General features: G+C 46.9%; 5 protein-coding genes across 13 annotated transcripts in view; 3 read left to right on the forward strand and 2 right to left on the reverse strand.

Moving 5' to 3' along the window:
• LOC114042777 (tudor and KH domain-containing protein-like) overlaps positions 1 to 2011 on the forward strand; it is an 18062-nt gene extending 16051 nt beyond the window's left edge. For 5 of the 9 annotated variants that reach the window (XM_027861484.1, XM_027861483.1, XM_027861487.1 and 2 more), the window contains 6 exons: positions 1 to 59; positions 306 to 370; positions 555 to 706; positions 900 to 1007; positions 1291 to 1387; positions 1850 to 2011. The exon at positions 1 to 59 is cut by the window's left edge and continues 114 nt beyond it. In XM_027861484.1, coding sequence (XP_027717285.1) covers positions 1 to 59; positions 306 to 370; positions 555 to 706; positions 900 to 1007; positions 1291 to 1387; positions 1850 to 1989 — 621 coding nt within the window. In that variant the 3' untranslated portion in view covers positions 1990 to 2011. Of the gene's footprint in view, positions 60 to 305; positions 371 to 554; positions 707 to 899; positions 1012 to 1290; positions 1388 to 1574; positions 1711 to 1849 lie in introns of those variants that run through there. The other 4 variants (XR_003569022.1, XM_027861488.1, XR_003569024.1 and 1 more) reach the window with 4 other exon arrangements.
• A 2531-nt stretch (positions 2012 to 4542) lies between these two features.
• On the reverse strand, positions 4543 to 7032 carry LOC114042750 (ornithine decarboxylase antizyme 3-like). Its single transcript, XM_027861446.1, is given in 6 exon segments — positions 4543 to 4685; positions 4935 to 5020; positions 5484 to 5659; positions 6422 to 6496; positions 6498 to 6558; positions 6866 to 7032. Coding segments are annotated over 6 exon segments (570 nt in total). The 5' UTR covers positions 6895 to 7032.
• A 1420-nt stretch (positions 7033 to 8452) lies between these two features.
• On the forward strand, positions 8453 to 15817 carry LOC114042767 (39S ribosomal protein L9, mitochondrial-like). The gene is made up of 7 exons (XM_027861471.1): positions 8453 to 8573; positions 8795 to 8951; positions 12458 to 12582; positions 12816 to 12866; positions 13883 to 13984; positions 15080 to 15163; positions 15282 to 15817. Exons 1-7 carry the CDS (start codon positions 8463 to 8465, stop codon positions 15384 to 15386), a joined length of 735 nt encoding a protein of 244 aa, XP_027717272.1. The 5' UTR covers positions 8453 to 8462; the 3' UTR covers positions 15387 to 15817.
• A 4206-nt stretch (positions 15818 to 20023) lies between these two features.
• Positions 20024 to 25221, reverse strand: LOC114042768 (RIIa domain-containing protein 1-like). Its single transcript, XM_027861472.1, has 5 exons — positions 25138 to 25221; positions 24574 to 24650; positions 22099 to 22145; positions 20938 to 21038; positions 20024 to 20118 (listed from the first exon to the last, which is right to left on the reverse strand). The coding sequence occupies exons 1-4, from the start codon at positions 25219 to 25221 to the stop codon at positions 20971 to 20973; spliced, it is 276 nt and encodes a 91-aa protein (XP_027717273.1). The 3' UTR covers positions 20024 to 20118; positions 20938 to 20970.
• Positions 25222 to 42274: 17053 nt separating this feature from the next.
• On the forward strand, positions 42275 to 58497 carry LOC114042766 (CUGBP Elav-like family member 3). Its single transcript, XM_027861470.1, has 14 exons — positions 42275 to 42419; positions 43737 to 43819; positions 49485 to 49533; positions 49973 to 50101; positions 50331 to 50410; positions 51983 to 52126; positions 52463 to 52604; positions 53024 to 53173; positions 53262 to 53327; positions 53603 to 53661; positions 53698 to 53719; positions 54101 to 54244; positions 56479 to 56616; positions 58270 to 58497. The coding sequence occupies exons 1-13, from the start codon at positions 42275 to 42277 to the stop codon at positions 56604 to 56606; spliced, it is 1341 nt and encodes a 446-aa protein (XP_027717271.1). The 3' UTR covers positions 56607 to 56616; positions 58270 to 58497.
• Positions 58498 to 69189: the final 10692 nt, after the last annotated feature.

Below are 69189 nucleotides of genomic sequence, written 5' to 3' on the forward strand. Positions count from 1 at the left end.
TACTTTGTTGACTTTGGAGATAATGGGGAGAGCCCGCTCAAGGACTTAAGAGCTATCAGGTCAGTACAAAGTCATATTTGGATGTATAGTGAGAGGTCAGATTAAAATCTTAATTCCAGTTAACTCATCCCTGTCAGTTGGAGAGAGTGTAGAAAGCTCGTTAATTAGGAGATCGGAAATGGAACCGATTTTAAGAATAGATTAGGTCTGCCCATACATTGTGTAGTCTAAAGCAGGGAGACTAGATGACTTTTATGACTCGTCATAAGAGTCTTAACTACAGTTTTCTATTTTTTTTACTTCAGGAGTGACTTCCTAAGCCTCCCATTCCAGGCAATAGAATGTAGTCTAGCAAGGATTGTTCCCTCAGGTAAGTTAGCGGTGTGATTTGGTCTCAGGGTAGAATGAGTCCCACGTAGCACATTGGAAAACTCCTATTTTGTCTGCCTAGTTGACAGAACTTCCCGGAGCTCAGACCACTTCTGTAAAGAAGATAGGCAGTCTCCTGATTTTATTACAATTCTCAGCACTAACTCCTTTGACTGTTTCACCAGGTGAGCAGTGGGAAGAGGAAGCCCTGGATGAGTTTGACCGCCTCACTCATTGTGCAGAGTGGAAGCCTCTGGTAGCCAAGATCTCCAGCTATGTGCAAACAGGGATTTCTACTTGGCCAGAGATCCACCTTTATGACACAAGCAATGGACAGGTGAGGCCTAGAGGATCATTGGATTATCTTGGTGAGGCACAGAACTCCGTACCCTATTCCTTTGTCTTTAAACTTTTTGGGTTACTCCTCATTTCCCAAAATTTCTCATCCTTGCCTTTCTCCCCTATTTTCATGACTATCATAGAAAAAAAAATCATCTTTCTTAATCCCTTTCTGTTTTTCCCTCCTCCAGAATCTTGATATTGGGCTAGAACTAGTGCGCCAAGGTTATGCACTTGAACTCCCCCAAGACGTGGGAGAAGGAGATGCTGCTGTCCCTGAGATGCTCCAGGATATATTGGTGGGTGAGCTCCAGCAGTGGTGAAGGGTGATGCCTCTGGGGGAGCCCAGGTCACAGCCTGTGATTCTGCCCCAGGCTTCTGGTAGGGGAGAGCCTTCCTTGGAGCTGATATGGCTTCACCAGCTGACAAAAGGTGCTTTTAGTTTACTCTCCAGAGCCAAACTTAGCTGCTTCCACAGATTTCTGTAGTTCAGATTTAATATTGTAGAGGCAATGATGTGTTTACTTCTCCCTCACCCCATTTACTAACAGTTTTGTCTTCTCTTTTCCATTCCTCCCTCAGGCCACAGAGACAGATGCCTCTCTAGACAGCCTGTTGTCTGAGGCCAAGAAGAGCCCTGGAGAGACACCACACACTCTCTCATGCCTCAGCTTATCAGGTAACCAGCGATATTTCCTACCCTACCTCCTGAAACTCCTTGGTTGCTGCCTTCCCTTTCTCTGATCCAGACTAGGGAGATTGAATTGGAAAAGCTGAATGAGGAACTGGTTCTGCCCAACCCAGTACTTTGGAAACAGTCAGCTCAAGTTGGGGATTGCCTAATTTCCCCTCCTGTCTTTGCTTAGAAGCTGCCTCAGTTTCTGGTGATGATGGTGTCCTTGCAGAAGATGACTTGCTTTGATGTCTATGCTCTGGCTGGCTCAGCCATCTGCCTGCTGTGTGAGTGGGGCTCTGATTTGTGTCTTATGGAGCAGGAAAACGGTGAGGGGTGAGGATGGGGAGCTACTGCATTCTCTCTTCCTTCTCCCTGATCCTAATGTTCCTTTTCTGTGCCTGTTATTCTCCAAGCTTGACTTGCTCCCATATATTGACCCTTTCTCATATTTGTGTCCATGCTTAGGAAGTGGCAAGATGTGGCATGGGAGCCTATGGCTGGATAGAAAATCGAATTCCACAGAAGATACCCCCACATTTCCTCCTTTGTGGGCTGCTAATTGGTCTGCTGTGAACCAAATATGGCTTCTTCTACTAGCAGAATGAAGAACTTTTCAGAAAAAGACTATATATGTGTGTGCGTGTGTATGTGTCTTATCAGCCGCCTTAGAAGGGCTTCCCTTAGCACCCCCCACAACCACTAGCAATAAAAGCATTTTCCCACCATGCTGGGTATTTGGTTGGAACTGGGATAGAAAACGGGCTGTTAAGGTTCTGTTGGTTGAGAATAGGGATCATTCCTAAGTCTACTTCATTTTATGAGATGACTTACTAGGAAAATTCTTAAGTTGTCAATTGAGGAAGTTCTGAGCCTTCACAAGCTCATGGGGTTCTTTACAACTGTGGCTGAGAGGTAGGGTATAAAGTCAACAGGGCTGAATCAAATAGCCCAAGGAAATGAGCAGGTGATGCTCCCTGCCAGCCTCAGGTGACGCCATTATTACTGGACACAAGATTTTTAAGAGTTGTTTCCCTTTCGAACCTAGGCTGTGGTGCAAGTAGGAAAACAACAAGGACTCAAGAACACATTATAAGATGCCATGCTTTAGGTAGGTGCAATGCCCATTATATGTATGCACATAAGTGTCTATGTAAAAATAGAGAAAACTCTGTAAGCCTCTGAGGGGAATCATTACTAAAGTTTTGTTTTTAAAATGACCCGAAAATCTGCCAATTGAATTAGCAATAGAGGCAATCCTGTAGACATAAGAAGACAGGCTGGAGGACCAAGTTCGGCTCTTAAGTTCTCTGCCTTAATTTCAGATGAATATGAGAGGTCCCATCCAGGGAAGGGAGATGTCCCCTGATGAATTTTACATTCCTTAGTGTAGTATTGAAAAGACTGAGAATAATTGCCAATTTTGGAACAGTGAGTAAAACAGTGTTTGGTGATAGGAAAAATCCAGAATTGGAAACGTGGAGTCCTAGGTTCTGGTTCCCCATCTGCTCACTGTGACCTCGCACAATAATAGTGCACGTTGACATAGGGCTTCAGGGTTGACAAAGCCATTTGTTCTCCAGCCTCCGTTTCTCTGTCAAGTAAGAATGACATTGGGAACATCCAGATTCTTTGAAAGGATGTGTGTACATAAATGCAAGGTGGTGGGGTTTTTAATAGAAATGAACAGTGATCTCATTTCTTTTTATATTTTACAACAAAAGTTCTTCATCTTTTGTGTGTTGTGGACCTCTCAGAATATTTTTAATGCATACAATAACATTGGGTGACAGAGGAAGCCAATTATATTAAAATGCAGTTTTCAAAATACTTTTTAAAATTCCCAGACCCTAGAGGTTAAGAGCCCCTGTCTGAGGGGAAGATTAAGATAGGAATAAATTAGCTAACATTTTTAGCTCCTAAGAATATCTCAAGTAGTATCCTAGATGTAGAAAGCTGCTGTTGAGCAAATCATATCTCTCCATGTCCCCGATAAGGTTTTATTGCCTCAGAAAATTCCAGTACTGACTTGTCAGTAATGGACCCTGATCCAGGGGAACCAGTAGTAGGTCCATGAAGCATTTTTTACATTTCCCCTCTAAGTAAACAACTACCATTTAGTTGTTTGCCTTGGTTTCTTCAGCTGTAAAACAGGGATAAATAGTACCTTCAGAAGGTTACCGTGAGGATCAATAAGATATTTGCAAAGTGTTTAGCACAGTCCCTGGCACATTGTAAGCTCTACAGAAATGTTTATTCCCTTCTCTGCAAAAAATGATTTGGTCCGTGTGTCCAGATTCCCTTTGCTTCCTGTACCTAATTGGAGCTTTAAAGGGGTTTAAGTAAAGGACAGAACCAATAAAGGAGCTAAACCCCACCTCAATATTCGGGCTTCAGCTGAGAGTTTTGGTAGTGGAGGGAGCGAAGTCATGGCTGTTGAGGTCCAGCTGACTGCCTTGATGCAATATCATTCACATGATGAGCAGAGGATGGACAGGGGACAAGGATAAATTCTAGTAATAACTCATTTATATGGTGCTTTAGAGGTTACATGTTTTGCATCCTTTGATCCTTGCACCAACCCTAGAAGGTAGGTGGTGGTATTATCTCTACTTTATGGATAAGGAAACAGACTCAGGTTGTGATATGCCCTTGGTCACACAGGTGCTCAAGGCCCATAAAATTGAGGTTCTTCCTGACTCCAGGTCCAGCAGTAACTATATCCACTAGACCAGAGGTGTCATACATGTGGCCCACACTCCCAAGTAAGACCTGAATCAAAATGTAATTGGGAAATACTTAACCAAATTAATTTTAAAAATACAATAAAAAGTAACATTAGATAGTAAAACTAAGTCAATATGTGGCCTGCAGGGATCCTTCTGTATAAATTAGTGGCTCAGTCTCTATTTGAGTTTGGCACCACTGCCCTAGACCAGCTTGCCTCAAGATTAAATATATACAGTGCAGTACTGTCATTCCATTATTCTCTAAGACAGAAGCCAAGAATTGATGATTCTACTACCCTTTATTCCTGGGCTGGGAGGAGGCGACCTAAATCACATCCTAAAAACCTAGGACTCTGGATCCCATTGTGCCTGGGGCCTGAGCCATATTGTTAAAGCTCCAGCCCTCTCACTTGAGTGGGAACGTGGCTGAACTCAGGAAGGCTTACTACAGAAGTGGCAACAATCTCTCTCGAGGGGGTATACCATAAAGATGACGTTGTCCCAGGGTGGGAGGGCAGGGTGGTCTGGTCTAACCACCTCAAAGCCCATGTAGCTGAAGGCCCGAAGCAAGGCACCTATGAGGGAGAAAAAAGTAAGTTACCAGAAAGGCCTTTTCAAGATCACCAAGTCCTTCTCCCTCCACCTCTCCATACCCTTACTTTGTCTGCCAGCTCCCGTTAAGCATGGATAGAAAGCTCCCCGTAAGGATTATTCCCCAAGCCTATGTTCTCAGCAGTGCCAAGGAAAAGGGATAATCATGAGAGCCTCCATCCACACTAAGGCCAGGGCAGAAAGTGGACAGGGTAGTTTCCCAACCCCAGTACCTCGGTCATTCCTAGCATTGTGGAAGTTCACAAAGACAGAGTCCACATCTGTTTTCTCCTCCACGTACTCCAGTGTTGCTGTCAAACTGTGAGCCAGAGAAAGAAAAGCTACTGGGCATAACTCAGTAATGATAGAGGGGACAGACAAATCATGAAATTCAGTCACTGATCCTTCCTCTTGACCTAGACCTAAGGAACAAATTTCCTAAGTCAGTGTTGTAAATAATCCTTTGAGGTCTGCAGTTATTATTAGGCTTATCCAGAGTAAAAAGCCAAGGACTCTTCCTCCCATAGGAAGAATATTATTCTAACATACTAGTGACCATAATTTCTAGAACCCTAAGGGTCCCGTGTTTTTGTGGACCTTTTAAAAGCTCATCTCCATGAAGACCTAGTCTCCTATACGTATTATATCTTCGTGTTCATTTAATCCCTACGTGTACTTTGGTCTTTCACATCTAGAGCATCATTGTTTCTGGGACAACTGATATTCGCTGGCTTTCCCATTACAGTAATCCAATTTGGGATAATGAAGGGTTCTACTCTCACCTCTCCCGATTGCCTTGGTCTAGTGCCCTGTAGGGGATGTCCAGGAAGAGTCGGTGGTCACAGAGGAGGCCGTGCCAGTGGGCAGAAGCCTGAGGGGTGAGACGGAAGTGGAAATCTAACTGTACTGGGTCCTGGTGCAGCAGGGAGTCATTAGCTAGCACCGTCAGGTTCCCAGACTGTAAAGAAAAAAGAAAATGCCAAAGTTAGAAAAGGTTTTTTATTTACTGGATACTGCTACTATCCAAACTTGCCCCCCCTACCCCCCCCCCAAAAAACAGTCTTAGTTTGGGAGGTGCGGTGAGATTATCTCATTATTGGAGCTTCCATAGTATCCCTTAATTCTGGAGCCTAACAACACTCAAAAATCATTATCTAGATGGCATATTGTCTAACCTCAATTAATTTTTACCATTTTCCCTCTTTCCTTAGAGGAGAATGAATATACTTATCATCCTTCTCTGTAAAGTATAGGAACTTAAAGACGATTTCTTCTTTTGTTTTACCATCATTTCAACAGCAAAAATCTTTCCCAAGGCAGCAGTATTGTCCTGTTTTCAAGGCAATTATGCCAGATTCCTGCCCACTGCCTACTCTGCTAATTCTTTCACCATTTAGGTTTGTTCTTTCCCTTCCCGCTTGTGTGTAAGAAAACCAAAATTGGGCATGTCATACTAAGGATATACTAGAGTGGGAAAAGAACACAGAAAGGCAGAACACCTGGTTTCTAGTTCTAACTTTGTCACATTGGGTAATTATGCTCCTCGTGGACCTGCTTTTTCAATTGTAAAATAAGCTGCAACTAAATCTCTAAATTCCCTTACAACTCTAAAATTATCACTGTTTCTCCTTCAACTGGCTATTTGCCTAGGATGTCACTATGGAGAGCAAGACCTGGGCTGGAGGTGGAGGTGCAGGGTCCCACCCTAGAATCCACTTACCGAGTACAGCTCTTTGAGCTGCTCGTGGTCTCCCTGCTCAGTGCTTCTGCCCACCTGGAGGCCTGCTAGGGACTCAGGAGCACTGGAGGCAGCACCGAGGTCGGAGTGTCAGGCTATCCCTCTCAGTTACGATGAGGCTGGTTAAGAAGCAGGGGCCTAAATTAGGAGCTCGTCTGTGTATGGTGGGGAGGGATGTGGAGCACTGGACCCCCTTATACCATCTCCTTTCCCCAAGTCATCATATCAGTCCCCCTCTGCTGTCCTCTAATCCAATATCTTTATTACTGAGAGCTCACCAGAGAAGAGGCATCCCAAACTGCCACCCTATTTCAGTATTTTCCCACCCCTTGCCAGTTGGTAAGTTATTTTGAAATTTGAAATGCAGATGAAGGAATAGTTTAAAGGAGCAACTGTAGCTAGGGAAGAGTTTAAAAGAACTATTACCTTCTGTAACAAGGGTTACAAGGCATCATCTTCTCCCGAACCGTGAACCGGTACTTGTAACAGTAATTAAAGTAGGCAAAAGGAGAGCAGAGTGGGTACAGACGGTTCCGTTTTTTCCCTTTCTTGGTATACGAAAGGGAATATATAGGAAAGCACAACCTTTGACAAGGCAGTTTCTTAATTCGGTGCCACCCAGCAACAAAGTGAGATGAGGAGAGAGGAGCTGGGGACTTATGCTACCTACTACCATTGTGACCCGCTAGGCTAGGCCAGAGACAGTCCCACTGTGACATGGACAGAAACCCTGGCCCTAACCCATCTCAGGATCACATTGTTGCTCTGCATCTACTTCACCCACCAGCTCAAAGGTACCATTTATCTCAGAGACAACACACAGGCTTTCCAATGTTACTCTTTGAAAGTCATTCCATCCTCCCTCAAAGAGTAGTCCCTCTCCCCATTCAAGTAGTGGTGCTTTGAGGAGAGAAAGGTTGAAATGTATTCTCTGTTGCAAAGCTGTAATCCAAGGGAAGAAGTGTTCTGGATGTGTCTTTTCTCAACTGATGAAGCTACCAGTTTCCTCTTATTTGGCCCATAACCTAGCATTTGTTTATCTCCTTATTTAATTCATTTTTGCTGTAGCATTTTAACTTGGCAGAATAGGAGCTCCTTCAGATTTCATCCTGCCCTTCAATAACTGGGCAGATTTGCAGGCGGATGTATCTACAGATTAAGGGTTCTCTTTCCCCAAGGTCAATGTTCATTCAATTTAACACGAATTAGGCGCTTACTATGTGCAGAATAGATAAGAGCTTGAAAAATACTATCTAAATCCACTTGGTTTTTTAACTATGAGGATAGGTCATCTTTTTTGTGGGTTTTATTTGAGAAACCTTATACTGTTCCAGGGCTTGATGTAATCAGCACAACGTTGGAAGTCACCTAGCCATTTACAGGGAACCTCTCTTCCATTCGGAGCTTCGTGGAGCATCCATCTGTCTCGGTTTTATTCTTCCCCTGAGACAGTCTGAGGGTGGTCTAGCCCTCTGATTATAAATGGTCTCTGAGGATGGTCTGTCTCTGCCCCTCTCTCTTTCATGATTCTGGCTAACGCACAGGAGGCCCCTTCCTCGCTGGGGAGAATCTCTGAGCCGACAGCCGGAGTCCAGCTCTCCTGCCTCCTTGGTCTGAGCTTTGTCTGGGTTTGGTTTGATTGGTTTTTGCAAAGTCAGGCTGCTTTTCTTAATTTTACTAAGACTGTGGCCCCCAAACTCCCCAAAACAAACTGTGGGGAGGGTTGCCATCATACGGATGATTGTTTCAAATCTGCGCGTGCCTTTGCCAGGAAACATCTGACTGCCTAAGCATTTCTCCTCTGGGCCTCGGTTCCCTAGCTCTTACAGAGATTAGGCTCCGCGCTTCCCAAGGACCCTTCCAGCCAGAAACCCTAGGAAGGCTAGGAAGACTGCCTGTCCTCTCACGCGCAGGCGCAGTACGTTCTGCCTCAGGCGCGACTCGGTAGAGCCCTTCTGGCCCGCGCTGGGGTCCTTCCTCCCTGCCCGTCGCTGGCGCCCTTCTCTCCTTGGTCTCCGAGGCTATGGCAGTGCGGCTGGGCCCGGTGCTGCTGGCCGCAGCCGAGGGGCTGTTGCCCCGGCTCGGAGCCGGAAGTCCCGGCCTGGAGCGCAATTTTAGCCTCTCTCACAGCTGGGTGAGGGGTCCGAGGGCTTGCCCTGGAGGCGGCGGGGGAGGGGGAAGCGAGCAGCGGGGACGAGGGGAGGGTGGCAGCCGGGACCCCGCACCCGGGGCTTGGGGTGGGCGGGTTGACGGGTCGGGGCGCCCCCGAGAGAGAGGGCTGAGTGCGGGGATCATCCCCAGGGCCCGGCCCGCGCAGGCTGACCGAGCCCGCCTCTGTCCCCCGTGTCCGGCCAGAACACGGTGATCGTGGAGCGCTGGTGGAAGGTCCCGCTGGCAGCCGAGGGCCGGAGTCCGCGTCTGCGCCGGCGGCACCGGGTCTACCGGCTGGTGGAAGACACCCAGCACCAGCCGCAAGGGACCATGGAGCTCATCCTGACCCGGACGGTGGAGGGTAAGCGAGCCCGGCCTCGGGGTACCGGGAGGAGGGCTCCTTACCCCGTGAAGCGCCCAGAGAAACCTGTAGGACGTTGGTAGATAAAACCAGGCTCCCTTTGGGCCACAACCTCTGACCTTTCGCAAATCCTCACAAGCAGCACGTTTGAGTTTTCTGTGCTCTCTCAACCCCTGCCTATTCTCCGGCAGGTGCTACAGAGCAGAGGGGCCTGAGGAATCTGTTAGCCCAGGGATAATTAAGGAATTAACTGAATTTTTAAGGGGGGGAGGGGAGTTCATTCCTGAGGTCTTTTAGGGCCCGGGGTGAAATGACTAGTTAGTTTAGTGGAGGTAGATTGAAAAGAGCAATATTCTCCGCTTCCCTGGCATTGTTCTATACGCTTAATTGCAAAAAGGTTATCCCCTTTCTTTAAAAAGAGCGAGTGTTGGGGCAGCCAGGGAGCGCAGTGGTTAGAGCACTGGCCCTGGAGTCCAGAGGACCTGAGTTCAAATGTGCCCTCAGACACATAATACTAGTTGTGTGACTTTGGGCAAGTCACTTAATCCCAATTGCCTCACAAAAAAAGAAAAAAAATGGGTATATCCAATATCTATTGTTTACCTGAGCGGGAAAGTGGGCTCTGGGACAAGTATCCTACAAAACCCCCATTAGGAGAGATCCTATGGGTAAGGCATTGAAATTTTTACTATCCTTACCCAAGATTTTCTTCCAATTTAATAACTCTATTCAGTGTTTATACATTTATGATTTTCAGACTTCACTCTGAATCACCTCCATAGGTTTTCCTTTTATGCTGCTGGCCAGATAAGTTTTTTAAAATAGCACAATATGAAATGTCCATGAGAAAGTAAAATTGCCTGAGGTGAGGAAGCAGAGATTTTTCTGCCATGGCCATACCTTAACAATCCCAAAATATCATTGTTCCTTTATAGCTCTTTTCTATATGATAACCCTTCAAATGCTTGAAGACATGGTGTTCGATCCTAAGTCTTCTCCAGTTTAAACATCCCAAGTTCCTTTAACTGATCCTTGTATGGCATGACCTTCAATCCCTTTATCACCCAATCCCCAATCTCTGTTCTCACCCTCTCCAGTTTATCAATGTCCTTCCTAAAACAGTGTACTCAGATTTCAAAACTTTTTTTTTTTTTAAGTGAGGCATTTGGGGTTAAGCGACTTGCCCAGAGTCACACAGCTAGTGAGTGTTATGTGTGAACACATTTTTTCTAAACACGGTTTGACCAGCTGGACTATCACCTCCTATGTTCTGACTTCCCTTAATGGAACCAAAAATCACATTTTTTTTTTAAGCTATCATATTGTTGAGGTTGCAGTCCATGAAAACCTTCGGATACTTTTTTTTCTTTCTTTTTGATGAGACAGTCAAGGCTAAGTGACTTGCCCAGTGTCACACAACTACTAAGTGTCAAGTGTCTGAGGCCAGATTTGAACTCTGGTCCTCCTCACACCAAGGCCAGCACTGTATCCGCTGAACTACCTAGCTCAGATACCTTTCAGTCAGACTGTCTTTTGGATATCTTAAATTGGATGGCCCTTAAACATCTCAAACTCAACATATCCAAAACAGAACTCATTCTTTTTCACAAACCCTTTCCTACTTGTGAACTTTCCTGTTACTGTCAAAAGCACCACCATTCTTCTAGTCACTCAGTCTTTCTCAAAACCTCAGTGTTATCCTGAACTCCTCACACCCCATATATCTAATATGTTGCCTAACCTTGGGCTTTTTTACCTTCACGTCATATGCATCCTCTTTACTCCTGCTTTACTTTACATTTACTAGCCATCACCATAGTTCAGGTGCTCATCACCTCCCACTTGCCTCTTCCTACCTTTGTACTCTTACCCTTTACTACCTTCCATGCAGGCCAGATACACTTAGTTGCTTTTTTTCCACACATAATCCTCCATCTCCTCTCTCTGCCTTTGCACTAGACATCCCTTTCTTGTGGGGAAGAATTCCTTCCCTTCTTACCTCAGGTCAGATGTCAAGAGGCCTTTCCTGGTCTCCTCAGCTACTCATGACTTCCCCTCTGAGGTTACCTTTCACAGAGTCTGTAGATATCTGTATGTACCTAGTTATTTACATGCAATCTCCTCGGTTAGAATGTGAGTGCCTTGAAGGCAGGGTCTGCTTTTGCCTTTCTTTGTATCCCCAGTGCTCAGCACATAGAAGTGCTTAACAAAAGCTTGGTGATTGACTGAGTGATTAGTCCTTCATCTCAAAGCTGATTTTTTGTAACCCAAGTGTAGGATTTATATTTAATACCTATTTAATGATTTAATTTCTATTAAATTTAATTATATTTTATTTGGCTCAGTGTACTGATCTTTAAACATCAGCTTGTCCCAGCTTTGTGTCTTCTCAAAATTTCCTAAGTAGATGGCAGGCGGTTATATATTTATTTTGTCTGTGTATTTGTAGGTGTCTCCTTCAATAGAATATAAGCTCCTTGAGGGCAAGGACTGTTTGATTGTTGTCTTTCTATCCCCAGGGTCTGTACTAGGTAGGTAACGTTTGAAGTTCTTTCTATACTTGAATTTCTGTGATTCTTCCTTTTATTTTCTCTGAACAAGTTAACTGGACATTTTTTAGCTTCATGGGCTCATACTTTTAGAGTTAAGAGACCTCAGAGGTCAGTTTCCTCAGCTGTAAAATGGAGTTAATAATGTACTTCTGTTTCACAAGGCTGTTGAGAAGAAAGAACTTGGAAAACTCTCTTCCTGGGCTTTTACTCCTCCAAAGATAGTCACTTTCTCTTTCCCTTTTTGTAGCACCTTACTTGGATTCTCTTTTGTACTTTCCTCACTGCCTTGAGTCATAAGTATATGTGTATCTACGTTTCCTTCCTACTAGATTGGAAGGTCCTTGAGAACAAGTTCTGTCGTACTTTTGTATTCCTGTGTGTACCTAGCATGGTAACTTGTAATAGATGTTTGTAGCACTGAATTAAATTTAGTATAAAAAGTGAGAGCATAGTATTAGTATAATCATGATGTGTAAACAGGACTGTGAATTCTCTCATTTTATTTTATAATAATACTTTATAGTGTTCTATATCTACTTTGACAAAAATCATACTGTTTGGTCATCATAACAACCCTGTGGAACAGTGTATCTAATTATTATCCTCATTTTACAAATGAGGAAACTAATGCTCTCAGAGAGATTAAATGACTTGCCCAAGGTCACACATCTTAGAAGTAGCAAAGCCAGGGCTCATTCTCATGTTTTCCTGATTCTGAATCCCAATAATCTTGCTATAATACAAATATTTGAATTTTTCAATAGGGAGAAACCTGTATAGAGAACATCATATTTCAAAGTAGTCATAAAAGAAACCAAAGGATGTCCTTAGTTGACATATGCCTATACTGTCTTCTGAGTAAGCTTCAAATGAAAGAATCTCTTCAGTTGGCTCTCTTCCCCTTCTTGGGTTATCTGACATAATATTTAACCTTTATGTTGCTCCCTTTGGCAGACCTCGGAATCCGAGGCGACACTGTCACAGTGAAGAAATCACTGGGCCGGAATAAACTGCTTCCTCAGGGTCTTGCTGTTTACCCATCACCAGAGAACAGGAAGATGTTTGAGGCTGAGAACCAGGTGAGCCACGACCAGGGAGATGAAGAGGCAAAGGAAACAGCGGTTAGAACCCTTAGGCTCTTCCTGGAAGGAAAACATGTTATCTAGTTCAATTTTGAGGTTTAATTTGAAAATGTAGAGTGACAGAAAGGAATGGGATCCAGAAGCCCAAACCTATTGCCTCTTCAAGCAAGAGGGAAATATTATTTACACTGGATTCTTTTTTTCTCCCCTTGGCTCTTTATCGCATCTAGTTGCGGCAGGAGGGGAAGCTAGAGAAGCTCCAGACCAAGACTGGTGTGATGGTGAGTGGGGATCCTTCAGTCAGAATTTGAATGCCTTCTGCAGAAGTCCCAGTCTTTTTTTAACCGGAAGCAGCTTTTGGTTTTTTTCTTCAGTCCCCCAAAGTCCTGGTGATCACAAACTAGCAGTAGTATGAAGGTATTGGGGTGGGGGGGAATGGGGTAGAAATGGAGAGGAAACAGCATCTAGTTTGTAGATCTACTATTGAGGAATCCTTGACTTAATAGAGTGCTAGGTCCTTTGGAGAGATGTGAGGAAACATTAGTCACGGCTATTGTCCTCAAGGAGCTTATTTTATCTAGTTTATAATTATTATAACAACTAGCATCTATATGGTGCTTATTTTGTGCAAGGCACCACGCTAAGTGCTTTACAGTTATCTTTACATTTATTTTATTTGATCTTCACAACAACCCTGGGAGGTATAAAACCTCCCAAGGGAGTTCTGAGAAATAAGTAGATGATAGGGCCAGATTGTAAAGTACCTTGAATTCCAAGCAGAAGGATTTTGAACTTTATCCAGGAAGGATGTATACCTAGGTAGGGATGGCTTTCCTAAGCCATCCTTCCATAATATCAGGAAATATCCACCTGTGGCAACCAGATACCTTCCAGGCGCCTGCTCTGGAATCAGTGGAGCAAAAACATACTTACCCTTGATCTTGCTTCCTTTATAGTGACTTAGTTTGGAGTCTTAAGTGTATAAGGGTATCAGAGAGAACGCCACATCATTTTCCCTCTGTTTGCCAACTACATCGTGGGTGTTTCTAGCACGTTTTGCTTTCCATTCACTGTCTTTCCTGCAGACCTGCTTAAGAAGCACCGGAGTCAGTAGATGTGATAAGGCTTGATTCTTTTAGGATCCTAAGTTTAAGACAGCCAGTTGGTACATCGGCCTCTTGGCTGAAATGCATAACTTGTCCATCCTCCCTAAGTTATTTAACCCAGCACTCCCTGCTGCAATGTGTACAACCCTTCCAAATCTGTTCCTAACCTACCCACTCCCACTGCTTCTCAGACAGTGAAATTCTTGAAGAGCTGCCACCTGGAAGTGGGAATGAAGAATAATGTCAAGTGGGAGCTAAACCCTGAAATTGTCTGCCGCCACTTCTTCAAAAATGTGAGTGTCTCATCCCTTGATGACCACGTCTGTTAGGCAGACTTCATAGCAGATCTCTGTGTTAGGAGAGGTGGGGAAGGGGGTAATATAAATATAAGGCATCCCTTAGGTTACAGGCCTCAGAATGCCATCATTCAGGTTTGGGGGTACATAGGGCAGAACTGATTTTGCAGTGATACACTGATCAGGTTTGTTGTTGATGTGGAGTGGAAAAGCAAATGGGCTTTGAAGTCAAGCACCTTGGTTTGGGTCCCTGATCTGTTCTTTACTGGCTGTGTGACCTTTGGGCAAATCGCACCTTAGGACTCCAGCTTCCTCCGCTGTCAAGTGAGAATAATAACACTGGACCTGTTTGCATCATAGGACCATTTTGAGGATGAACGATAATGTGTATGAAAGTGTTTTAAAAGCTGTGAAGATTATTAGAAGGAAACAAGCAGGCAATTGCAAGTGATATACCATAGTAGACCATTACACAATTGCCTGAAAGAAGTAGAGGTGGAAGATTCTCCCCTCCCCTCCCCAACTTACTTTTGGCTGATTATTTAAACAGCATTTGATTTGGTTACGCCAAATGCTATGTGAAAGGCTCCCTTCCACAATCTGTAAGCACTGAAAAAAATAGCATTAGTTATGCCTACCATCACTTTATAACAAGCTAGATTTGGGGGAGAGTTTGGTTTTTATTTCGATCACTATAGTAAATGTGTGTTGCTATTGTGATTTGTTATGTATTACAGTGGAGAGTGATGGATTGGGAGTCAGAGTCCTGGAATCAAACCCTGGCTCTGCCTTTTAATCTCTGGCTGGGCTCCAGCAACCATTTACCGCGTGTGGGCCTGTTTCCTTCTCTGTGAAATGAAGGTGTTGACTCAGTGCTCTTTAAAAGCCTTTCCACCTAAATTTATGATCCCGAGATTGGGTTGGTACGTCTTTGCTTCTGTTTCTGTTTTTTTTTTCCCCTTGGGAAACTGAAACTATAACAAAACTAGCTTTGGTCAAATCTTTGCACAGGAGTGGGCAAGACTGAAAAATTTTGGAAGTAGTTTGGTGAGGCTTTTCTTTAATGGCAGATTTTTGAATATTGTCTTGCAGCTTGGCGTGGTAGTATCCCCACATGCCCTAAAGCTACCTGAAGAGCCAATCACAAGGTGGGGCGAGTACTGGTGTGAGGTGACGGTGAGTTTCCCCCTTGCATGAATCCTTTTTCTTGTTCTAATTGAGAAGGTAAATGCTAAATGGTGTCTTGGGATGGTGTCGTTTCCAATCCCTGGATGTCCTGTCTGTCTGTCTGCAGGTGAATGGGCTTGACACAGTGAGGGTCCCCATGTCTGTGGTGAATTTTGAGAAGCCCAAGACCAAGAGATACAAGCATTGGTTAGCGCAGCAAGCTGCCAAGTAAATGGACCCTACCAGTAAAGACTTCTCTTTCCACCTGTGGCAACCAGATACTTTCCAGGTGCCTACTCTGGAATCAGTGGGGCAAAGATAGATCTACCCTTGATCCTGCTTCCCTTACTGTGACTTAGTTTGGAGTCTAAGTGTATAAAGGCATCAGAGAGAACACATCACTTTCCCTGTGTTTGCCAACTACGTCGTGGATGTTTCTAGCCCTTTTTGCTTTCCATCCACTGTCCTTGCTGCAGACCTGCTTAGGAAGCATTGGAGTCAGGAGATGTGATAAGGATTGGAATTTACCACGGGGCATCTTCCAAACTGAGAGTCAGGCTGAGCCCCTCTGAGTGAGGAGAAATGGAAGTCCTAACTAGGATCTCTCCATTCTGTGTGCCCACCACCTGCATCATGATCATCAATAAAGATATTTGTGCTCTATGGAGGTGTCATTACTTGGGAACAGAACCTAAGAACGAGAAATATTTGAGCCAGGTTCTTGAGGTGCTAAGCTTTGACCCTAGATAGTAAATGAGAAAACAAATGAGACTCCCATATATTACAGCTCTTTATGGACAAGTTGTTCTTTGCCAGCCTCTCAGTTTCATTTTCTGGTGATGGAAATGAAACAGGTTTTAAAAAAAAGCCTACAGGTAAGCTTAGCGTCACTCAAAAGACACTGACTATTTACTTGCGTTCATAATTCCTCGTGTGCGGCATCTGTCTGAAGTCCCAAGTTTTATTGTAGTGGTTGCTAGACTAAAAAGAACAAAGGATTAGAAAGAAAGGGCTGCCTTTGCTTCTCCATGAGGCTTAAAATGTGTAGGGGCTGGTGGCTGGGAGACTCTGGAATAGGGGCCAAAAGACTCATTAACTTGCTTTTCATGGGAGTTGAGGGGAGGAGATGGTCCTGCATGAGCTCAGAGCCATTAGCAAGAGAAAGGCTATCCATTAAGTCAAGGTTGACTGCTGGATTATGCCAAGGTCATTTTTAAGTGCATTGTGAGGTAGCTTGTTGTAAAAAGGAAGAAATCATTTAATTCTGCTCTTTCATTATCTGATGCAGGAAAGTGAGGTCAGGAAGGATTTTTAACTGGGCTTTGGTCCCCAACTAGAGGATCGCCTCTACCATAGAACATTTTTCCCCATGTGTTCTCTCTTCCAGGAAGGTTTATTTCCTTAAGCAGGTCTGTTGATTATTTTCAACTCTGTTCTCCCCCCTCACATCCCATATCTACTTATTGACAGGTCTTGTTGGGTCTCTTCTATCTGTCCCCTCCTCACAGAGCTACCACCCTAGATCATGCTTGCACCTGGGCTACTACAGTAACTTCCTGAATGTCATCCTGCTTCCAGTCTCCCATCTTCCACACAGCTGCCAAAAGCACCGGCCTGACCATATCACTTCTTAAGAAGGTCCAATAGTCTGTTTACTGTCAGAAATCAGGACGACCTGGGTTCAAGTTCTGCCCTTGACATGTTGTCTATAATTCAGCACTTAAACCCATATGGGGTCAAGACCCACAATTTAAGAAGTGCTGAAAAGGTCACAAGTGGAAAAAGTTCAAGAAGCCCTGGTCTATATTACCATGGACAAGTTCTTTGACTTCTAAATGCTCTAAGTATCTCTCTTGAGACCGTAAATAGTAGAGAAGGTATCACCTATACAGGTAGTTTCCTCACTTGTGTGCTCCCCTCTCTGGCTTCAGCTGCTCTTCCCAGGCTCACTTCCTGTCATTCCCTAGCTCTGCTCTGTCTCTGGACACTCTCCTCATCTCTTCCCCTTGAAGCCCCCTGCCCCTCTCTTCAAGGCTCCTGTGCTGCCCCCTATAGGACATTCCTCTTATCCCCCAGTGCCCTCCTCTCTAAAATTACTGTGTACCTATTCTGTAGTGGAACTCTGTTGGTTGTTGTCCTGTATTGGAACTGTTGCTGTATGTGTTGTTTCCTCCCAATAGAATGTAAAGTCCTTCCATTTTCTGTATGTATCTGAAGTGCCTAGCACAGATACTGGCACAGGAAGTGCTAAATAAATGAAAGGTGAAAAGTAGGGACTTGATATTGGTCCAGTGCAGCCAGATGTACTGGCTCTTCCTTAGCTCAGCATACTCGGCAGCCCTTGGAAGTGCCAGGAGCTTAGGAAACTTGAGGCACTGAACAGACAGTATATTCAATTCTTACTGGGTGTGAGGCAACATGCTAGTCATCAGCAATAGAATTCATGACCAAGACCCTGCTCTCAGAAAGAGGTGGGGCTAAAGACAGCAGATTCTTTTAAGACAGGCAAAGGAAGATGAAGAGCCCACAAGTAGTTGGTGAGGTGCAGCTTCAGTTTATTCCTCTGTAAAACGAAAGCTTTTCTTGACCTCTGAGGCCCTTTCTATCGCTACATCTGCCATGCAGTGACATACTTGTTTTAGGAATTGTGGAAGGGGAATTACCCTGATTCCAGAGTTGGTTCCAGGGGCAGAACTAGAAACAAGGAGTTGGAATTTCAGAGGCTTGATCTCTGTCAGGGAAAACCTAGCAATGAGAACTGTCTGAAAGTGGGACAGGCCATATTGGCAAGTACCAAAGGTCTCTGAGCAAAAGCTGGGGGACCATTCGTCAGGGATAGATGGGTCTCAGTGACTGGCCAACTCCTGTCTGCTCTGAGTTTCTGTCATATGAAGCACTTCAGTCTTCTCAGGACCAATAGAAAAGAATCACTCTCACAGTTAATTGTTCTTGAGATAGTGCAGTCCTGCCTGGAGACAGGCAGCTGGATCAGAAGGCATCAGTCCAAAGAAGGATGTTGAGTCACCACTCCTAGCTCAGCTCCCCTCTTTGTCCTGGTCCTTCTGCTTAGCTACATACAGACCCAGACCAGGCAGCAGGGGCTCCCCCTCCTCGGTCTTTACTGGGTATTCTCAGCTCTTAGCCTTTGCACCTTTACGTTCACAACATGGAAGGTCAGGAAGTCTTTGCCGATGTGGGAGAGGAAGGAGCAGAAAAGAGAAGCTTTAAATTAAAGTCCAGCCCATATTTTTATAAGGCCTGTATACAGACACAGACACACACACACACACACAGACACACACACACACACGCCTTTAAATAGAAAAATAACCTTGTCTCCACTGGTAGTCCCCGTATCTGAAGTTTCCCTCTCATGGTATGAGCTCTCATCACATACTATTTTATACACGTATGTACCTAGGTGTTCATATAGATTCACTGATTTTGAGCTCATCTTTTCCAAGCTCTTCAAGCTACAGATGAACAAACTGAGACCCAGAGGAGTTGAATTATTACCCAGGGAAGAACAGAGCCTCAGTTTGAGCCCCCAGTTCTCTGATTACAAGGCCAGCATGAAAACTTCCACCATACCATGCTGCCTCATCCTTATCATTGCTGTACTTATACTGAAAAATGCTCTTGTGTCTGTGCCTCCCACACTCTAAATTTAAGGGTAGAAACCAAGTCTTCATTCTGCAAAGTTCCCATGATCCCCACTCTAGTGCTCTCTACATGACAGGTGAGAGGCACTGGTGTGTTGTTTGAAGATAGGGGCTTTGTCTCGCTTCTTAAGACAAGATGCCATGGCCATCAGTAGTTCTGGCTGAGACATGATTAAAATGCTTTCCACCCCGAGCCTAGAGGTTCATGATTCAGTTTTGGGTAGTTCTCAGAGTGCCCCACTTTGCTTCCTTCCATGATGATACAGGAGAAGGATTGAGAAATAAGAGAGGCAGCTTGGTATGTAACAGTGGGGAAAGCCCTTCACTTCTGAGTCAGCCCTGGGGTGGGGCCCAGCCCTGCCGCCTCCAAATTGCTGTTCAGCCGTGGACAAGTCTCATCACCTTTTTGGGCTTCAGGCCCCTCACGTTTAAAGTGTTGGGGTTGGACCAGGTGACCTTGAAGGGCCTCTTGCAGCCTTAAATCTGGGATCCTGTTATTTCTAAGGTCCCTTCCAGCTCTAAAATTCTTTGACTGACCACAACTCCTACTCTGGACTCTGTCGCTATAGTGATGCTAATGAAAGATAATCAGGGTACAAGGCTGTACGTGTGACAGAGCTACTGAACGGGATAAATTTTAGAGGCTGGAGCAAGACAAACAAGCAAGACTTCTTGGTCAGCAAAGATCCCAAAAGTTTATCTGCCCTGTCCCTTCAGTCTTAGCAGGGCTAAACTTGACGACTTTGGTAAAGATAATCAAGGACAGAATACCTGGCCCTCCTTAACTGCCTGCTGTCAACACTATGGAAGTGCTTCTAGCCTCACTGCTTTGCCCTCCCCGCCATTCTTGCCTTTTTGGAGATAAAAAAGCTGATCATCACCCCCCACTGTTACAAGGTTCTCAGTCAGCTAATAGTGAAGAATAAAAAGCAGCTGATACTAGTGTGGACTTGACTTGCCTTTGCTCCATGTCCCCGTAAGAAATCCCCACCTATTTTTGCACCCACAAAACCAATATCCAGTGTGTTACATTCAGCCAGGCGCTGGGCTCAATGTGCAGAAGCTACACAGGTCTCCAGAATCTGGGAGTCATTTGAGAGTCTGCAGTGAGATAGAATAACCTGCTACTGATCTTGTCAGGAAAAGGAACAAAACGGGGGTTCAGGAGGAAGATGATGGTGATGAAATACAGTAGGGAAAACAAGTCTGTTTTTAATGCAGAGCTTTATAACACAAGGGGCAAAGTCTAGGGTAACTTACAAACTCATGATGATGGAGCAAATTTCTTATCTTCATAGGACCCTGTGAAACAGGAACAGGTTTAGCTACACGAGCAGTATGGAGTTTGCCCCACTCCTCCAGAAAGGTCAGTCTTAAAAGTTACTTCAGAAATCCTTTAGATTAAAAATAACACGCACCAGCCCTAACAGCGAAACTGAATTGGTGCCACTGGTGTATCTGCACTAGAAAATAATCTTGTTAGCTCCTGCCACTCCACTGTGAAGAATCCCATTCCAACACAGAAGAGAGGGGTGAATCATTAGCACTGCATGGGACAGAACCCTCTTGCACCTCCCTGTCAAGGAGGCACAGAGGGAGGTGGCAAAAAAATCTGGAATCGAGCAGGAAAAGCAAAATTCACAATACTCGATACTCACCAAAACGGTCTCTTTTCCCTACATTTATTCTTCATGCCTTCAATTGCTCTTATCTCACTAGGTTAAATACTTCTTGCTTCTCCTGACAAAAAGGTGGGGAGACCTGCAGCCTCAAGGCCACATGTGACCCTCTAGGTCCTCAAGTGCAGCCCTTTGAATCTAAACTTCACAGAACAAATCCCCTTAATAAAAGGATTTGTTCTGTAAACTCGGACTTAGTCAAAAGGCAACACCCAAGGACCTAGAAGGCCACAGGTTTGTTCCCCACTCCTGTCACGTTAAGTGACTCCACTTGCTCTCTTCCCCTCCACCACCAACCTCAATAAAATGAAATATCAGATATTTTAAATTTGGGTCTTCTGCCGAGATTCTTTCTGGCCTTGGACACAACAGTGCATATTTTCATAAAAGCAAAGAAGATTGAGTGGGTGCAGGTAACACTCCAAAAAGTAGATTCTCTCACCTGTGCTTTAGAACATCATGGTTCAGCTAATTGCTATTGCTTTTGTTTTTCAATTAGCTCTGCCTCTATCTTCTCAGGAAGTGTTGGGTCCGTGAAATACTCTGGGTTAAGAAGCAAAGGGAGGAAGTCATTTGAGTGGGGGAAAAGGATTCAGTGCAGACAGTTTATGTTACTATAAGACAGGGAGCCTAATCTCAACATTACTTATGATTTAGTCTCCGAAGACTAAGCTTCCCTTGGTTGAACTCTATTTGCTTATCTGCCTGCTGATGCCCAAGGAACATTCTGAAGATGGATTATCTGGGCTTTTCAGCTCCCTAACCCATTTCTGACCTGTACAAATAACAAGCTCTGCTTGCCAGCTCCTGAATTTCAGATTTCACACCCCCTCTGAGAATATCCTTTCATTGGGGAGAGCCAGAACTCAGCAAGACAACAAAGCAAGGTTTTTTACAGACAGCAGAGTATGGATTAGGCAGGATCTGCTTGGTAGCACAGATCTGCTTAGAAAGGACTGAAGATACCTACTACTAATTCTTCAGGCTAGAAGGGGACCAAGAGGTCATCTGGCCAACACATCCACTACCTCCTAACCAAATACTACTGCATGAAGAGCTCTGCTTCCCTTAAAGACTTCCAGAGATGGTGATGCTAGTGTCTCCCTTGGGAATGTGTAGTACTAGCATTTAAGTCCCTATTATGTGCCAGGTACCATAGATTCTAGGGGTAGAAAGATAAAAAAGAAAGTCTCTGGCCCACAAAGAGCTTACAGTCTCATGAGAGAAAACAACATGCAAGCAAAATTAAATGCAAAGTAATTTCTAGGTATAGGGTTATTTGCATCTGGGATACTGGATCAGCTCTCTGCAGGAGGTGACACCTGAACTAGGCCCTGAAGAAAGCCAGGGATATAAGAGGTAAAGGTCTATCCCAGGATGGAGTGCAGGGAGGCCCTGGTGCAGCACTTAGCAAATACCTCCCCTGGGAGGTTTTGCCTCTTCTCTCACCTGTCTGTAGTCTAAGGAAATGACTGTGAAAGAAAAGGGCCCCTACTTTGCAGGATCCCAAGTAGATCCCATATTGCAGGGATTCTGCCAATCAATCTGAACCTGCGATAGCTTTTTCCTGATATGATCAAACACCAAAAAATGATAGTCTCACCGGCAGCAAACTCTTGGATATCCACTGGCCTTTTCAAAAACATTTCTCTGGAGAATACAAAAGGGTAAGGGAAGGGGAAAAAAAAAGACTTAAAAATAAGCAATTCTTGATTTCATTAGGTATTCTCATCAGAAAGAAAAAGCAGGTTAATCCACATTGTAACTATTGAAAGTCCTTTTTATTTTCAAATGAATTATAACCTGATCAGTTCCTGACAGAAAAAAAAAAAAAAAAACATTTTTATGCTGTTCTACTCTGGGCTGTAGAGGCTCTAGAACCTTATGTCCTAAGCACCTTCTCAGAATCATGTTTTTAAAATGCATAAAATACTTAGGATTACAAAGGAAACCAATTCTTTGAAGTAAAGATATAATTTTTCCCCATCTGAGTTCATGAGCCTCCTGAAATCTATCCACAGACCTCTTGTGGCCCCTGGACCCCCAGATTAAGAATTCCTGCTTTCAAATGAAACACATGCAGGTATCTCTCACCTTTTGGAATAAGCCAGGTTGGTTTAAAATGAATCCCATTTTCTCAGTGATTAACATTATAAAACTGGGCATGGAAGAAAGTCCTCCAATAGACTAAGGTGAAATTCTCTAAAAGGAAAAGGTTACCATGGCTTCCCACCCTGTTTTATACTGGGAAATGTAGAATACAGGTGGTGCTCTATCAGCCAGGAGTTATAACGATTCATTTTTCCTTACTTTCCCAGTTTTTGGACTTCCCCTCAGGCACCAACCACATACATCTGTCTCAGGCCTTGACTAAATACACTTTGATATCTGGGAACCCCTTAACTGCACAGCCATATGGATTTTGCCCTCCTCTTTTTGTCTAAAAAAAGAGAGAGAAAACTACTATCTGATACATTGTGTACCTCAGACTAAACCTGAGGTTTTAAGCTATGTAAAATAAGTTATTCCCTGCTTTTATGTCTAAGTTTGAAATTGTCTATTGTGTTTCTATACATAGGCATGTTTTACATATGTGACAGTACATATTTGAGGTTTGTAAATGAATAACAGTAAAATAGTAGGATTCAAAAGATCCAAGTAGGAAAATCTCTGCACCAGTGTAAGACTATGGGGAGTCTGCTTGAGAGTGCCTCACAACTTAGGTCAGTCCTGGAGCTAAATACTACCAAGTTAAACCCTGCAAAGAGTGTTAAACAGCAGGCATTTGTGGTAGAGATTCTACAGATTCTCTCTCTGGCCGTCGGAAGCATCCAAAAAAATGAAGAACTAACTATGTCTCATTCTGTTGCTCCCCCGCCATAAAGACAGTAGACAAACTTACTCCCTTCCCACTGCTTCCCATCTTACCTGCCCTGAGAGCACAGAGGAAAGAGGATTAGGAAGGGGCCAAAGAGAAGGTTGTTGGAAGGACTTTAAGGACACAATCAGGAGTCATCTAGTGACAAACATGCTCCATGGCAACCACTCACACTACTTCCCCTCAGGGCCAAGGAGGCAGGGATATGAATCCTCTGTCCTTACTGTATCCCCTAATTTACAGACACACCCAATTTTCAGTGACCCAGCCTCCTCCTGGAAATTCTTCAAGCCAAGTGGGAAAAGCTCACCTGATACGCAGTTACCATGACTGCCTTTCACACTCCCCCAAATAGTCCAACCCCTTGGCAGAGCTAGATTATTAATGCTGATTTAATTCTGGTCTCCACTTGAATCCTCATTGACTTGGATTGCATGATTATTCGAACAAAGACAACCTATTTTCACTCCTTTAGATAACTTTGATGATGGGTGGTGGTGGCAGTGAATAATGCTGACAGTGAGTCCTCAAAACTCCTCTGGCCCACGACTTCAACCTTTTCTTAGATTTAAGAAATACTGTTTACAAAGTAACATGGATAGATCTGAATCTATTTCTGTCCACCCCCCTAAGGGTCCCAAATAATTAAGAAAATTACTTTAAAAGGAAAGCAAAGAGGCCCAGCAAAGAGAGCCCCTCATTTCGGTTTCAAGCATAAATGGAAAAGAGCCCTTGCCCCCAACCCATTCTCCGATTGTCCTTCGTCAACTTTCGCACTAAGACATCTCGTCTTTGGTTTCATTGGGCCCTTGTAGACGGCGTCTTAATGCGCTTTTCATCACTGGGAGGCCTGCCATCCTGCTCCTCGTCTGTGGCCGTCACAGCCGTTCATTGCCGACGCCAGGTGGAAGGGCCGGTTGGGGTGGGGGTCACTTTAAGCAATCTGAGGAATGGTCCCGTTTTCACCGAAGTCACTTGGCAGTGACCCCCAGCCATTATCACGGTGGTTATGAAGTTGCTGTTGTTTCAAGAATTTAACTTAACCTCTGCGGACCAGGCGCCCGCCTAGGGGTGGCTGCAGAACCAGGCTCGGGCCGTAGCCGGGGCTGAGCAGGGGGCTTCCGAGGCCGCGCATCCCGTCCTCCCCCCAGAGCACCGGAGCGGCTGACGCCGGGCTTAAGAGGCCTCGCGGCCGCCTACCTAAAAAAGCCGCTCAGCAACAGCTCCACCTCCTTGTGTGAGCGCAGGTACTGCTCGTCCGCGATGCGCGTGCGGATCTGGGCGGGGAGAGAGGGAGGGCGCGGCTGGGGCCCCGCCCACCCTGGGGACGGGGCGGGGGAAGGAGGAAGAGGCCCCGCCCCCAGACTGAGCCTAGGCTCCCAGCTTGGGGAGGGAGGGGACGGGATAGAGGAGGCCCCGCCCACCCCGGGGACAGAAGGAGGGAGAGGAGGCCCCGCCCCCAGGCTGAGCCTACGCTCCCTGCTTGGGGACGGAGGGGACGAGGAAGTGAAGGCCCTGTCCAACTCCTACCCCCCCGGACTGAGCCCACGTTCCCTGAGCGGTGAGAGACGGCCTGACCTGCAGTCCGGGAGCCCAACGAGGGAGCGAGGACGAGGCGGGGAAGAGGAAGCCGGGCCGAGCCCCAGCGCCGTGCATGGAGGGGGGAGGGGAAGACCGCCCCTGGACCCCTCCACACGGTGTTCATGTTACCTCCACCCACACACACACCCCACACGCCCCTCCCCAGACTGGGGCTGCACCCACCTTGAAATTCCGCAGCTGTATAAGCTGCTCTAGGCTCAGCGCCTCGTGGTCGTGACCCTTTATCCCGCCAATCCCGGAAGCCATCTTGTCGCGGTTGCCATGGCGACGCCCGCGAGTCCCCGCCCCCTCTTCGGAGAGCGTCGGGGGTGGAGCTCCGAGAGGCGGAGGTTGGGTGGAGTAACTTGAGGCGGGGTTCGTGGGTGGCCCTCGGGCCCGCGGGTGTGGAGAAGCGCGGGTGCTCGGAGGCCGGTGTCCAGCCTGGTCACCTGACCAATGAGGCCGCGGAGGCCCCGAGAGGTAAGTGGCCTCTTCTGAGTGTGGAGCTAGCGCTCCCTCCAGGCCGGCTTGTGACCGGCAGGATTCGAATCCAGGACCTCTGACTCCAGACCCAGCGTTCTCCCTATTCCCCCTCAACCCCTGGCACAGCTTCTGTGGGAGACGCCTTTGGAGTCCCCAGCTACCTGACAGTGCTGGAGCAGATGCGGTACAGGGGGAAGAGCCCCGATTTCAAAGGCAAAGGGCCTGCGTTCGAATTCCGCCGCTGACACTGGCCTCGGGCCGCCCCCTCGGGTCCCAGAGCCCTGTCTCCCAAGCGAGGGGGCTGGGCTAGAGGGGCTCCTAGGTCCACGGTGACCCCCGACCCCACCGACCCTGAGTCTGTACCAGCAGGCCGGGGTGGGGGGTGGGGGGGAATAGTTGATCAAGAGCAACAGCCTTCGTTTTACTTTTGAGAAAACTGAGGCCCTGAGAGTTTAAAGTGATTTCCCCAAAGACACGCCCCGCCCCCCGAAGGTGTCGGAGGCAGGATTCGAACCCGCGACTTCTGACTCCACCTGGAGCCTCATTTTCCCCAGCCCAGCCGTCCGTCGGTCTGGCGACCAAAACCACACGTGACCCCGCTTCAGGCCGGGGAGGGGGCGTACTCCTCCGGGTGTCTAATTAGAAGGGAAAGTGAGGCCAGGGGCTCAGACGCTTCGCCCCCCACCCCTGGCTCGGACCCTCCCGTTTTGTCTGGGCGACCCCTGACCCCGCATCTCTGTGCCGCCACCTCCTCTCTGATACTGCTAGGCCGCCGGCCCCGCATCGCCTCCCGCCCCGACTGTTGCGGTGGTGGCTGCCTGCCTCCCGGCTCCCTCTGCCCCGGGCCATCCAAAGGGATTTCCCACTCAGCTCGGCATTCAAAGCCCTTCCTAGCGAAGCTCCTCCTTCCAGTGACCCTGCCTCCTGGCTGTGCCTGAACCTCTTGGCGCCGGGCACTCTCACTGGCTGCCCTCCATGCCCGGGCTCTCCTTCCTCCCTCTGCCTCTTGGCTTCCCTGACTTCTTTTAAGTCCCAGCTAAAATCTCATCTTCCACAGGAAGCCTTTCCCATCCCAGCTTAATTCTGGCGCCTTCCCTCTGTCCATTAGTTCCTATTTATCCCTTCCATGGCTTTGTTTACTTGTCTCGCCCATTGGATTGTGAACTCCTTGAGGCCAGGCACCGTTGCATCCCTAGTGCTTGGTACAGTACCTGGCACATAGTAGGCTCTTAACAAATTTTATTTATTGACTGATCCCTCCTCAGCCAGTCCCAGTTCCTGAGACAATCAATCCATCCAGTTCAAGAATCCTTCACTTTGGCATTGAGCTGTCTTGATTGTTGAGCAAATGGATGCAAACTCACTTAGCTGGACCCCAACCAGATCACAGTTTCATGTCCCAGGCCATCTGACCATATGCATGGCTACACATAAGCTCTCCAACTCTCCACCCCCTGCCGTAGGCACAGTTACTGAATCAATACCTCCATTGCTTGTGGAGCAGGTGTGCCCATCAGATGCCTCAGTTCACCTTCACTGTGATGCCCAGACTAAAATTCCTCGACCTTGGCACCAACCCTATACTGCCTTTCCCTGTTAAAATGGAAGATCCTTGAAGGCTCAGATTTAAGCCCTTGTGTCTGTATATTCCCAGCACTCCCCATGGAGCCTGGTAGTTCAAAATTGCTTAATAAATGCTTTTTCATTCCTCCATGCAACGTATCTTTCTAGCCTCAATCTCATAATGTTCCCCCTCAATCAGTCATTCGGTATTTAGTAAGTGTCTGCTCTGTGTCAGCCACTGGGAATACAGCTATAATAAATGAAACAATCTCTATTTAAAAGGGGCTTATACAACAAGCACGTATATAAGTGTAGCAACATAAATTCTGGGGATCTTTATCCTTATCCAGGTCCCACACACTGGAAAGTCAGGTATGTGAATTATGGGAAGGTCTTTCTAATGCCACTGCCTTGAGTCCCCAGTCTGACAGATTCCTCCCAATAGCAATCACCAGTTATCTCATAGATAGCAGTGATTAGCATCCCACTATTAGTTTAACCAATTAATATCAGTCAGCTTTTTCATTGTGGTACAGTCGTGTCTGACTCTTCTTGACCCCATTTGGGGTTTTCTTGGCAAACGTACTGGAGTGGTTTGCCATTTTCTTCTCCAGCCCATGAGGAAAAACAGGGTTGAGTGAGTTGCCCAAGGTCACTCGGCTGGTAAGTGTCTGAGGTCAGATTTGAACTTGAGTCTTCCAGACTCCAGGCCTGGTTGCTCTATCCACTGCACCACCTAGCTGCCCTCAATTAACTTTCACAAAAAGATATTTACTGAAGAGAAGTAGCAAGACCTGAAATATAAAAAGTCCCCTGAAATTGGGCACATTCTCCTCTTGATCCCTGAGGAGAATAAGTTCATATTTAAATCAATGGCTAGGAAGTATTTACTACACCAGGGTCACGCCCAGTGCTGCCAGCCACAGCCTCTGGGCTGCTGGGTCCATCTCCTCAGCTGGGCCGAGAACCTCATCAGACCCATCTCTGGCACAGACTCGTTCCTATGTCTCTGGTGATTCATTCTTTCAAGTGAGAGTCCTCTCCAGTGCACCTTCCCCTCTGATTACAATGCAACAGAAACAGGGTAAAAATCAGAAAATAAACGTCACTGTCACCACACTCATGGCCACGTACTGGCCACATAGGCTGCTAGTACCACCTCTCCCCAGCTGGAGCCACCTGTTGTCCTGGCCTTGCTCACCATCAGGAAGGAGACGGATCACTTTGGCCAGTTGCATACTCCTCCTGGCTCAGTAGCTGACCACTAGGGCTTTGCATCAAGACTCATTGGAAGCAGATTCACCCAACCTCACCTGGACAGTATCAGGCATAACATGCAAGCTCTGAAGGACCCATTTCCCATTGGACAGTTCTCCATCACCCAAGAAAATACAGAACAAATATAAAGAAAATGGGGACAAAGTCATTAAATGCAAGATAGTTTGAGAGGGAGGACACTAGCTTTTCAGGGGATCAAGAAAGTCTTCATGTACAAGGTATGGCTTGAGCTGAGTCTTGAAGGAAGAAAAGGATTCTGGTAGGCAGAGGTGAAGAAGTACGTTCCAGTCATGGGATATAGCCACTGTAAAGGCATGGAGCTGGCGTGTCATAAGGGAGGGCCAGAGAGAGGACCCGCTTGGCAGGGTTGCCCTCAGGAGCATGATGAGGTTGGACAGATGGGTTTATGGCCAGACTTCGAAGGACTTTAAAAGCTAAGCAGAAGCATTCATATTGGATCCTGGAGGCAACAAAGATACATAGAAGGTGGTGGTGGTGGTTGTTTTTAAGCGGTAGGGGCAGTGATCTTTGTGACATGGTCAGATTTGCTTTTAAGGAGAATCACTTTGGCAGCCAAGTCATACAGATGGAGTAGTGAGAGAATTGAAGCAGGAAAACCAATCAAAAGGTTGTTGGAATAATCCAACCAAGAGGTAATGGGAGCCTGAACCAAGGTGGTAGCCGTGTGAGGAGGGAGAAAGGGTCAGAAGCCAGAGATGGTGTAGAGATTGAAATGACAAGACTTGTCAGGTGACTGAATGTGTTTCATTTTGCTGCAAGATTGGCCTGGGCCTCACCCTGGGATTCATCAGCCGTTTGATGGAGGTCTGGGCGGGGGACTCCAGGTCCTCTATTGAAAGGGGGAGCTTAGCACAGCCCCCATTTCCCACCAGCTCTGTTGCTTCTGGGCCTCTCTGGTATTCCCCAGCTTCCTTGATTATTGTCTTACCCCATTCAATTGTAAGCTCCTTGAGGGCAGGAACTGCCCTTGTTTTTCTTTATGTGTCCCCAGTGCTTAGCACAGTGCCTAGCAGACAGTAGGTGCCTAATAAATGTTTACCCACTGACTGATACGAGGTGACGGAGAGTGAAGAGTTAAGGATAATGCCATGGTTGTAACCCTGTTAGAGAAACTGGAAAAATGGTGGTCCTTTTTGACAAAAATAAGTAAAGTTTGAAAGAGGAGTGGGTTTGAGGGTAAAGATAATGAGTTCTGTTTTGGAAGGTTTGTCTCCTCCTGACCAATTAATTCTCTCTCTGGGGCTTGGCTAGAAGTCCACTGGAATCTTCTCGAGTTCTAAATTAGTCAGGTACTTAATACAAAACCCCCAGGGCACGAATAAGTTTCTTCAGCCAGTCCAAAAACACCTCCTGTATATCATCAATTTATTTTATCCAATGGCTTTCAAGGACTTCTACTTCTTCCAAATCATTTATATAAACAAAATTAACTTCAGCATATAAAATATCAGAACAGTTGTTCCAGTCTTTCCAAGTCCTTATCAGGATTCTTTTCTCGTTCATGGTCATACTGTGTATACCATATTCTCATTCTCCTTTTTTTATCATTTTGCATTATTTCATAAAGGACTTTCCACACTTATTGGTATTCTCCTTCCTTGTCATTCCTTGTTTTATTACAGTATGCCATTATGTAAATGTACTACAACTTATTTAACCATTCCTCTATTGTTGGACATTTCGATTGTTTCCAGTTTTTTGTAATTACATATAATGATGCTGTGAAAATCTTTGACTATATAGTTCTTTTATGTTTCACAGTATATCATCAACAATGAAATGATTGGGTTAAAGGGTATGATGGCAGGGGTGGGGGGGGGAGGTAATTTTTACTGTGTGTTGCTCAGTTATTCTCCAGAAAGATTCTACAGGTTTGCAATTTCAGCAATAATCCCTCTATGCTACCACAAGCATAGAATTTCATCACTTCTACACACACACACACACACACACATACACACACACACCCGCTTGCATGCACCAATTTTATGGATATGAGGTGGTGGTAGTAATTGTTCAGTTATGTACAGCTCTTCATGACCCGATTTGGGGTTTTCTTGGCAGAGATACTGGAGTGGTTTGTCATGTCCTTCTCCAGCTCATTTACAGATGAGGAAACTGAGGCAAACAGGGTTAAATGACTTGCCCAGGGTAACACAGCTAGTAAGTCTGAGGCAGATTTGAACTCAGGAATGAGTCTCTCTGATTCTAGATCCTGATATGAGGTCATACCTCATGGTTATTTTAATTTAGCTATATTAGTATTAAGTATTTTTCAAATGATTATTATTAATAATTTGAATTTCCTCTTTTAAACATCGTCTATATTATTTGACCATTTAAGTGACTATATCTTCCTTATCATTGAATCTCTCTTTGCTTCAAGCATAATGCCTAGGATATAGTGAGTATTCAATAAATGTTTGTTAAATTAAATTGAGATAGCCCATTCTAATGGAGCATAGGTAATATTTTTAGATAAAAAAGAGGAGAAAGTATCCTTGCTAAGTGGAAGTTTTATTTCTTTTTGGATAAAGACTATCTAGAGGTGTGGGATAGCATTCTATATTAAGAAGGTATAACTGTGAAAAAATGCAGAAACCAGAAGGGAAAAGCATGATAGAGAACACTTGAGAGTAAAGATAAATTGAAGGAGAAAAAGATGTGAGTATGTCATTGAAGTATACTATTAGCCACCTAGACAGAGGAAATAGATGAGGAATTAGGGAAATGAATTACAAGCATAGTGCAAAAGCATGACATAGTATAGTAGAGATGGGGGACTTCGATTTTCCCAACGTCTTTAATTATCTAGAAATAATGCTCCTCTTTCTCTCTTTCCTGTGAATCTCCCTTTCCCCACTCCTCTCCAAACACAAAATAGCTTATAACTTCTTAACTTGTCTTAATGAAAATTTCAACCTTAAAAAAATTGTGGAAAACACAAAGAGAAATTCTACTCTAGATCTGATTCTCACTAACAGGGAGGACTTGTTTACTAGAATGAAAATGATAGGCATGCTGAGAAATGATCACTCCCTCCTAGAGTTTGTGGTAGAGGAAAGGAAAGCTAGGCATAGTCTGATATGTAACTTATAGTCTAGGAAAGTAGATTTCAAAGGATTCAGGAGAAGTATAGATAAGATCCCATGTTCTAAAATTTTTGCAAGAGAAATCATCCTAAGAGGGGTGGGAAATTCTCAAGAATGAACTTCTGAAGACACAAAGGGAAAATTACAGTACAGAAGAAAAACAGGAATTATCTAAAGAGATAGACGTAGATGGACAGAGAACTCACCATCCAGTCTAGATTTTTTTAAAATGTGTGTGTAGGCAGCTAGATGGCACAGTAGATAGAACACTGGCCCTGGAGTCAGGAGGACTTGAGTTCAAATCCAGCTTCAGACACTTGACACTAACTAGCTGTGTGACCCTGGGCAAGTCACTTAATCCCATTGCCTAATTAAAAAAAAAGAAAGAAAGAAAAAAATAGTATCAGAATTTCAGAATGAACTGAAGCTGGTGAGGGAAACAAGGGCAACAACAACCCTTTTTAGTCATTTTTGGGAAAGTAAGAGGATCCTAGAAAAGATGACTTGCTCAGAGTGGACCCTTCTTCCGAGCTTCCATGTTTCCGTAGAGGGCACCACCATGCTTCTAATAACCCAGGCTGCACCCTTGGCGTTCTCTTCGGTTTCTCTTGCTGATTTCCCATATCCAGTCAGTTGCCAAATGTCGTTTCTACCTCTGTGGTTTGTCTCCAGTCTGACTCCTTCTCCTCACTCCCTCAGCCACCACTTTAGTTCAAGCTGTCAGCACCGTTCACCTACCGTGGCACTAGTTTGTGATCAGTCTCCCTAATTGGTCTCTATGGCTCAAGCCTCTTCCCATTTCAATCCATTCTCCACAAAGCTCCCAAAGTGGTCTTCTGTAATTGTGGATCCAGCCATGTGACCTACTCAGTTAACTGTAGCAGTTGCCTTTGCTTCTAGGATAAAGTATAAACCCTGTTGGGTAGCTAAAGCCCTTTCAGCCTTATGTATTATTTCCCTTCCTGTACTGTGAGGCCTCCTTGCGGTTCCTCACACAGGACTCTCCCTCTCCCATCCAGTGCCCATGCGCTGGCTGTTCCCCGTGCCTGGAATGCCCTCCCATCTCACTTCTGCCTCTAAGAGTCTATTTTTAACTTCAAGACACAGCTCAGGCACTACTTTCTACATGAAGCCTTTCTTGATCCCTCCATCTGCTAGACCCTTTCCTTCCAAACCTTTTTGTTGTTTTCTTGTTGTTGTTCAGTTGTTTTCAGTTGTGTCCTGCTCTTCGTGACCCCATTTGGGGTTTTCTTGGCAAAGATACTGGAGTGGTTTGCTGTTTCCTTTTCTGGCTCATTTTACAGATGAGGAACCTGAGGCAGACAGGGTGAAGTGACTTGCCCAGGGTCATACAGCTAGTAAATGTCTGAGGCCAGATCTGAACTCAAGAAGGTGAGTCTTCCCGACTCCAGGCCAGGCACTCTATCCGCTGCACCACCTACCTGCCCTCTTCCAAACTACCTTGTATCTTCTGTATATCCTTCTATGTGTACATTTCTCCTCTGATAGAATAGAAGCTCCCTGAGTAAAGCAACAGTTTCATTTTTTTCTTTTTATAAGGATGAGAGTAGATTGAGTCTATCAAATCACCTCATTCCTCTTAAAGTATCACAATACTATGCCCTGATACCTTATAAAAACACTTACCTATTAAATCAATCTGTCATTGGCTTAAAATAAGTTCAAAAAAGTCTTTGATTAATTTAGAAGTCCTAAAAAGCCATTGGATGGACTGGTTGAGGAGGCTTAAAATGCCATCCTAAAGGGTTTATATTCGATTCTAAAAGAAGTAAGGAGACACTGTAGTTAATTGCTTGGGGGGAGGGTGACTGACATAATCAGATCTACGCTTTAGGAAACACTTTGCCAGCTTGTGGAGAATGCATTGGAGCAAGGAGACCAATAAAGAAGCTGTTGTAATTGTCCAGGAAAGAGGGGAAAGGGTCTAAATGAAGGTGATAGCCATGTGAGTAGAGAGAAGGGGATGACTACAAGAGATGTTGCGGAGGGAGCAATGTTCAGGTTTGTTAGCAGAGTGAATATGTGGGGTGACGGAGAGTGAAGAACTAAGGCTAATAAATACCATGGGTAACTGGAAAGATTTTATCACCCTTAATAGGAACAAGGAAGTTTGGTGGAGATACGGAAAAAGAGAATCAGTTCTGTTTGAAACATGCTGACTTTGCGATGTCAATGGCACATACAACTTGAAAAGTCCACCAGGCAGTTGGAAGTGCATAATTGGAGTAAAGTAGAGAGTCTAGAATGGATATCTAGATCTAGGAGTCATAAACAGAGATGATAATTGAACCCATGGGAGCTTATGAGGTCATCAAATGAGAGAGAAGAGAAAGCGACCCAGGGACAGAGCCTTGGGGGCACCCGTGGCTAGGAGAGAGGAGATGAACAATGAAACCAGTAAAACAGATTCAGACCGGAATGTGAAAAACCAACTGGGAGCCATGGCAGGAAGTGGAAGCAACAAGCATAGAGACAGTCTCAGGGCATAGCAGGGTCTAATGGGTGTTCTATAAGGAGACTTGGGCATCAGTGAAGGAAGCAGTGGACAGGGAGAGATTGAGATTAGAGAAAAAAGGGAGATAATTGTAGGGGCAATCTGCTTGAAAAGAGGATGCAGTGGGATCAAAGGTACATATAGAGGGTGTGAGAAGTGTCATCTTTTCATCAGAGACTAAAGTAAAGGAGAAAATGGAGGATGATGTCAAGGGGTTTTGAGATGTAGAAAGGAAGAGAAGAAAGAGGTCACCGCAAAGTGTTTCTATTTTCTCAGCAAAATGTGAGGTAAGGTCTTCTTCAGCTTAGAGGGTGGGGGAGTCTTGAATGGGAGACTTAAAGAGAGAAGAGAAGGTTTGGAACAGCCTCTGAAGGGAATGGACTAGAGAATCATTTAGGAAGGAATAAAAGGATAGTGAGGATGAAGACGAGATTAGCTAACATAAGTTTGTAATGGATGACCCAGTCAAGTTGATTGTATGACTTCCTCCAGTTCTGTCCAACAGTAAAAGAGACAGGGTTAGGGTGACCCAGGATCTTTGTTTTTGGTATTCTGTCATTCAGCCATGTCCAACTCTTCATTACCCCATGGACCATGGACACCAGGCCCTTCTATCCTCCACTATCTCTCAAAGTCTGTCCAAGTTCATTGTTTCTATTACACTATCTATCATCTCATCTTCTTCTGGGCTCTTTGCCTTCAGTCTTTCCCAACATCAAGGTCTTTTCCAATGAGTCCCATCATCTCATTATATGTCCAGAATATTTAAGCTTCAGTGTTTGACCTTCCAGTGAATAGCCTGAATTAATTTCTTTAAGTACTGATTTGATCTCCTTGCTGCTCAAGGGACTCCCAACAGTCTTCTCCAGCACCACAATTTGAAATCGTCGATTCTGTGGCATTCAGCTTTCCTTATAATCCAACTTTCACAGTCATATATTGCTACTGGAAAAACCATGGTTTTGACTCTACAGACCTTTGTCAGCAAGGTGATGTCTCTGCTTTTTAGTGTGCTGTCCAGATTGGCCATAGCTTTCCTTCCAAGGAGCAAATATCTCTTAATTTCCTGGCTGCAGTTGCCATCTGCAATGATGTTTGAGCCCAGGAATATAAAATCAAACATTGCTTCCATTTCTTCTCCCTCTGTTTGCCAGGAATTGATGGAACTAATTGCCAAGATTTTAGTTTTTATACTTTTTTACAGCTTTTACACTTTCCTTTTTCACCCTCATCAAGAGGCTTCTTAATTCCTCTTCACTTCTTGCCATCAGAGTGGTATCATCTACATATCTGAGAATATTGGTATTCCTTCCAGCAATCTTAATTCTGGCTTTTGATTCATCCAGCCTTGCATTTTGCATGATGTACTCTCCATATAAGTTAAATAAATAAGGTGACAATATACAGCCTTGTTGTACTCCTTTTCCAATCTTAAACCAATGAGTTGTCCAATGTTTGGTTCTAACTATTGCTTCTTGACCCACATACATACAGGTTCTTCAGGAGACAAGTAAGATGATCTGATACTCCCATCTCTTTGAAGACTTGCCACATTTTGTTGTGATCCACACAGTCAATGGCTTTAGTGTACTCAAATGAAGTAGAAGTAGATGTTTTTCTGAAACTCCTTTGCTTTCTCCATAATCCAGTGAATGTTGGCAATTTGGTCTCTAGTTCCTCTGTTTCTTCAAAAACCAGCCTGCTTTTCTGGGTAATTCTCAGTTCACATATTGCTGAAGCCTAGCATGCAGAATCTTAAGCATAGCTTGGCTGGCATGTGAAATGAATGCAATTGTTTGATAATTTGAACATACCTTCAAATTGCCTTTCTTTAGGATTGGGACATAAACTGATTGTTAACAATCCAGTGGCCACTGTTGAGTTTTCCAAATTTGCTGGCATATTGAGTGCAGCACTTTAAAAGCATCATCTTTTAGGATTTTAAATAGCTCAGCTATTTATCCATCAACTCCACTAACCTCATTGTTAGCAATGCTTCCTAAGGTCTACTTGATTTCATTCTCCAGGATGTCTGGCTCTAGATCAATAACCACACCCACTGTGGATGTTGGTGATGTTAAGATCTTTCTTGTATAGTTCTTCTGTGCATTCTCGCCACCTCTTAATCTCTGACAAAAGGTGATCCACTAGAGAAGGAAATGGCAAAGCACTCCAGTATCTTTGCCAGGAAAACCCCCTAGACAGTACTAAAATGGTAAAAGAAATGACATTGGAAGACGAGCCCCTCAGGTCCGAAGGTGTCCACTGTACTACTTTGGAAGAGCAGAAGACAGCTACAAGTAGCTGCAGTACTAATGAAGTGACTGGGCCAAAGCCAAAAGGAAGCTCAGCTGTGGTTGTGTCTGGTGGTGAAAGGAAAGTCCAGTCAGTATTGCATAGGAACCTGGAATATATGATCTGTGAGCCAAGATAAGCTAGATGTGGTCAAACAAGAGATGGAAAGACTAAACATCAATATCTTGGGTGTTAGTGAACTTAAATGGGTGAATTTAATTCAGGTTATCACTACCTAGACCGTTGTGGGCTAGAAGGGGTGGAGTAGCCCTCAGAGTCAATAAAAGAGTGAGAAAAGCAGGGGTGGGGGAATCACCTCCAAAATGACAGCATGATATCTGTTTTAATCCAGGGTTGGGGGTTTGGCAAAATGTAAGAGAATAGTTATAAAAGAGAATTGAACTCATTAATTATAGGATAGAGATCAGGAAGGAAGAAGGTGAAATTAGAGGGTGGGTGGTAGCCCAGGAAAATCTTAAGGAATGAAGGGATTAGAGATCCCAGGGAGAACAAAGAATAAGTTTAGAAGTTTTAAGGTATGTGAAGAGATGGAATTATAGGAAGTTATGACCTGATAAAGGAATTGTACAGTTTTTTGGTCATGGGAGTGGAACACTTATGATTGATGATGGAACAAAAACATGCCAGCTGAAGTTGTGGAGGAGTAGGTCATGGGTGTTAAGGAAATGGTGGAATTTGGAGGTTAGAATATTTGAGGGGACGCATGAGTATTTATAAATCCCTACTATAAAAGCAAGAGTTGGTACGGAATCTAGAATCTACGGAAGCAAGAATCTAAATTCCCTGAGAAAAGAAAGCTAATGACTAAGAGGCTGGTAGGCAGGTAACACTAGGATCTGATACAAAGCCAGCTGGTATAGCTAACACAGTGGATGACAAGGGGGATCCAGAAAGATTTTCACTGACTTGAGCATTGGCTTGAATTTAGTAAGATGAAATTCACCAGTGGATAAATGTAAAATCCTTGAGCTTCAAAAAAATCAACTTCACCATTCATGGTTGACGGAGGCATTGTTAGTTTGCTTGAAAAAATATGGAGGTTTATTAAATGTACTGCAAGCCCAACATAGTATACTGTGGGTACCCAAAAAAATCAAATGTGATTTTTGGGTTGTATTAAGGGAGGCATACGGAGCTAATAGGTCTGCTGCCCCTACCTTGGTCAAACCATATCCCGACCATCATGTTCCATTTCGGGAGCCATGGGAGGATATTGGGAAGCTGGAAAGCGCCCAGAGGACGGAAGGTTCTTGAGTGTTTCTCGCATGAAGACCTGAGTGGGTTTAGACTGGAGAGGAGAGCACTCCGGGGAACATGATCTCTGGGTGTGAAGGGTTGCCCTATGGGAGAGGTGTTGCACTTGTTCAGTCTGACCCCAGAAGGCAGGGCCAGGACGGATATGAGTTAAGGGGAAATGGAAAATGTAGGATTGCTGCCAGGAGCAACTCCCCTCCCAGCTGTGCGGAAGTTGAATAGACTCCTCCAGTGGCTCTCCAGCAGAGGCTGAATGACCACTTGATGGGCAGGTTAGCGTGGGGCTTTCTCTCTCGGTAGGGAATGGACCAGTTGGCTGCTGGGACCCCTTCTAATTATAAAATTTGATGAGTCTGCGCTCCTTTGCTTTCTAACAGCCCTCTAAGTTCCTTAGAGGAAAGGAACTTTCCTTAACTGGGGGGCCATGAATTTAAATGGGAAAGTTTACATCTTTATTCTACCTAATTTCTAGCTGAAATTTAGCATTTCCTTCAGTTATTAATTTTTTTTTAAAAAATCTTCTGAAGTGTCCAAAGTCTCCTCCAGCCTGCCAAAGATGGCCATGAAACAAAAAAGGCTAAAAACTGCTCTAGAGACTAACTCCTGTTAAAGTCCCTCCCTCCAAGGCCTAATGCATATGCCAAATACCTCTTTCACCGAGCCTTCCTTGATTTCCTAAGCACACCAGTGCCAGCACCACCATCCCCTGGTGAAAGTTGTCTTTCCTTCCTCGGATTTCTCATAATACTTTGTTTGGCTTTCCTTGTATGAGACCTGAATGGCCCACGTGAAAGTCTGTAGGTGAGAGATCTGTCTAGAACTCTCCCCTGGACTTCCTTACAAAGAAACCTTTCACAGGATGACTTGGAAATGACAGGTATTTTAGTTGGCAGCTCACAAGAGGTAGAAGAAAGGTCAGGGATTTCCTCAAGGTCATCCAGTAAATAAGGACAATCCTGAACTAAATCGAATCTACATTGGCTCCCAGCTTTTCTCTCCTAAAACCTTCCCCACAGACTGGAACATCCAGTGACCTCTTTTGTGGACCTCAAAACTAGAAACTAGGGGCTAGTCTGCTATCCTGGAGCTGCCTTCCCTATCCTGGTGACAAGGGCAGGGTTCATCATCATCATTTTTTTGGTGAAACATTTAATATTTCATTTAAGATGATTAGTACAAAGTCTGAGTGAGTATCAGAGGGGCACATCTGTTGACAAGACCTGGAATACTGAGATCAGCAGAGTGTTGGGGTCCTGCTTGGCCCCCATCCTGGGGGGTTTGACCTGTTTGCTGTTTGCATAAATGATGAGGTCAGAAGGCCAGACAGGTGGAGGTGGGGACAATGGAAAGTTCCCTTCTTATCCTATTTGCACTTTCCATCTGCCTTTGTGCCCCTGGCCCTCTGTCTAGTCAAGGTGCCTTGCCAGCTCTGACACAGAGGGTTTGGCAAAGACATCTTTCTGGTAATGAGTCTTAGGCAGAAGGAGGCAATTAAGATTATAACACTTCCCCATACACACCCATTCCAAATACCAATGCGTGATTCCAGTCCACAGAACACATGCTCCAAGGACTAGATGTCAGAAAAAAGGGAAAGAGCATGGTTTCCCACTCTGTGGCATGGGTGAAGGCTTCAGAGGGGCCCCACTGCCCGTGGCATGTCAGTTAAAGTGCTGAGGCTACTGGAATTATGAGCGTGATTGACAGCCAACAGGAAGGGGGAACACATTTCGAGGAAACCAGCGTCACCCCAGAGTAGGGAGAAGGGACGTCTGCTTAATTAAGGTTTCATGTACTTGGATAATTCACATAGGGAAAGGGCCTAAGAGCTAGAGAACTGACCTGGCAGTCAGGCAGACCCAGGTTCCAATCCTGCCTGTGCCGGCTACTGGCCATTGGGGCCCCAGGCAAGACGCTGTCTTTGGTTATATGTTTCAGAGAAGATGCTGGCTTGCAGTGGTAGAGGAAGCTTCCTCACCTGGAAGTTCCCTGAACCAGTGAAGCCACATCCCTGACGTTTTCCTCGTAATTCTGTGATGCAAGTGGTGCAAATATTATTCTCTCCATTTTATAGATAAAGAACCTGAGGCTTAGAGGAATTAAATGGCTTATTCAAGGTTATGGTGTCAGGAAACATTAGGAAACAGGTCTTTCAACTCTAGGTCCTTGAGGGCAAGAACTGTCTTTTGCCTTTCTTTTTATTCCCAGCTATCAGCACATAGTAGGTGCTTCTTGCTCAGTCACATCTGACTCTTTGTAACCCATGGACTTGTTCTTGAGGTCTTCTTGGCAAAAATACTGGAGTGGTCTGCCATTTCCTTCTCCAATGTGTCCCCATTTTTACAGATGAGGCAAATAAGGGTTAAGTGACTTGTTAAATCACACAGCTAGTAAATATCTGAGGCTAGATTTGAACTTAGATCTTCCCAAGTCTAGGCCCAGTGCCTAGACTTGTAGCACACTACAAGTACTAGTACTTGTACTAGTACTAGTACAGTGTCCTCTGTACCAACTAGCTTAATAAATAGGTGCCTAATAAATGTTTATTAACTAAAACCAGTGCTCCTTCCACTATAGCTAAGCTACCTCTCAGAATGAAAAGTCTTGAAATACTCTGAAGTCATATAAATCAGTCAGAGTATTTGTGGGGAGGGGAGTAATCCCAAATTTACCTCCCACGTACATTTTTGTATCTGGAAGGCAATAGCAGATTCAAAGAGGCTTAGTTTGTAGTCAGGAGAGTTGGATTCCAGTCCTTGACTCTGATGCCCAGTAGCTGTGTGACCTCAGGGAAATCACCACCTCGATGAACTTTAGTTTTCTTATCTGTAAAACGGCAAACTTATATTTGCACCATCTATTTTATATTGTTGTTCAAATAGTACTTTGTAAACCTTACAACAGTTTGTAAATGTAAGCTATTATTATTTGATTTAACATGGGAGTCTCACTAGAAGAAACTTTTAAAAGGATAAAGTCAGTCAATCAATAAGCATGTATTAAGCACCAACTGTATGCTGGGCATACAAAGAAAGGTAAAAGACACGATAAAGTCAAAAAAGGAACAGATCAGTCTCCTCCCAAAGGCTTTCAGAACTGTTTTCCTCCCCACCATCATAGGAGCCCCTCACCCAACTGCTTCTTGCCAGATGATTCATTCATTCATTCATTCATTCATTCATTCATTCCATAGATGTTTGGGGTATGTGTGTGTGTGTGTGTGTGTGTGTGTGTGTGTGTGTGTGTGTGTGTGTGTGCTAGGCACTGTGGGAAATACAAAAATGAATGAAATAATTCCATCCTTTAAGGAGCTTACAAGAATAACATTTATATACCAGACAACTTTGGTTCTTCTGTCTCATTTACTAGTAAAATGCAGTGCTTTTCCTGCTCTCTCTGATCTCCGCCTGATTGTGCCTTTTTCTCCCTAGATTTTTTCCCTTTCACCTCGTTTTCTTCCTATTTTCCCTAGTCCTTTTACTCTACTCTCTTGTCCCCTCCCCCTTCCGCTCCCCTTTGGCTTTCAGCCTATACTACTGCTACCTGAGCCTTTTTCCTCTCCGAGATACCCTCCCTGGCCACATCTCTGGTTCCTCTCTCTCCTGTTCTCTAGACTCCATGCTCCTCACTGCCCCTCTCCCCAGCTCCCCTCTCCAGGGCCTTCCTTTCCAGCACCAGGGACAGCTCCAGCCCCGGAACAATGGACCCTACCTTAGGGTTCCTCTGTAAACTCTCTTTCTTAGTTACACATCTAACTGCTGATGGGGAGGGAGAAGGAGGGGGTAATTGTCAGTAGGACCAGCTGCTCTGCTGGGGGTAGTTGGGAATAAGAGAGACTTGAGATAGAGGGAGGGTGTGGCTCATGCCTGATTATTCGTTCCTCTCCAGGGTGGAGAGTTTGTAGTCTACCCCTGAGGCTGACATCACCGATGTCAGGGGAAGGGAGGTGGGAGTGGGGGGTGTGGAGGGGGAGGTTTTTGTTGAGGAGAGAACAGCCGGGGAGCAGAGCTCCAGGACCCAGGTGACTGGGAAAGCGGGCAACCCCAGCGGCTGGAGCAGCCGGGAGCCCGCCTAGGCCCGGGGACTGGGGGTGGGGGTGGGTGGGGGGGTAGGGGCAGGACTGGGGGGAGGGACAGGGCAAAGTGACGCCCTGGAGTCCTGCCGCCATCAAAGATCAAGAATTGGGCATCAGGAATCATCGGACCCACCAGAAGGATCAGCCCACAGGGGAGCTGTCCGCCAGGGGGGAAGCTAAGGAAGGACCTGCCTGTCCCAAATCAGGAATCCGGGGGTCTCCCCCACTGACACTCCAGGCAACCCAACAAGGCCTCCAGCTCCTTGAGCTCGAGGGCCCCCTCCCCTCAGGCCCTCCCCGCCACAGCCAGCTCTTAGTCTCAGTCTCCAATTTCTAGTCCTCTCAAGCCCAAGCACTCAGTCTCAGCATCGTGCTGTCCAGTCTCAGTTCCCAGGTTCTGACCCACAAACACCACTACAACCACCAATCCTGGGACATCTGCCAAAATCTCTAGGAGAGAGATCAATCCTTTGGGCTATGCCCCCTGGCATAGCAGCGTGAGCCCAGACCTCTGACCCCTGGGCTCTCAGGATTCCTATCCCCTTCAATCTCCTTTGTGTGAAGAACACCCCCTCCTCCCAGGCAGTGTGGTTGGGGGCCAAAGGGGGAGCCAGCCCCAGCTGTGCCCCCGGCCCCCACCACCTCCCTCCTCACCGGGAAGCACCCCTGGCCTTTGGGCCTCTCTCCCTGGCCCCCCTCGGCCCCTCCTCCTGGGCCGCCCCGATGAAGGAGCCAGATGCCATCAAGCTGTTTGTGGGGCAGATCCCAAGGCACCTGGAGGAGAAGGACCTGAAGCCAATTTTCGAGCAGTTTGGCCGAATCTTCGAGTTGACCGTCATCAAGGACAAGTACACCGGGCTGCACAAGGGTGAGGGGCCAAGGGGCAAGCCTCGAGGGGAGGCATTAACTAGGGAGTATGTGGGGGGTGAACTGGAAAAGCTCTGGGGGATGGGTCAAGGAAGATGGAAGGTGGGAGAGCGCCAAGCTGAGAATATTGAGGACCAAAAAGGGAGTGGATGGGGACAGGGGGCCTTGGGGGTTAGAGACTGTAGAAGGAAGCATGGAGTAGCCCAGAAAAGCTCAGCTCTGGTCAGGGGTCCAGAGAGAGAGGCTGGAGGGTTACAGAGAATCGGGATCAGAGCTAGGGAGGGGGTCTGGGGAGCTGAGAAAATAAGAGTACAAGAGCAATGATGCTAGGGAAGAGGATAAAGAGCAGCAGGGATGAGATCTGGTTTGGGAAGGAGGAAGGCTAATGGAGGAAGAGGGAACAGAGGCAACTTGAGAGTCTAGGAAATCCCAGAGTATCGGGGAGTAGGGAGAACAAGGGTCAGATCTGAAGAATGAGGAGAAGAGAAGGAACTAGAGGGAGGGCCAACCGGGTTAAGAAAGGAGAGCCTGAGATTGGGCAGTGAGAACTGGGGGTATCTAGGAAAGCTGGAAGAGTTGGGTGAGGGCAGAATGGTCTCCAGGCCCATCCAAGGGGAATCAGGAGCTGGGGAAAAGTTTGGAGGGCCAGGGCCTGAACCGCAGTAAGCATCCAAGATCAGGGCTTGGCATCCCCTCTGGTGCCCCCAGGCCTGCCCTAAGATGAGGTTCTTCCAGGCAACGGCTTCTTCCCTTCCCTGCCCCTCCAGCCCACTCTCCGCCCACCCATATTTCTTTCCATGGGAGAGACAAAGAGGGATCTAAAGTTGGAAAGTAATTAGGAAATGAGGAAAATCTGAAGACAGTAGGATGGTGGCAACAAGAAAGAGATGAAGAGAGCTGGAGGAGACAGAGAAAAAGAAAGGGAAAGCTAAGGGAGGGGAGAGCGACATTCACTTGTCTGGAAACTCCTCGCCCCTTTTCTCCCAAATCCAAGGCCTCATCTCCCCTTTCTTAGAGTTTTTCTTCCATCCCCACCTCCCTCCCTTTGGGGTCTCAGCCCCCTTCTCCACCCAGATCTGCAACATCCATCTCTCACAACTCCCTGGAAACTGAATGTGCCCCTCAGTCACTTCCCCATCACACCACACCCCCAGCTAGTCAAAAGATGTCAAGAAGGAAAGGGAGAGACTTGCCCCTGCTGAAAGAAGGCCTCCTGCCCTCAGGCCCCCACACTGAGAAGCACTTGGGGAGGGGAGGGAGGAGAGGTCGGCTGACTCACCCCCCCACCCTATCTTTTTGCCAACACCCCACCCCCCAGGATGTGCCTTCCTGACATATTGTGCCCGCGATTCAGCCCTGAAGGCGCAGAGCGCCCTGCACGAGCAGAAGACGCTTCCAGGGGTGAGTCCCAGCCTTGGCAGGGTCAGTACTTGCAGGGCTGTAGTACTTGGAAGGAGTCGGGGGACTCCTGCCTCCCCTTGCCAGCACTCAGGAGCCAGTTGTTCACAAGGGGTACCCAATATCAGGCTTATACAAAAGGTTTTTCTCATCCCCAGTTATCAGGAAGCCCTCCCTCTGTCAAGCCTCCATCCTTCCTATCATTCCCTTTCCTGCTCAGCTTAGTGACTCTCAGGGAAATAGGCTTGTCCTGTGAGAAAGAGTAGACCCAAGCTCTGTTTCCTACTTCCCAATTCACGCACAGGTTATCCCCCAGAGGCTTAGCTGATCCCAGACTGGAGGAAGGGAATGTTCAATTGCTAGGATTTGCTCTCTGAGTGCCAGTTGGAATAGGCAAGAGGCCCCCAAGGGCACTGTATCCATGGCTGAAAAAGAACCAATAGCCAGATTGGGTGTGAGGCAGAGGGGGTGGGCAGTTTCTATGGTGGCCTGAGAAATAGGTAGGGAGCGTCTGTTGGATTGGCATATCGGGGCCCATCTCAGAGCTCAGACTGGCCCAGTTTGTGCCCCCATGACAGGCCGAGGAAGCTGACAGCCACAGAATGCCAAGATGGTTCAGGACACGGACAGAGATGAGCCGGGGAGGAGCCTTAGGTGGGAGGGGCAGACTTTAGTCTGTTACTAGGCTCTTCTGCCATTCTGAGGAACGGGGCCTGGTTTGAGAAGCTATGTCCAGGAAAGCCAAGAGGGTTCCTAAAGGGGAGGCCCAGCTTCCCACTAAACAGCGATTCTTTGTTCCTCACCTCCATCAGTCTGGTAGGTTATCACACAGGGCTGGGTTGACAACTGAGGCCAAAAGGACAGACTCCGAGGTTCATTAGACTAGCCAGCTCCCTCCCACCCCCAGCCATCCCATCTCCCCATTGCCCCTTCTTTCCTGCCACCCAGACAAGTGATCTCTCCTGAGGGAAGGAAAAGCCCCAGTCCCTCTTGCTATATACAGTATCCCCTTGTCTTCACCCTATGGCTGCCAGAAAGTCTTTCTTGAGACAACTTCTCTTCCATCTGCTTGGGCCTCAGCCCTGTCTCTTTCTGGAGATGGCAAGTAGACCTTACTCTTTTTCCTGGAGAGAGTGTGACCCAGTGGTGATAGGGAAAGAGAGCCAGGAAGATAGGCCTGGGGACTTGGGGGAACAAGGCCCTTCTAACAGCTCCCAACCTGAACCCCTTCACAAATGCTTAACTCTACACTCCTGCATCCTTTTAATCTCATTAGCACTGCCGAGGGAGAGGAGGAGTTCAGGAAGAAGGAAGCCAGCCTCTTAGACTTTCCCAATACTCCCACCCCTAACCCACAGAACGAGCCTTAGAATGGTCATGACTCCATGAAGTTAATGGACACGACTACATGGAGTATATGGGGTGTATGGGCTTACGGGTCTGTGTGCATGCATCTACATAGATATCATATGCACTTGCATGTGTAAATACCTCTGTGTAGTAGTGTGTTTTAGAGAGCACATGTAGATGGGGAAACTTCTTTTCTGTCTCTTCCATTTTTCCTTTCCTTCTTTTCTCAGTGGCTCTGAGATATACTTCATGTATGAGCAGCCTCCGTTTCCATTTCTGCCTCTCTGTGTGTATCTCTTTTGTCTCTATTTCAGGAGTCAGAGAGTTTTGGGAGGGAGAAGAGAGGAAACTGAGGGAGGAAGTAAGACGGGTGGGCGCTAGGGTCTGGGCTCAGTGTGGACCAGCCAGCGTAGGGGGGATAGTGAGCATCTGTCCTGGATCCCTCCCCAGGTCTCTGAGACTGCTCAGGCAAGAAGGAAAGATGGGGAAAGGAGAAGCATTTTCCCTCTTTCTTAAGCAAATGGGATGGGGGATGGGTTTCTAGGAAAGCTGGGGGCCAGGTTAATGATTGCCCAGCATAGGCCTAAAGCACCTAACTGAAGTGCAGTTTACCACTTTAGCCTTCATGCTGGGGAGCATAGTCCAGGGCTTCCAGAGACTTGGGGGGCAGGGAATGAGTTAAGCACCCCTGGGGTAAGCCTTGAAAGTAAATACCCCCAACCAGGGTATTTGAAGGGGTAGGACAAGGGTACTGACAGGGGTTGGGGGAGCAGATGTCTGAGCCCAAGGCCTGCCTGGCCCTTTGTGCCTCCCCCCTCCCCCTCCCTCAGGTCTTTTCTCCTGCCACCTGCCTTCCTTCCGAGCTTCATTGTTTCCCCACAGACAGCCTTTGTGTGTGTGTGTGTGTGTGTGTGTGTGTGTGTGTGCATGCTCACACACAAGAGGAATTCTGTTGGACAGTTCTTCCTAATATCTCCCCACTATCCCCTCCTCTGGCAGGCCCCCTTTTTATGAGTGTATTTGGTTCTCTTTCTCCTCTTTCCCTGTCTCCTCATCCAAGAATCTGAAAGGAACCAATCTGATGAGAAAGAGCCACTCCACAGGGGTGGGTCAGGATGAGGCCTGAAGGTTATATACTCTCCTTCCTCTGTGGCACACCCCATAGGCCCTTGGATATCTCCTCAGTAGTGGGATGTGGTCTCACAATGGCATCTTCACCTTCGCTTTTAGTTTGACCTGAGACTCTATATTTGAAAAATAATCTCACACAATTAGTTCACTTGGGGTTATTATTGCTTACTGTTATTACCCATAATATATTCTGTACCTGAAGGACCTGAGTTTTGGCTAGGACACTTGGGCATCAGTGGGGAAGCATTTCACCTTTTGGTGAATAGACTTAGGAATATCTTGGTGGAGGGGAGCCCTAAGCATAGCCTAAGCACAGGGAAGATTCAAAGCTTATGTTTTGGCGCTGAGACCTAAACTGTACCTGCCTGAGGTATAAATAGCCCCTTCTTCTTTGGGAAGGCCTGCAGAAGGCCTGTCACCTGGCCGGGGTAGCTAGGGAACAGGGGCCCCAGTGGGTGCCTGGTTGCCAGGTAAACAGGGCACATCTGGACTCTGGGGAGGGGGGCAGGTGTGCCCAAGCTAAGCTAACAAAGCCAGAGCCTCCCACAGGAAGGACTGGGGCAAAGGACAGAAGAGAGGCTGAAAATGGGAGATTTAGGGGCATGGAAGGGGGTTGTTGGTGGAGAGAATGAGAACAGCCTTTCCAAATGTTGATACTTTGCATCAGGGTGTCTGGAAGCCTGTATTTGTACGCTTGTGTGTACATACTTCTTTGTACTATGTATTTATCGTTATCAGTAGATACTTTATTGTGTCTGCGAGGCATGTGTGTATTTTTATTTTGTCTGCCCTATGAGGAGAGGGGAAAGTATCTTTATTTCCTGTTTTCAGGGGTTCTCTGGATGCCTGAGTTCCTTTCTCATTCCCTCCTGCTCTGGCCTCTTTTCTGAAGGTCTCAATTTCCCTATCTACCATAAAAAGAGTCCTCAGTATGTTCCAGTGATGGGGGCTTTGAGCCAGGAACAGGAACTCCCTGGACTCCTATTTTTAATCCTAGATCTCTCTTGGGGATGAACGGGAAGCCTAGCAGACTGGCAGGTCATGAGGGGATCTCCTGTTTGGCATTCCTTATGTTCAAGTGAAAAAGGAAGGGAGAATGGTGGTGATACCCTGTCCACCACCCATCAAGAACCCTCCCCAACCACTCCACACCCAGTAAAGGCTAAATACAGACACACACTCCACCCTCACTTCCCTAAGCTGCTTTACATTGGATGGGATAATCCTGGATTGGCAGAGGACAGAGATTGCTTGGGAGGGAGCAGAGAGAGAGGATTTGGGTGGTTTTTTCCTATCCCCCTCCACCTCCACCAGCTGCCCTCTGATCTGATGATCCACGAAGGGGCTGGGTCCCTCGGCCTTTAGTTTAGGGATAAAATCACAGTAAGATATAGGTGTTGTTAGAAGTTAGGAATGTGCAGGAAAGTGGGAAAAAGACCCAAGCAGAGTCTAACCAGGTGGGTTTTTTCCCAGCTTAAACCTGAACAAACAGTGGGAACACTGATGGAAATAGTACAAGGAAAGGGACAGATAAGGGGTGGGAGACATGAGCTGATATGGCTTGCCTCTCTCTATCAAGTTAATAATACCTGAGAACACAGGATGAGGGGCTAGAGGGAGCTCAGAGGTGGCCTACTCCAACCTCCCCATTTTATAAATGAAGAAACTGAGGCCCAGAGGGAAAATGACAAGGCTGCAGTGACACAGTCTGCACCTGGCTGCTTTGTGACAAAACCAAGGCTAGAACCCAGGACACCCTCCTAGGGCTTTTCTCACCTTCTCATGCTGTCTCTTCTCTTTCTATATCTGTGTCTCCTCCACCCCTTCTCCCCTCACCCCATCCTGAAGGAGCTCCCAAGAGATGTGAAATAACAGGCAATCATATATATTTTCTCTTTGAATCAACTGTTGAGGCGTTGTTAATAACAAAATAGCCACAGTGCTAAGGGAAGGACCGGTGGAAGGGGGGCTTTGGGCATGACTGGGTATGAGGTGGGGAGACAGAGCAGGGCCCTCTCCGTGGCCAGTCATTTCAGCTTCTCAGGTCTCTTTGCCTCCCCACTGGCTTCTGAGGTGCCTCATTCCCTGTTTGAGAAAGCATCCTGTAAAGGGCAGAGGCCCACCAGGGTCAAGGGACTCAGGCAAGAGAGGAGAGAGGGGCTGAGGATGCCCCCCATTTCCACTGAGGATTGAACAAGGAGAGACTACTACCGGAGGTCGGGAGGTTAGCTATCAGGAGAACTTACTAATAGGTGGGAGACGTGCTAAGGGGAGGGCTTTGAGGGAGGCTGGGCCATCTTCAAAGATCACTCCATTTGGAAGAGATAACTGGGTGTTTGAACTGGAAGAGGGAGGGCAGGAGAATGGTTAGATTGACCCCCAAAAAGGGCCTTTGCTTCTCTTTTCCCTCTGGAATAAGGAAGGTTTCCTGGTCCTCTCCCCTATGCCCACTGCCCAGCCCCCACAAAATTTTTCACCCCCAGCATCCCCCATTCTCCCCACCCCTTCTCTGGGCGTGTTGAGCACCAGAAGTGATGACGTCACTGGTCTCCGGGGCGACAGGGACGGATAAATCAGGCTGAGTGGGCGGTTGCCATGGCGTGCATTCTCCCGTTGCCACGGTGACTGGGCATCTGCTCCCTTTGTGCTGCCCAAGATCCTTCCCCCTGGGGTCAAGGGGTGTAGGGGGGATGGAAAGGAGGCAGAGAGACCCCCAAGGGCAAGGAGGAAGCCAAGGCATCTCTGGGGTTTCCATCAGTCCAAGACTTCAATCTGGGGTCCTCTGTGGGATTTCTCAATCTGGATAATTTAGGGGATGCCTCTCTGGTCCCTGCTTTTTCAAATCGAGATGGCCATGGTTGAAAACTATTCGGTTGGCTCTGTCCTACTCTACCATCATCATCCCTGCTCCTGCTTTCCAAATCTTGACGCTGTGCCCCCCAGAAGAATCTCCTTCCCTCATCTCCTCTCCCTCCGTGGCCCTCTAATCTCCCCAGGTCCTAATCTCAAGGGAGGAATACGACTCCTTCCTCCCTTCTCCCTGACTGCAGGCCAACTCCCCGAGACTTATGGAGGTGGGGGAATGACCTGGACGGGGGGGTCAGCACCCCTTGCCCCTCTCCAAAGGCCCAGCCTCAGGCTGATTGGAGAAGGGTCCCCAGCAGCTCCATCGTTTTCTCTCCTTCAGATGAACCGACCTATCCAGGTGAAACCAGCAGACAGCGAGAACAGAGGAGGTAGGCTCTCTCCTTAGCTATGATCTTTCTTCCTCATTCCTCCAGCTCTTCCCATTGTCCTGGTTATCAGGTCACCCAGAGCCTAAAGGAGTGGATGGGACATCCCCTATGAAGAAAAACTGGGATTTCCAAAAGGTTCCTGGACCAAGGCAGGAGGAGTAGTGGTTGTCCCAATTGTGCAGTTGGGGAAATTGAGGTCCTGGCAGAGTGGAGATGAGCACCCTGTCTTGTAGTTCAGCTCTTCCTTTCCCTCACCTTGGTCTTTCCTCCACTTTACTTCCCATGTGGGGGTGGGGAGTGGCACACAGAATAGACATGGGGCTTAGGATGGATTGGAAATAGCCTGCCTCCCCTCTCTTCTCACATTTCCATTACGGTGGGGGGAGGGCAAGGAAGAAGACTCTGAAGGCCTTTTTCTCTCCTCCCGCCCTACTCCCAGAAGACAGGAAGCTCTTTGTGGGGATGCTAGGGAAGCAGCAGACGGATGAAGATGTCAGGAAGATGTTCGAACCGTTCGGGACCATTGACGAGTGCACCGTGCTCCGGGGGCCTGATGGGACCAGCAAAGGTAACCTGTCCAGTATTTAGGTGCTGGCTGTACCCCTCTCTTTGTGTCCCTTCTGGTGCTTTGCGACTCTGCAGGGCCTTCAGCAAGGAGGGGGCAATGTGGGGAGAGTCAGAGGATTTTTCACCAGCATCTTTGCTCTGATTGGGAGGGGGAGAGGTGATGATAGAGTCGTATCTGGAAGGAAGGCAATTATCCCTTTACACTCTCTCTTTTCTCTCCCCCGACCCAGGCTGTGCCTTTGTAAAGTTTCAGACCCATGCAGAGGCTCAGGCTGCCATCAACACCCTCCACAGCAGCCGGACCCTCCCGGTGAGAATCTTTCACCTTGCTGTGGGACCTACTTTCTGAGATCCCTGCCTAAGCTAAGCACTCTCCCTGGCTGTCTGTGCCAAGGGGTAAACATTGCTGCTCAGAACTGTGATGGCATTTCAAGTAGCCGCATACCTCCTCATCCCTCACCCTGTGGGGCCTTGACTTGGCCAGCACAAGGAAGCCTGTTGACTCCTAGTTGCCCTGCTGATAGAAGGCACCTGTGGCACCCATGAGGCTTTAAAAGGGCGGATTCTACCCCCTCCAACAAAAAGAGTTTCTGTTTGCCTCAGGCTGATGCTTCCACTCTGCCTTCCTGGAGTGCAGGATTGGGGGTCAAAGAAGCAGCAGCCTGGGGGGGGGGGCTGGGATTATAAACCTCTACCCCAGATAATCCACAAATCAGATCATCCAGAGGTGATATGATGGTGGTGATGATGGCCATGGTAATCCCTGGAATTTCAGTGACACTTTTACTTTTCCAGTACCTTCAGGTCAGTTATCTCCTTCTTAATGTCCTTTTGAAGGAAGGAAAGAGGGCCAGGGAAGGATAGCTAGTGCGTTAGGAGACTGCAGGGCACCACAAAGAACGAATAGGCTACAGCATCAGGTCAAATCTTGTAAGATGAAATGGAATCGGGGTAAATGTAAAGTTTTACATTTGGGTTAAAAAAAATTCAGCTTTCCGAGTACAAGATGGGGAGGCAGAGTTAGATAGCAGGTCATCTGGAGGGTCTGGGCCGGGCTGGGAAGCCTGTGGCCTTGAGGCCACACGTGGCCCTTTGGCTGAAAAGACCACACTTGAGGACCTAGAGGGCCATGTGTGGCCTCAAGGCCGCAGATTCCCCGGACAGCAAGTTCTGTACGAATTAACAGGGTGGTACACCAAAGAAGCTGTGTCCACGTGTCCTCTGCCTGGGTCAGAACCCAGGAGGGCTAGGGTCAGTCTAGCAAGGACAGTGAAGAGCAGAGTATCCAGACGGCAGTGGGATTGGGAAGGCGCCTGTGCCCAAGGAAGAGCTGTTGCAGCAGGCTGAGGGCGAGAGTGGAGGAAGGGACATGGTGTCCCAAGTGTTTGAAGAGAGGCGGGGGAACAATGTGTGGAAGCCGCAGAAGCGACCTAGGCTCGATGTCAGGAAAGATGTTCTAACAGTCGAAGGTTCAGCAGTGGCCCGCCCCTCGAGGCAGTGGGGGTAGGGGAGATTCTTTTTACTCTAGGGTATGACTGCTAAGGTCTCCTCCAACTCGGAAATTCTGTGATTCAGAGACAGTTTCCCCTATTTTGGGGTCTCTTAGGGTCCCAAAGAGGTTTGCTTACTGATTGGTTGGTTAGTTGGTTGATTAATTCCAAGAGCCATCGAGCAAATTGTTAGTGGAACTTTGCCTGAGCCTAGGGAATCCTTACTGCCTAGTAAGGGGGAGCAGGATGCTAGCCAGTCAGTTTATAGCACTGCCCTCCTGCTGTGGACACTGGTGAGAAAAAGCCCAGGGCAGGAAGCTAGAGGCCTGCCCGTAGGAGAGGAAGGCCCTCTGACTCTTGTCATCTGACCGCTGCTGGCTCTTTGTTCCCAGGGTGCCTCATCCAGCCTTGTGGTAAAATTTGCTGACACAGAGAAGGAAAGAGGCCTTAGACGCATGCAGCAGGTGGCCACCCAACTGGGCATGTTCAGCCCCATTGCCCTCCAGTTTGGAGCCTACAGCGCCTACACCCAAGCTGTGAGCAGCAACCTCAATCCTTCCCTCACTTCTCTGCCCCATCAAATATCTCCCACTCTCCTCCCCATTCCTCCTTCTTGACCCTCAGTCTCATCTGCAGTCCTGCTCTCCCTGGCCCCCAGGCCCTCATCCCTAAGCTTTCCTTTCCACCCTGGGCCCATTCCCCCAACCCTACCCTGTCTACCTTCCTTCCTCTATTCTTTTCCTCTTCTCCCACTCAGCCCTTCACCCCTGGGAGAATACCAAATGCAGGCCTGCTCAGGTGGGTGGGTGGGAAGGGGTTGGGGAGATATCCAGGAGCCCAGCCCCATTCATACCCTCTCCCCACCTCCCCAGCTGATGCAGCAGCAGGCGGCCCTGGTAGCAGCTCACAGTGCCTACCTCAACCCCATGGCCACTATGGCGGCCGTGCAGATGCAGCACATGGCTGCCATCAACGCCAACGGGCTGATTGCCACTCCCATTACCCCCTCCTCAGGTAGGGATGGGCTGGGAGATGGGACAGCCACGAGAGGGTCAAGGAGGACCAGGAATGGTGAGGGGACCTACCTTACGCCTGAGCCAGGGGATGGCCAGGGTAGTCTGCAGCAGAACTAATGGGAGAGTGTGCCGTGGGCAGACCTTCCAGGAGCAGGGGGTGGAAAGGGAGGCAGTAACCTTAGGAGGGCCTGGATGAGCCTGGAAAGGCTTAGGGTCAGGGCTCCCTTTGGTCTGTGAACAAAAGAGAGGGGCATTTGCTTCCTTATCCTTCACAGTAGGACCCCACGAAATTCCTCCTAAGACTCTCCATCTGTCTCTCCTCGTGCGTGTACATGTGCATGTGTATGTGTGTGTGCATCTGTCTCTCTACTTCTCTCTCTCTCTCTCTCTCTGTCTCTGTCCCTTTCTCCTCCTTAGGAACCAGCACCCCTCCTGCCATCGCTGCCACGCCTGTCTCTGCCATCCCTGCCGCCCTGGGTGTCAACGGCTACAGCCCTGTGCCCACCCAGCCCACCGGGCAGCCAGCCCCTGACACCCTCTATCCCAATGGTGTCCACCCCTATCCAGGTGGGCTAGGTCAGAGATGTGCCTGGTTGGGCTCTGCCTCTGGGCCTTCCCGTCCAGGCTCTCACAACCCCTCTGCTGTTCTCCCCAGCCCAGAGCCCCGCAGCCCCCGTGGACCCTCTCCAGCAGGCCTACGCAGGAATGCAGCACTACACAGGTGGGGAAAGGATGGGAACCCAAGGGAAGGGACATGGTAAAAGCCGCCTCTTGTTTGGTGGGAATTTGGGACATTACTCTCTGTTTCCACTGAAAAACTGAAACCCCAGCAGGAAGAAACGAGGCTAGATAGATATCTGACAGGGGTGAATGAACCGTGGAGACTGAAGACTGGCTCCAGTTCTGGAGAGACTGGGGGGAAGTGGGGGGAAGGCTGGCTGTGGGTCAGGGAGAGCCCCATTGGCTCTCTCTCCCCTCCCCTCCCCCTCCCCCCAGCAGCCTACCCAGCAGCCTACAGCCTGGTCACGCCCGCCTTCCCTCAGCCTCCAGCCCTGGTCGCCCAGCAGCCCCCTCCACCCCCCCAACAACAGCAACAACAACAGCAGCGAGAAGGTAGATTCGGGTGGGGGGATTTGGGAGATAGGGATGTGTCAGGGCAGGGGGCGGGCCTGGACAGTGGGGGCTGCAGGCATAGGATCCTACTGCTGGGGAGTGGGGGGCCCAGACGTCTGGAAATGAGGAGGGGAGTGGGGAAGAGTGCTACTGAGACCCTGACCTGCATTAAGTTGGGGGGCTCTGGCCTGCTTCAGCCATCTGTCATTTTTCTCTGCCTCTCATCTCTCATCTCTCTGTCTCTGTCTCTTGTCTCTTTCTGTCTCCCTTCTTCTCTCTCTCTCTCTCTCTCTCTCTCTATCTCTCTCTCTCTCTCTCTCTCTCTCTCTCTCTCTCTCTCTTCACCGCCCTGTCACTGTCTCCCTCTCTCCAACTCCCCAGGCCCTGATGGCTGCAACATCTTCATCTATCACCTGCCCCAGGAGTTCACTGACTCTGAGATCCTACAGATGTTTGTTCCCTTTGGCCATGTCATATCTGCCAAGGTCTTTGTCGACCGGGCCACTAATCAGAGTAAATGTTTTGGTAAGGATCACTCTCCCTCCAGCCTATCCACCCCAAAGATCCTCCTGGCTCCATCTCCTCCTTCCCATGTAGGGACCAGCACTAGTTCATGTAGGGGCTAAGCAGTCCTGCTTGGGGGAGGGGGCACAGAAGCCGTGGCATGGGAGGAAGAACTGAAAAGTGCCTGTGTCAGGCCTGAAGGAAAGACAGTGAAGGCCGCTGCCTTCAAACACTTACTATACCTCCCGCGGTATACTATACTGTTTGGTGGAATGAGTTGAATTGAAGGGCTGCTACGTGAGGGAGGCCTTCCTTCTTTCTTGTTGTTCTGGAGGAAGGCACAGTTTTGGTAGAGAATAGGCAACCCATTTCTAATAGCAGCATGATATGGTGGAAATAACCATGGCCTTGCAGCCAGGAGAGTTAGATTCAAATTCCAACTGTGGTGCTCAGTGCCTAGGGCAAATCCCTTCTCTCTGGGCCTGAGGACCCTCTCTCTCATCCGCACAATGGGAAGAATAGTGTTCATTACATACCTCACTGGGTTGTTGTGCGGAAAGGGCTCCGCAAATCTTTAAAAGTATTCTATAAATAGAAGCGTATTTTAAAAAATAATAACAAAGAGTGGAATGGGCCGCCTGGAGATTGTGAGCTCAGCGTTGTCAGAGGCAGTCAGGCTGAATGATGTCTCGGGGTTACCGTAGAGGGGATTTGCCTACACCATGTCATAAGTTGGCCTAGATAAATAAAGTCTAAGCTCCCTTTCAGTTATGAATTTGCCTGTGTTGGGGGAGTAGAGTCAGTGATGCAGAGGAGGTTGGGTTTTCCCATTCCTCTGAAATCCAAGCAGATCCCCTGGAGGAGGCAGTCTGGATAGAGGAAACCAGGGAGCCAGCCAGCAGCATTGCCTCCCTGCTTTAGGGCTCCAGCCAAAAGAGCTTTCTTCCTTCCCCAGATTTTCTGAGAGCTCTTGGAATGCCTCTTGTGTCCTTAGATTTCTCCCTCATGCCTAAATCTTACTGTCGCGCCTCCTTGTGGCTGTGTCTCTGGAGGTCCCCCCAGTTAGGATAGGCTTCCGTAGGTCTTAGGATCTGAGGACCAGCCTAGTGAGTGCTGGTCAGCCAGAGTCAATCAACAAACATGTATTAAGTAACCAGTAGGGGGCAGTCACTGTGCCTAGGCACGGGGATCAGGAAGACAAAAATGATATTGTCCCTGCCCCCAGAGAATTTACATTCTATGGGAAGAGACGACACTTAGACATGGAAGTGCGTGTCACATATATTCGAAATAAACACACAGAATTAATGAGGGAGGGTCAGGACAGACTTCATGGAAGGGGTGGGATGTGAGCGGAGTGTGGAGGCAGCTGGGAAGGCTGAGGCCAGTGTGTGCAGAGCTCTTTCCAGACATGGGGGACAACCCGGGGAAAGTCACAGAGACAGAAAGGCCAGTTCGGCTGGACCTTGGGTGCATGAAGGAGTAATGTGTAAAAAAGACGAACAGGAAAGGTCGATGAGGGCCAGGCTGGGGAGGACTTGAATGCCGAACAGAGGAGTTTGTATTTTGTCCCAGTGGTAATTAGCAGGCGGGAGTAAATTGAGAAGGGAGGCTTGGCCAGATGGTGCGTCACTTGGGCAGTTATGTGAGAGATGGATCAGAGAGGGAGGAGACTGATCAGGAGGACTAGTTAGGAAGCTATGGGGGCAGCTCGGAGGCACAGTGGGTAGAGCACCAGCCCTGAAGTCAGGAGGACCTGAGTTCAAATGCGGCCTCAGACCAGACACTTGACACTTACTAGCTGTGTGACCCTGGGCAAGTCACTTAACCCCAATTGCCTAAAAAAAAAGGAAGCTATAGGAGGGCCTACACTGGAAGGATGGCACAATTACACTTAGGGGGGGCTGCTGCTTAAATTGGAAGTGCCGAGGGCAGGGATGGGTTTGCATTTCGTCTTTGTCTCCCCGGGGTTTGACCCAGTCACTGGGTCCAGATCTGTGCCTTCCTTGGTGGAGGGAATTTCCGACAAGGAAACCCTGTGGACCAAGGGCTCAGCAATCATTGTGTAAGTGCCCGAGAAGGATACAGCTAGGATGTATCAGAAGTGAGACTCGAATTCAAGTCTGCTTGACTGAGGCCATCTTTCTGTCCACAACTCCTTGCACATGTACATAGTAGGTGCTTAATAAACATTTGTTGAGTGGAATTTTTGGCTGAGTCTAAACGGCCTCGACCACCCCCATCCCTCCCTTCAGGCTTTGTGAGCTTCGACAATCCGGCCAGCGCCCAGGCTGCCATTCAGGCCATGAATGGTTTCCAGATTGGCATGAAGCGCCTCAAAGTCCAGCTCAAGCGGCCCAAGGATGCCAATCGCCCATACTGAGGGGCAGCAGGTGGGTTCTTCTCCCTTCTCCATCCTTCCGCTCATTATTATGCCCTCCAGCTCCAGGGCTACCCCCTCCCGTGGCCCATTGGCCATCCCCTTCCTCCCCTCCTCCATTTACCCTCTGTGCCCTGCACCCCAGACTCCCAGGAGAGCAATGCAGGGCGGCTCCCCTTCATCTCCCCACCCCCCAAGCCTCTTCACACAGTGTCCACCAGCATGTACCCTTCTCCCCTGACACACAAATAAATTGCTCCTGGGGCTGTGGCCTCCAGAGCTGTATCTGTCCTTGTCTTGTGTCCTCCCTTGCCCCCCTGGTGTCTGGTCTCCGTGTGTCCGTGTGTCTGTGTGTGCCTCTCTCCTGGTTCTGCTTCGGATTGGAGAGGAGTAAGGGGGTCAGGACTTGGGGGTGCATGGGCCGGTCCAGTGGCCGCCCCAGGCGGGCTCCAGGACATCCCCTCCCTTTTCGCTTCAGCGGCAGGAGCCTGGGGGGGTGAAGGGTGGGGGTCGGGGTCAGAGGGGAAGTGGGGTATCCGCAGGGAGCAGTGCAGAGAGAGGAGGCGGAGCCCCAACTCTCGGCATCCTTGGGAGCAGTTCTGGTTTAGCTAGAGGAGGTTCACGGCCGGGAGTCTCCGTTATCCCCTCAGCAGCTATCACCCTGACCTCAGGGTCCCAGGGACACGACACTTGGTTCTATTTTTTATTGCTTATCTCCCTTGGACGAAGTCCCCTAAAATGCACAACCCAAGAACGATACCCACACTTTCTGTTTTTCCCCCTTTCCCCCCACTCCCGGCTGCTTAACTTCCCCCCCACCCTGGGGGCCCCCCGGCCCAGGGCCCGTGTCCAAAGTCGGCCGACGCCCCCATCCCGGACCCCTGCTCCGGGCCCCTGTAAGTCGCATGGAACGAGCGTGTTGTCTTTGGAGCCGAATGTTTGTTATTTTGGGGCGGGGCCGCGGAAGTGGGGGGAGGATGCCCCCCCAACCCCGTGCAAGGGCTGGGGGGCAGCACGCGGGCCGTGTTTGATCAGACAGTGGTGATCGTGGTCTGTGTTCTGTTCATTTCTCTCTTTCGCTGTGACTTCCTTTTGTAAAAACCGAGGAAACAAGCCGGAGAGCTGGGTCAGGAGTGTTTTCTTCCATGGAAACCCCTGCCCCAGCGCAGTTCCCCAGGACCCCCACCCGGCTCCTCCCGCTCCTCCCGCCGGCGCCGGCGGGCTCGCTCTCCCTCTGTGGCTTTCTTGGTCTCTTCTGACTGCCCCAGAGACACCGTCCTTGGTCTCCTCCGCTGCATCCCCCCACTGATTCCTGTCTCTCTGTCCTCCTGGCCCTTTGGCTCTCCTTTCCTTCCCTCCGATCCTCTACATTTCTGTCTCTCTCCCTCTGCTCTTCCGCATTTGCTGTTTGAATGTGTTCTCACTAACCTCCTGTGGTTTCTTGTAGCTTCTTTTCCTTCATTTGGCTCCTTCCCTGCCCCCCAACCTAAACCCTCCCCTTGAGTCTAGACCCCTTTGGACTGATAGCCCCCTTCCTCCCTTGGGTGCCACAAATGCTGACCTCCCTTCATCCACTCCCATGTGCCTCTCCCCTCTCCTCACCCCACTCCCCTTTCATCCCTTCACCAGTCTTCTTCCCCCTCACGGATGTTTCCTTCATTCACAGGTCTGGAGATGCCAGAGGAAGGGGACATTCCCCCAATCCCCTCCTCCCCCATTGACCACCCCCAAGCCCTCTCTGCACATCTGCTCTGGCCCTTGGCTGGGGCCCCTGGGGACGCTGCTTCATGGGTCCTGGGGAAGCAGGACAGACACCTCCACTTAGCCTCACCCCTCCTCACAAACCAACTTTCTTCTCCCCCCGATGCCCACCACAGTCTTGAGGGGAATGACATGACTGAGACCCTGTAGATCACTTGGGCCCCCACCTCCTCCCCGATACCTGCTGGACCTCACAAAGGCTGCAGAGTGGGAACAAGGGGGCACAGCTCCCAGTGTTCCAGGGCATCTCTTTCTCCTACCAAGGGGTGGTACTTGTGCCCTGGCACCTCCAATGCCTAGCCTTCTCCCCCCACCTCTCCCCATTAGGGGACTACTTCTTCTGTCTCTTGAACTGTGCAGACCCCTAGGAGGGGAACGAGGGATTCTGATCCCCCCATTCCTAGCCTCTCCTCCACGCTGGGGGTCTCTCAGCAGCTCTCCCCACCCCCCTCACTCCTCTGCCCCTACTAGAGGTAGGACATTCCTGTACTTGGGCCATCAGGCCCTGAAGCTCACTGCCTCCCCAAGTCCCCCTCTGGGGCTGCCCATCTCCTGCTCAGCCACAGAGAACCTTCCCCAAGAGAAAAGACCTCCCCTCCCCCAAATAATGTTTACAGTCTCTGCTGATCCCTTTCCTGTAAATACCACATTGGTGCGGTAGCCAGCCAGGCCCGGACGCTGCCATCTCTCTTTCTGGGAGTTTAGACAATGTTCCCCGTGGATTTTTTTCTTTCTTAATTTTTTCTCTTTGGTTTGAAGGTCAGGGGTGGGAAGGGGTGTGGGTGGGAAAAGGGGGAGGGCTGGAGGGATTTATTACCTGGTCATTTTCTTTAGGAAAAGGTTTTAGGGGAAGGGGTGGGGGTGGATTGGGGAGGGAATGGGAAGGGGAGCCTGGGGAGTCTAAATTTCAAACAGTTCTCAATGCTTAACTTATTTATTTATTGCGTTTTACTTTTAATAAGTTGATTTTTTTCTGTCTAAATAAAGAAAAAAATTTTAAAAGCATCCAAAAAGAGTAGTGCTTGGCAGGTCAGCAGTGGGGGAGACGAGGGAGGGGAGAGAGGAGATTGAGGAGTATCAGGGGAGGCCTCTCGGGCCCCAGGATCCCCCACTTCTGTAGACTTCTCAGTCCTTCCAGACCTCTCCAGCCTCTCCTCCTACTCTTATTCTCTCTTTCCCCTATTCGCTTCTCATCAGGGTTCAAGGCTGGAGCTCTCTGGAGAGCTGGGGAGAAGGGAAGAGTGTGGCAGAGTGAAGAGACTCCAGTCTACTTGGGGGTTTGCAGTCATGAAGCCATGAGTTCAAATCCCTCCTTAGACACTTATTAGCTGTGTGACCTTAGTAACCTGTCAGCCCCATTTTCATGTCTATGAAGTGGGGGTAATAACAGCTACCCCACAAGGTTGTTATGAGGACCAGATGAGATACTATACAAAAACATTTTGCAAACCTTAAAGTGCTACAGAAATATTAGCTATTTCATTTCTACCCTAATGGACTCTGAGAGGCCTTGGCCTTTCTAGACTTCTATTTCCTGCTGTCAGAGGGATGAATTATCCCTGTTTCATTCTAAGGATGATGCTGGAGATGCTACTGAGTCCTCTGAACAGAGGAGAGCAGGTCTGTTTCCTTTATATTGTGGCATTAGCATTTGGGGCCAGATGGAGGGTGGGAGTCAGGAGGGCTGAGCTCCAAGGGTAACCTGTGACATCAGAACAGATGCAGTTGGCTTCCAGGTAGGAAAGCCTCCAAACCTGGCATCTCTGTCCTCCTCCCCCCCCACACACAGGCCCAGCCCCAAGGTACATGCCCCCCTGGCCTCACCTAGTTAAGCCTCTGGCCTCTTTCCCCTCAACTCTTTCCTGGGGCCTTGGCTTGGGGTATGTAGCAGGGTCCAAAGGGAGAGTCACTTTCTAGGCCCCAGAGGGGACAACCTCCATCTCCCCTACTCTAGATATACTCCAAAATGAAAGGAAAGGGGTCTTTTGTTTTTGAGGGGAGAAGGATCAGACCAGGATGGGAGGGATAGGAGCCAGATGACGGGCAAATTCAGAGACCTAAGGCATGTGAAGCTGCCTACCCTGGAGTCTAGGCTGTGTATGAGCTACATGAGAGTGTGTGTGTGTAGGTGTGTGAGATATCTGCTGAATTTGTGTGGTGTGTGAGACTCCAGACTTGTGGGTAAGTATGCAGTGGGTGTAGTGACGACTGGTCATGTGGGGTGTGAACTGTGTGGGTACTGACCATGTGGCTAGGGCAGGAAAGAGATAGGGGATGGGCCAAGAGCTGAGTAGGGCCTTAACTACATTTGTCCTGACCTAAGAAGTAGGAATAAGAAACAGCGAAGTATGATTGGGCATAGCTACAGGCTTCATCAGCTGCTAGCATCAGTTGGCTGTAGGGGTCCTGAAGCATCCGTGAAAATGGCAGATTTAGCGAGGCAGCAGCCTTAGAAGTAGTGTGCAGAGAGGTTCCACGTATGAGTATCGCTTCTTGGAAATACAGATATTTCCTAAGAAAAAATGGGTCATGTTGGTATTCAGCTAGAACCTTGTTTCCTAAAATGGGGAAGGTTAGGGAGAGTATACCGTGTGAATGACCAGCAGGGCTGGTTGTATTCAGCAATGGCGTCCTGGAGAATGCAACTGGGCTAGACTCTTTTGTGAATCCTGTATGTGAATCACTTGGGTCATCTTGAATAATTCATTTATTTCTCTGGGCTTCAGTTTTCTCATCTGGACTAAACAATCTCTAAGTTCTTTAGAGTGAAAAAGTCCAGTAATATTTGAGATCACAGACCCTCTGATGTTCTCAGGTGATGGGAGTAGCACCTATTTGCATTTCCTGGCATCTTCCATGATGATATGGGGTGGTGTCTGGGTAGGGAAAGGGTTGGTAAAGCTAACAGGCAATTATGCAAGCATATGGGTGGAGCCCGCAAAGCCTCCCCACAAGAAGGCAGCTTTGTCTTCAGCTGAGAATGAGGCTTGGAGATTGGACATGAAGAGGCAGTTCATTGTAGAGAGGCCTATAGGTGAATCCTAAAGCCATGGGGCAAGAAGCTACCTCTCTATCAGGAAGCCACGAGGAAAGCGTTTTCTAGAGAGTGTCTCGAGAGGGTAATGGGCCAAATGAGGCTAGGAAATGATCTAAACAAAATGGCTTAGTCATTTACTTTGGAATGGGTAATTTTCTCCTGCACGGAGTTCTTATTACCTCACCCTACATAGTAGAAACTTTGGATTGTTTTTAACTTTTTTTAGATTAGTATTTTCTCTTCCTCACACCTCCCCTCTCCCACTGGGGTGAAAAAAGAAAAGAAAAACACTGCAACAAATACATGTATTCAATCAAAATAAGTTCCCCCACTGGCCACGTCCCAAAATGTGTGTGTCAGAATTGCCACGCGGACTCCATCACCTCTCTATCAGGAGGTGGGTAGAATGCTTCCTTGTCTGTTCTTGGGCCTTAGGGTTGGTGACCACGTTCATCAGAGTTCAGTGTTTCGAAGGCGTCTGCCTTTACTGTCCTTGTATAAATTGTCTTTTTGCTTCCTGTTCACTTCACTCTGCATCAATTCATTCAAGTCTTCTCTGAAACCATCCCCTGCTGTCATTTCTTACAGCATCACAGTGTTCCGTTAGATTCACACACCATAATTTGTTCAGTCATTCCCCAATCCATGGGCACTCCTCTTTAGTTTCTAGTTCTTTGCTATTACAGAGAATTGCTATCATATTAGACGTGTTAAATATTTTTGAATCCTCTCTGAATTGATATACTCTCCTTTCCCTTATAAATAAGGGAAATGCCTAGGAAGCAGGCAGCATGAAGTCTTAGTGGGCAGAATGCTTGTCTTGCAGTTAGAAAGACATGTTCCAATCCATCTCGGACAGCTGCTACCTGTGGGCGACTGGAAGCAAGGCACCTAACATCTGTGGGCCTCAGTTTTCTCAATTGTAAAATAAAGGGACTGGATTTCGTTTCTACAGTCTCTTCTGGCTCTAAATCTATGATCTTTTTATGACAAGAATTATAAGGGAAAGAGAAAATTTATGGATGCCAGAATGAGGAAACCAGCTATTGTCATAAAAGCAATCAGTAATAATAACTAACATTTATATAGCACCTACTATGTGCCAGGCACTGTGCTAAGCGCTTGACAATTATTAACTCATTTGATCCTCACAACAACTCTGAGAGGGAGGTGCTATTATTATCCTCATTTTACAGATGAGAAAACTGAGGCAGAGGGCGGTTAAGTGACCTGGCCAGGATCACACAGATGTTAGGAATCTAAGGTCAGACTTGAACATGGGTCTTTCTGACTCCAGGTCCTGTGTTCTATCCACTGTACCAAATAAAGCACAGAGTGAAGCACATTCAGAACCCACGGGGTCATGCTGGTTCAGGGGCCATGAAGGCATAGAAGGTTCAGTACACTGAACTGGAGTTCCCAGATCAGGGAAGGTTCAAACAGTAGTGAAAGCCTCAAGGCCAAAAGCAAGTCCCGGGGCAGCTAGGTGGCACAGTTGTTAGAGCACCAGCCCTGGAGTCAGGAGGACCTGAGCTCAAATCCGGCCTCAGACACATAACACTCACTAGCTGTGTGACTCTGGGCAAGTCACTTAACCCCAATTGCCTAAAAAAAAAAAAAAAAAAAGCAAGTGCCCCGAGAAGCCTAAAGCCACAGGAAACTGGGATTGTTCAGGGAGCCCTAAGGCTCTTAAGGCAGCTAAGTGATGGACTCAGGAAGACCCAAGTTCAAATCCAACCCTCAGATACTTACTAGTTGTCTGACCTTGGGCAAGTCATTAACCCTGTTGGCCTCAGTTTCCTCATCTGTCAAATGAGCTGGAGAAGGAAATGGCAGACCATTCCAGTATCTTTGCCAAAAAAAAAAAAAAAACCCAAATGGAGCCTCGAAGAGTCTGACATGAGTGAAAAACAACTCAACAGCACAACGAGCCCTGGGCTGGAGCCTTTGGAAACTTTGTTGGGTCCTTCTTGATCGACTAGAGTAACCGGCTCTACAGCCTCACTGAGGTCCCGAAGCATCCCCCCTCACCCCTCCCTGCCCTGCCCCCAGTGAGCAATGGAAGGCTGGGCACGTTGGTGTTAGAGGCAAAAGGCACTTCTTGGGCTGAATCTGTGACTGAAAAGGGGACAGAGAAGAAGGGAGAGCCCCCTTCTTCTCCAACACTGCATTTTGCCCCTCCCGATTACACAGAGCAGCTTAAACAAGACCCTGCTCTCTCACTGCTCTGACAAGAAGCAGATGCCCCCACAACCGCATAAAGGGAGATTTCTCATCCCATCACACATTGCTATTTTCTCTGCACCGGTACATCCAGTGGCCAAAGGGAGAACTTACCCAAGGAAAGAATGGGTTGGAGAGATGGATCATTCATTCAACAAATTTGTGCCAAATGGGATAATCCCTCTACCTCCCTGCCTCGAACTCATGGGCGTCAAATGAGATGATGAGTGGGAAGCTTTCTGAAGACGTTAAAGAGCTGTATCAAATGATCACTGTTGTTGCTTTTGGATTCGTTATTTGTTGAACACTTACAATGTGTCAGGCTTCTCTGCTAGGCGGCAAAGGATGCCAAGACACAATCCTTTTTCCTCTGAGTTTCCTCTGGGCTATGGTGGGGTAGAGGAATAGGGCAATTGGTTGAGGAAAAAACCTGGCCTTGGAGGTCAGACAGTCAATAAATAAAGTATTGAGCACCTCCTGTGTGCCAGACACTATGCTAAGCATTAGAAACTCAAAGAAAGATCAAAGACAGTCCCCTCCTCACTAAGAGCCCACAGTCTAATAGTACAGACAACATGCAAACAAATTTGTACAAACAAGCTACATACAGGATAAATTGGAAATAACCAACAGAAGAAAGGCACTTGAATTAAGAAGGACTGGGACAGACTGCCTGTGGAAGGTGGAATTTTAGCTAAAGTCATGTAGAAAACTGGAGAAGCCAGAAGGCCAAGTAGAGGAAGGAGAACGTTCCAGGTATGGGGGGGAGCCAGAGAATAGGCCTGGAATTGGTATATGGAGCAGCCAGAAGGCCAGTGTCTCTGGATGGAAGGCAGAGATGGGGGATGAGATGGGTTAGAACGGACTTTGAATGCCAAATAGACAGGGTTGTGCATTTGATCCTGGAGGTGTTAGGGAACCACTGGAGATTACTGAGGAGGTAATATGGTCAGAAACGTATTTAGGAAAATCACTTTAGGGGCAGCTAGGTGGCGCAGTGGATAGAGCACTGGCCCTGGAGTCAGGAGGACCTGAGTTCAAATCCAACCTCAGACATATAACACTTACTAGCTGTGTGACCCTGGGCAAGTCACTTAACCCCACTGCCTAGCCAAAAAAAAAAGAGATAATCACTTTAGCAGCTAAATGGAGAATGTCTTGGAGGGAGAGCTATTGCAGTAGTCCAGACAGGAGGTGATGAAGGGTGGCAGTGTCAGGGGAAGGATGAAGGTGTCTAGAGAGGTGGTGCTCCTTTGGGGCCTTCCAGTTCTGGATCTATGGTCCTGGGATTTATGGTCCCTCTAACTCTGGAGGTCCTAGAGCCTAGCTAGAGAAGGGAAACTTGAATAGGAAGGGATTAAATAATTTTTATTCATAAATATCCATTTATTATTTTAATTTTTAGATTTTTTATTAAAAAACTAGAATTTTAACAATGTAAAATTTTATTTTTATTTATAAATATCCATTTATTAAAAATCATAACTAGCATTTATGTAGCACTTTAAGGTATGCACAGCGTTTTATAAATAGCTCAATTTATCCTCACAACGACCTTATTAGGAAACTGAGGCAGAAAGAGACTAAGAGAATGGTATCTGAGGTTAGATAGAGATATGGGTCTTCCTGGATTCCAGACCCAGCGCTCTGTGCGTTATGGCGCCACCTAGTGGCACTTACCTTACTTTAAAAAATCTGTCTTTAAAAAAAGTCGTCACCGTGTCACCAACACCCATTCCAGCCAGCAGAGAAATAAAAGATTTCAAGAAATGGGGGTGGGGAGGGTACACAAAAAAAAAAAAATACTGTGTTGCCCTCGCCCAATTAGAGCTCAAAATGAATACAGTGAACACAGTAGTTAACATCAAAGGTAGTATACAGATGGATAGGAAGAGAAACTTCCTCGGAACTGAGTTTACTGAATGGATACTCATTCACATAAGTAAAAGAGGACAGGATTTAGAATCATAGACATGAGCGGGAAGGCACTTTAAAGGTCATAAAATCCAACCCCCTTAGGAGTCCTTGCTTTGGTCCTCCCTGAAAGACTTAATCAGCAGTGTGACCAGTTCTTCAGTCGTTCCCAAATCCTGTGGACCACAGCACGCCAATACTGTCCATGAGGTTTCCTTGGCAAAGATACTGGAGTGGTTTACCATTTCCTTCTCCAATTCATTTGACAGATGAGGAAACTGAGGCCAGCAGGGTTAAGTGACTTGCCCAGGGTCACACAGCTAGTAAGTGTCTGAAGCTGGATTTGAACTCAGGTCTTCCTGACTCCAGGCCCAACACTGAGCCACCTAGCTGCCTCCTTACCTAACCTAAATTTCTTTTTTTAATTATTTATTTTTAATATTCTTTTAAAAAAAATTTTGAGTTCTAAGTTCTCTCCCTCCCCCTACCCATCAAGAAAGCAAGCAACATTATATTAATTATATATGTGAAGTTATGCAAAGCATTTCCATATTAGCCATGTTAAAAAAAAAAGAAAAAAGAAACATGAAGTGAAAAAAGTATGCTTTAATTTGTACTCAAAGTTGATCGGTTCTCTGAGAGTGGACATGCTAACCTAAAGTCTTTTTTTTTTTTCTTTTTGTTGGTGAGGCATTTGGAGTTAAGTGACTTGCCCAGAGTCACACAGCTGTCTCAGGCTAGATTTGAACTCAGGTCTTCCTGACTCCAGGGCCAGTGCTCTGTCCACTGTTGCCACCTAGCTGCCCCTTGCTAACCTAAATTCTTTAAAAAAAAAACAAAAAACTTACTCATTTTGAACTTAAATACAAAAAGACAAAAAAAAAATCATTTCCACGTACACAGCACAACATAAGAGGATTCAACATAAAACCATGAATTTCCATTTCAGTTTATTTTCTTCTTTTTTTTTTTTATATATGAGGCCACTGGGGTTAAATGACTTGCCCAGAGTCACATAGCTATTAAGTGTTATATGTCTGAGTCCAAATTTGAATTCTGGTCCTCCTGACTCCAGGGCTATACTCTATCCACTATGCCACCTAGCTGCCCCTCAGTTTACTTTAAAAAAAAAAAACTATGTAATAAATACTACACATTGTTTTCAGAGCTACCCTGCTTTTCTGTGCTTCTAAGCTTTTTTTTTTATTCTCTGCTATACACTTTTCGCACCTTTCTTCATAGGTCCTTAGTAGTTGATTTGAGTATTTATAATACTGAAAATTATTTAGTTGCTCAAAGTTGTTTTTAGAACAAAATTGCTGTTATTAACCTAAATTTCTTAACAATAATTGTGCTACCTACCTCCTTGGATTGCTGAGTGGAGAGTACTTTGCCAAACTTAAAGGGCTCTATAAATTGAGATAATCAGATATTTGTGTAATTTGAGATACTAATCACCTTTATACGTAGCCTTTTAAGTTTTGCAAAATACTTTGCTGACCACCCTAAGTGGATGATACAAGGGTTATCTCCAATTTATAGGTGAAGAAACCAAGGCAGTTCATTATTATTATTATTGAGGACAATTAGGGCAGAGTCCACAGTGAAGAGGAGTTCTCTATAGAAGCTAGTAAGGGCCTCGAGATACTTCTGTTTGTGGATGATACTGTGCCAGTGCATCATTTCAAAATATCGCAGAACTTCCTAGATAAAACTCACAACAATCCAAAAGAGTTTGGACTAACCATCCAAACAGGAAAACCAACTGGATGAAAAATTACTCGTGCAGACTATGACATGCAGGTGGAAGGACAATCTATAGAGCCTGCTTATCAGTACATAAACAGATATATTGGTGAATGAGCTCTATCCATTGTTCATCTACTTCTGTGTAATACATATATATATATTTATGTGTGCATATTTATGTATATGCGTGTGTATACGTGTGTGTGTACATATATATATATATATATATATATATATATAAAAATGTATGTATATACAGAGAGAGAGAGAGAGAGGGAGGGAGCTAGGTATCACAGGAGATCGAATGCTGAGCCTGGAGTCAGGAAGACATCTTTCCGAGTTCAAATCTGGCCTCAGACACTTACTGGCTATGTGACCCTGGGCAAGTCACTTCACCCTGTTTGCCTCAGTTCCTCATCTATAAAATCAGCCAGAGAAGGAAATGGCAAATCACTCCAGTATCTTTGCCAAGAAAACTCCAAATGGGGTCACGAAGAATCAGACATGACGAAAAACAAATAACCAGCAACAACTATACATACATACATATATATGTGTGCATATATTTACCAATACATACACACATATATGACCAGCACTACAAATGGACCATTAAACAGAAGGAAAGAGTCAGGCAGATTACTTTAAGAAATTGCAAAACTCCATTAATGGCCTCAAACTTCTCACAGAAACAAAAGCCCATGTTTTTAATACCAATAATCCATCCATGTTGTGTGGCCATGTCAGAGAGTACTGGAGAAGCACAAGGTGGGAAGGCTGAAGCAAATAACAAATAGGAAATATGGGGGGGAGACTAAAAGATGGGCTGGTCACAAGGCAAGAACAAGGGATCCCCAGTGGATAGCCTATGTGCTACACCGGTGTCTTTGTAAGATTTGGAGAAATTGAGGAAAGCCACCACTATGCTGGGTGAATCCCCTGTAGCAAATTAGTGAAAAGGCATGAATAAGAGTAACCCAGGGTGGGGAGGTATGGATGGATCCTGGGTAGATTTGTAAATCGATAAATTAAGTAGTATAATCATTTTTACTACATTGGTGCAGCCCAGCCATGAGCTCTGAACATGTCTCCAATTATTTTAAGTTGTTCTTTGTAAATGTATCTTGAATGTGTCATTTTGTAGTTATTTTGTTTGGGACTTTTTATTATTTTCTCCTGATTATGTTATTGATACACAAACATTCTATTATTTCCTCCTGATGCATAAACATTCTGTTGCTTTCTGTGAGGTAATTTTGTATACTGCTTCTTTACTGATTTCCTTAGTTTCTTTACTGATTTTCTAAGTGAACCATCACATTATCAGCAAATAGGAATGGTTTTGTCTCTTTATTTCTATGCCTTTGATCTGTTTTATCAGCATTTCTAGAACATTGTCAAATAACTGCAGAGAAAGGAAGTATATTCTTGCTTTACTTGGCATTTATTAGGAAAGCTTCTAGTGTTTCCCATGGAATATAATACTAGTTTTTTATTCTAGATAGACATTTTTATCGTTTTAAGAACAGTTCTTCTAGTCCCGTGCTTCATATATTTTTAGCACAAATGAGTGTTGTGCTTTGTCAAAGGCTTTTTTTTTAATCTATTGATAAATTATGTGGTTTTAGATTTTTTGTATGATCGTGTGTAATTATTTTCCTAAGGACCTAATGGTGAAGTGATAATCAAAACAGAGGGATGGTAAGAGAGCACTAAGCCACCCTTGATAAGTTCAAATCAATGCACCTACATGAACTACATCCTTAGGTAGCTAGCTGAAAGACATTATTGCTGAGTTTTGCTATCTGATATTTGAAAATACTTCAGAGAATGGGAGAAATACTGCAGGTCTGGAAAAAGGAAAATGTTTCCCAATTAAAAAAAAAAAAGTAAGAGAACAGA

Source organism: Vombatus ursinus, unplaced genomic scaffold (assembly GCF_900497805.2).
Source record: "Vombatus ursinus unplaced genomic scaffold, bare-nosed wombat genome assembly UNPS02014768.1, whole genome shotgun sequence".
Lineage (NCBI taxonomy): Eukaryota > Metazoa > Chordata > Mammalia > Diprotodontia > Vombatidae > Vombatus > Vombatus ursinus.

Coding starts and splice junctions, on each gene's coding strand:
- LOC114042767 (XM_027861471.1), top strand. CDS start 8,463: ATGGCAGTGCGGCTGGGCCCGGTGCTGCTGGCCGCAGCCGAGGGGCTG. Junction 8,952..12,457: donor CCTGACCCGGACGGTGGAGG/GTAAGCGAGCCC, acceptor TCCCTTTGGCAG/ACCTCGGAATCCGAGGCGAC. Junction 13,985..15,079: donor GCCGCCACTTCTTCAAAAAT/GTGAGTGTCTCA, acceptor ATTGTCTTGCAG/CTTGGCGTGGTAGTATCCCC.
- LOC114042766 (XM_027861470.1), top strand. CDS start 42,275: ATGAAGGAGCCAGATGCCATCAAGCTGTTTGTGGGGCAGATCCCAAGG. Junction 43,820..49,484: donor AGCAGAAGACGCTTCCAGGG/GTGAGTCCCAGC, acceptor TCTCTCCTTCAG/ATGAACCGACCTATCCAGGT. Junction 53,328..53,602: donor AGGAATGCAGCACTACACAG/GTGGGGAAAGGA, acceptor CCCTCCCCCCAG/CAGCCTACCCAGCAGCCTAC.
- LOC114042768 (XM_027861472.1), bottom strand. CDS start 25,221: ATGGCTTCCGGGATTGGCGGGATAAAGGGTCACGACCACGAGGCGCTG. Junction 24,651..25,137: donor TACAGCTGCGGAATTTCAAG/GTGGGTGCAGCC, acceptor CTCCCCGCCCAG/ATCCGCACGCGCATCGCGGA. Junction 21,039..22,098: donor TATCCAAGAGTTTGCTGCCG/GTGAGACTATCA, acceptor TTCTTAACCCAG/AGTATTTCACGGACCCAACA.